Source organism: Pararge aegeria, chromosome 26, assembly GCF_905163445.1.
Source record: "Pararge aegeria chromosome 26, ilParAegt1.1, whole genome shotgun sequence".
In the NCBI taxonomy this organism is placed as follows: Eukaryota; Metazoa; Arthropoda; class Insecta; order Lepidoptera; family Nymphalidae; genus Pararge; species Pararge aegeria.
This window is the reverse complement of record NC_053205.1, coordinates 5,933,189-6,005,277: the sequence shown is the minus strand read 5'-3', so window position 1 is coordinate 6,005,277 and position 72,089 is coordinate 5,933,189. Positions and strand designations below refer to the sequence as shown.

The following is a 72,089-nucleotide window of genomic DNA, read 5'->3' as shown; positions in this document are numbered from 1 at the left end:
ATAATTTCTTCAATCTTTATACTCCACACCAAACAGATCTTCGGCAGTGTTCTATTTCAGTGCTCCGACACCGGAGCATCATCAGGAGATGTTGTCTTTACAATAAATAATTGGTAAATAAAAATTTCGCCAAATTTGTCACCTTTTATGCCTATTAGTCTTTCTCCTGAGGATGCACCATTGTCAGTGCTGGATTAAGCAAGAGCGGGGCCCGTAGCAAATTCTTTCAACGAGCCCTTGATCTGCTATGGGTTCTTAAGTATAAAGTGGTAAAAATACAATTCAATACTCAATACACTCAAATTCAAATTCAAAATTTCTTTATTCATGTAGGCCTATCACAAGCACTTGTGAAGCGTTCATACATATAATTATGTTTATGTTTACATAACTGTAAGAGGATGGTGATAACTACGTTCGCCAACTTAAACTTAAAACTACGATGATTTTTTATCACCATATCACAGTAAATTAAAGCTATGAAGCAATTCACACCGAAGCTTTCATTTATCGTTTAAGTAATCCGTAACAATATAATAGGATTTGTCTGTAAGTTTACGAATCATATAAACTTTAAACTTATTAAGAGACATCTCATAGATTTAATTCGGTAATTTGTTATCAAATAATAAACAATTGCCCTTGAATGAGGGTTGTATATATGCTTTTTTAATAGCCTTGTTTTGGATTAGGTTGGACAGGGTCTCTAGTTGAATAAACTCACAACTTTGTTGAAGAACTTAGTTTTGACTTCCGGTTAAATATCGGTCGTAATGTGTTTATAGCTTTGGTGCCCTTAAAAATTAGGTTGTCAATATTTTTTTACACCAGTTGACCTCATCATCTAATATAGTACCTAGGTATTTAATGTGACGGCTCTAAGGAGTAGCGCAATCGTTTAACGTTATTTTCTTATTAGGGATAGAACGTTTTCTGGTAAACATTATTGTTTCCGTTTTGTTAGAATTAAGAAAAGGCTTCCACTTTGTGAAATAATTAAATAATTACTTAATAACTCCAAGGATAGTTGCAAACGTTCGATTCGTTCGATTACGAGATCAATTTCCTCCGACCTGGTGAACGTGGCTGTATCATCACCGTATATAGCAAGATGAGTATGCGGCTGTTTTGGGATATCATTATTGAAAATACTAATGATATGGATCTAATATCAAACCCTCCGGTACACCAGCTGGTTTACATTTTGGGATTGACCTGTGATCACCTATATAGACTGAAAAGGAACGATTTACTAGATACGAATGACTGAGCTTGACTAGGCCCAAAGGAACGTTATTGGCTATTAATTTATGTAGAAGGCCTTCATGCCAAACAGAGTCAAAAGCCCTTTCAATATCCAATAGGACCATACCTGTAAATTTAACCTGGTTCATACCATGGACTATATGCTCGGCAACTCTGGCTAACTGGTGCGTTGTCGAATGGTTACGACGGAAACCAAATTGCTTCTCTCATTTTTGCAACCATCCACGAGGTTTTGAGACATATTACGAAGCAAACAGTTTGTTAAGCCGTCAATACCAGGAGCCTTACATGATTTGAGTTTTCTGAGTGCTTTGCGAATTTGTGTGGGTCCGGTTTTTCAAGTTCATCCAACTTGTAAGTTTCAAGACAGTTAATTGATTCAGCGACTATACGTCATGTTGCCAAGAAACGCATCTGCTAGCATCTCATTCACTTGTAGGTGGAGATGGAGGTAGGATTGTAATAGGTTTTAGGTTCAGGGTTTTTACTAGATGCCACATGTCATAGGATGGATTGTCAACATGAACCAGTTTGTTATCGTGTAGGTGAAGTTAGCAGAGCATTTGCCAGCAGATCAAAAATAAAACGGAGTTCTCTTCGCATGCAGCTGACTTCTAGAGTTCCTGATGATTTTTACGAATAGTTCTGGCGTTTTTACCCCCAAAAAAAGGGTGTCAAAAAATGATCTGCTAACTTCAGATATCAGATCATTTTCGAGCAAATCAAAATTTGATGCTTGTTCTGGACGCATGCAGCTTAGATCTATAGTTCCTGATACTTTTTAATAATAGTTCTGTCGTAAATACTGAAAAAAAATACTTAAAGAAAATAGCCCTAAACATCCTATCGTACACAAAGATCTTTGAATAAAACATTTTTTAGACCCGTACTCTCTCGAAACTCTTTTCTTTCTCACACACCAGTATATAAACTATAATAACAAAATATTAAAGTTCTTATAACTCAAGTTTCAGAGTCACCACAACAAACATGAAAATTTATTTTCTTAAATAATTACATAAAACAATACAAAACATTTGTTTTTGAAAACCCTACCTATTAAAGGGGTAAGAACTCTTTTGTTTTTGATGAAGCATCATAACGCCTGAAACATAACATAAAACCAAGCCTCAAACACTGTTATTCGAGACTGCATGCATATCAGACGTCAATATTTTAAATCCAAAAAAATTATATGAGGAATTATTTTTATGAAAACCGTTTAAACCTCAGACACAGCCTAGAACTCTTTTGTTTCTGATAAAACACTACTAACATTATAACATAATTAAAATTCATGCCTAGAACACACGTACTTTAGACTGCATATCACACGTCCATATTTTAATATCTAAAAAATTACATACCAGATAGTATAATTTTTTTTGGCAACCCTATAGACCACACAGCTTAGAACTCTTTAATTTCTGATAGAACTTTTCTTACACTATAACACAATTAAAATTCATCTAGCAGAACGATTCTTTCTTTGGGCGTGCTTATTTTATTTGATATTTCTATGCAACAGTAGAGGGCGTCATATGTCGAGTGATTCATAATAATTGATTTACCCTGCAATCGATAACATGAGATTTAAATAATAATATAGGTATTTTTACGTGTTTTAAAAGGTAAATGTTTAGCGTTTACGGTTAAAAATTAAAATACGAAGTAGAAGATTTTATTTTGTACGCTATGCGCCTCGCGCGCGCTTGCTGCGCTGTCGCCTATCTAGCGACAATTGACGTAGAAGTTTGGCCGCTCATTACTAGATGGCGCTTTCATATATTTTTTACTTAGTGTTTTTTTAATTAGAAAACTTTAATGGTCCTATCTGAAGGCTCTTTAAGACCCTGAGGGTAGGGTATGCACTGCTTATTTGCATATATGCAATGCACGCCACTGCATACACACCAATATAAGATTCTGGTGGAGTCTCTTATCTTGTCATCGTTTAATTACTGTGACGCAATATATGGACCTAGACTGTTAAGGAAAACTGAAAATGCTATACAACGTGTGCAAAATGCTTGTACAAGGTTCTGTTACGATTTGCCCCGTAGAAGTCATATCACACCCGTAATTAACAGTCACAAAATTCTAAATATGAAATCACGTAGGAACCTGCACCTGACAATGATGATATACAGAATACTGCATGGTAAGTGTCCACCGTACCTGTACGAGAAACTGCACTGGCAAAGAGATAATGATACAAGGCGGGTTATTAATAAATGGAAACTAGCCACCCCTAAACACAAAAAGGCAGGGTTCAGGGGCTGTTTTCGATTCGCTGCGGCCAAGATCTGGAATGATCTTCCTACTCCGTTCCGTACATGTGATAATATTCTTGGCGAAATAGTATTTAAACACAAGCTAAAAAATTTATACCTTAGCTTACAAATTTTACAAATTGAAGCAGCGAGATTTGTCTATGCAAAATGAGTACTGTTTGGAATAATTATGTATTTATTTTTTGTTTTTTCTACAATTTAATTTAATTTTCTTTAATTACTTTTATTTACCTACTTGTTTAATTTAAGTTTGTGTTAGTTTTAGTTTTATTGGCTCTCTTTTACAGTTTATTTGGATTTTATTTTTATTATTTAAATTTCTTTCTAAAATTTACTCGGGCGTCGCGGTTGTTTGCTCAGTCTGATACTGGTGCAGACTGAAAATCAGCGCTGAGCATTGTTGCTAATGCACAGCATAAGGCTGAGTTTGCGGCCATTTGCCATATTGTTAATATTTATTGATGATTCTTTTAGTTATTAATCTTGTATTAACAATAGTGTATGGCAATAAAGGATTTTTATTATTATTATTACTAGCCGTTTCCAGCCCGCTTCGCTGGGCGAATTGAAAAAGGAAATAAATTACATTTTATGTTTCATTTTTATTTATTTTTTTCATATTTTTATTATTCTCCTTTTTTTATTTTTGTATGAACATAAATAGGCCCCGCGGATAGAACTGTAAGCATCGATATTGTTTAGACTTACTCAAATTCCAAATTCCATCGATTTAGCCTGTATCTTTCATCCAGGTGATTTTTCTCACTAATATTCATTGTAAGTAACTTTCAATGTGCAATCATTATAACATTTCCGTGCCTTTCTTCCAAAAATGAATAATAATTGACATGAAGAAAAAAATTTTAAATGAGCATTGAAAGTTTAAGTTAAAGTCATTGCAAGTCTCATATGTGAAGTTGAAATCTGTCTATGTTCAAGTGCGACGAATTTTCTGTTAACTAAAATTTTCTCCGTGACATCAATTTTGTATAGAAAATTAATTGTGCATGTTTTTTATGAATTCTATTGGAATAAGTAACAAAATTTCTTTTCCACATCTCATGTGCTTGGAAAATGCATTCATTTTAATCTGTTACATTTCCGCGATCCCGCAATAAAAGAATTCGTCGGTTATGTAGTCTGCAAAAGTAAAATGAATGTAAAATTCTTAGTCCGTTGATTGGATCATCATCATCATCATCATCTCAACCAATGGACGTCCACTGCTGGACATAGGTCTTTTGTAGGGAGTTCCACAATGCACGGTCCTGGGCCGCTTGCCTCCAACGGCTCCCAGCTACTCGCCTGATGTCATCTGTCCACCTCGTTAGGGGCCGACCTACGCTGCGTTTACCGGTGCGGGGTCGCCATTCCAGCACCTTAAGACCCCAACGTCCATCGGTTCTCCGAGCTATGTGCCCCGCCCATTGCCACTTCAGCTTCGCAACTCGCTGAGCTATGTCGGTAACTCTAGTTCTTCTACGAATCTCCTCATTTCTGATTTGATCACGTAGAGATACTCCTAACATAGCTCTCTCCATCGCCCGCTGAGTGACTCTGAGCCTTCTTATGAGGCCCATAGTTAGCGACCATGTCTCTGATCCGTAAGTCATCACTGGCAACACGCACTGTTCGAAGACTTTAGTCTTCAGGCACTGGGGTATTTTGGACGAGAAGATGTCACGAAGTTTCCCGAACGCTGCCCATCCGAGTTGGATTCGGCGGTTTACCTCTTTCTCGAAATTGGACCTGCCTAACTGGATCGTATGTCCTAGGTATATATACTCATCTACAATTTCGAGTGCAGAGCTCCCAATAATTATTGGGTGGAGCGGAACATGAGCGTTGGACATAATTTTCGTCTTGCTCATGTTCATACGAAGGCCCACCTGTTGAGAAACTCTGCTGAGGTCATTAAGCATCGCATTAAGGTCTTCCAGAGTCTCTGCCATTATGACTACATCGTCGGCAAACCGAAGTTGAGTGATTTACTCGCCGTTAATGTTGATGCCAAGCCCGTTCCAATCCAGAAGCTTAAAAACGTCCTCCAACGCAGCGGTAAACAGCTTCGGGGAGATAACATCTCCCTGTCGCACTCCTCGCTGCAGTTGGATCGGTTTCGTAGTCTGGTCCTGTATACGGACTGACATAGTGGCGTTTTTGTACAAACACTTCAAAACTTCGATGTACCGGTAGTCAATTCGGCATCTCTGCAGTGACCTTAACACAGCCCAGGTTTCCACCGAATCAAAGGCTTTCTCATAGTCCACAAACGCTAAGCAAAGTGGCCGGTTATACTCTTGAGTCTTCTGTATAACCTGCCGCAGCGTATGTATGTGGTCTATGGTACTAAAGCCCTTTCGGAAACCGGCTTGTTCGGGAGGCTGGAAGTCGTCGAACCTATTCGCGAGACGATTGACGAACTTGTAGACATGGCTCAACAACGAGATAGGTCTGTAGTTCTTCAGCAAGGTATTATCACCTTTTTTGTAGAACAGAACCACCACGCTCCTGTGCCATGCCTCTGGCGTTGTGCCTTGATGAATGACGGAATTGAACAACCGCTGAAGGACTTTAAATATCGGTTTTCCACCCGCTTTCAGGAGTTCTGCTGTGATTCCGTCATCACCCGGTGCCTTGTTGTTCTTAAGTTGTTTGAGAGCCATACTAATCTCGTAAAGGCTGACATCCGGGATATCTTCAGTGAAGTGTCGGGTCAATTTGGCTCTAGGGTCTTTAGCCAAACTTTCAACAGGCTTTTGTGTTGAGGTGTATAACTGTCCATAGAATTTCTCAACCTCACTCAGGATCTCTGGTTTAGAAGAAATGAGACTACCATTGTCAGTCTTCAGGCGAGTCAACAGGCTCTGTCCGATAGACAGATCTCTTGCGAACACTTTCGAGCCTTTGTTGCGCTCAATGGCGACTTTAATTTTCTCAGTGTTAAAGTGTCGCTAGTCTTTCGTCTGCAACTTCGAGATCTGTCTATTAATACGCCGATATTCAGACGCATCTTTTGAAGACTGTAGTCTCATTTCTTGTCTCTTCTCCATAAGCCCGAGTGTATGGGCCGAGAACTTTTTGGTTCTATGTTTACGGTGGGTCTTAAAGAACTTGGACCCAACCGTATGGACAGTTTCCACGAGCCTGTTGTTAAGATCGGTTGATTGGATAGCTACATGTAAAGTTAAGTTTTTGAAACCTCTCAATGACTTTTTCTCCGCTGCCAAAAAGACAATTGTTGTAAGGAAATACACGAATACCCCTACATACACGAAGATCCCCACCAAATTTGGAGTCTGTAGAAGTTACAGGTTAGAAATAAAAATTTTAGATTTTAACACCCACCCCCGCAATTCCTGTCGGAAGTAGACTTTATTGAAATCCATTTTGAGATGTTCTTTATGTGAATAATAAAAGATTTAGAAAGAAGAAGATATTTAGAATTTTTAGAAGCTATATTTCGAAATTGAAATTTTTTATTGTTAACACCCACCCCCGCGAACCTTATTGGAGGTGATTCATTGTAAAATCCGTTCGAAGATCATTTTTATATTACATATAGAATACTCTCACTAAATTTGGAGTCTATAGGAGCTATCGCTTGGAAATTGAAAATTTTTATTGTTAACGCCCCCGCAATCTTCTTTGGGGTGGGATATCGTAAAATTTGTTCATAAATCATTTTTACATCACTTATAGAAAATTCCTACAAAATTTGGAGCTTGTAGGAGCTTTAGCTGGAAAATTAAAAATATTAATTGTTAATACCCACCCCCGCAACCCCCTGTGGGGTGAGCTATCGTAAAATTCGTTCATAGCCTACACCTCTTACAGAAGATTCCTACCAAATTTGAAGTCTATAGGAGCTATAGTTTAAAAACGGGAATTGTTCATTGTTAACGCCCCCGCAATCCCCTTTGGGGAATGAATTTCTTAAAATCTATTCATAGCTGACCTCTACATAGCAAAAGTAATATTCCTACAAAGTTTCACGTTTCTAAGTCTTATGGTTTCCGAGATTTCGTTGTGAGTGACTATATAGATGGGAATTTTTCGATTATCATCGAAATTTTTAACTTTTTATCGGGCTTTTTTAAAATTTTCTTACATACAAAACTTTCTCCTGACAATTCTGAAGATAAAAAAAAGCCCAATTGGTCCAGCCGTTCTCCACTACCGTGAGTAGATTCTTAGCTGAATGTAAAAAACCATAATCCGTTTAATACACTCTGTTGAAATCCATGAAAACAAAAGAATCAAGAGAAAATGCTTATCTTTTGTTTTTATTAGCGGGATAAATGTTCATAAAAGTAAAACAGCAATAAAAAAATGAAGGAATGTTGGAATTCAAAAAATAGATAGCCATAAACCATCTAGGAAAAATTTCGCATCGAATGGTGGTAGTTTCATGTCGATACGATCAGTGGTTTAGGCGTGATTGAGCCTCAAACGAAGACCATTTTCATTATATATATATAGAAGATATTATTATAAGATGTGAGGTACGCATTTGGTTGTATAATTATTATAATTACTTTACTTTACTTTACTTTACTTGTACATGTACCTACTAATGATAAATAAATAAAATAAATATTTTGGTAGTACTAAGTAAAATAAGGTGAAATGTAATTTATAAGATTGTTAATAAAGGCTATTATTATTAATTCCGTAATATTCGACATTGCAGAAGATCTTACCGTAAAAAAAAAAAAACTATTAAAAGAATTCTTCGCCTTTTATAGATTTAATTGCCTTTAGTATGGCTATAATGTCGGTAGAAGCTTGATCGCTAATTTCGTTGGTGAAATGAGAGGCTGAATTTGCTTGACTTGGGGTGTACTTCGCGCTGCAACTTCGTTCCACGGGCGACCATCTACTTAATTATCTTTAATCGTTTTTGGTGGAATTTTGGGTAATTGGTTTTGGCCCTCTTTTCCTGTGCTAAACGGTGGTATTTCTGACGCTCATTACACTGTCGGTAGTTTGCTGGATGATTTTCTCCGCAATTGCAGCACTGTGCCTAAGTTACAATTTTTTGATGAGTGGCCAAAGCCATGGCAACGGAAACATTGAGTACCGAAGAGGTTGTTAGCCTGATTTGCGGAGTTAACAACACAGTTGCTTATGTATTCTGTTTGCTTGAAGCGTTTAATTCACTGCCAGACGGGAGTTGGACAAAAAAAGGTGGTCATTTATTTATTTATTTAGAATACTTTATTGTACAATGAAAAACACGACAAATACACAAATAAAGAATAAAAAGCATCTTCCAAGCCGGCCGGTCACCGTGGAAGATCACGACCAAAACCCTCCAGAGAAAATAAAAACAAACAGTTCAAAAAACAGCCATCATAATACCCTATACATAATAACATACAATGTTAAAACTTTGTCGACATACTCACGATTATTGGAATTAACAGAGTGTATGAAAAATATAAAATTTGATATTATTGGTCTATCAGAAATTAGAAAACTTGGAAACAAGATTGAAGAACACGACGAGTTTATTTTATACTACATTGGAGAAACGCCTGGATTGTATGGAGTAGGATTTATTGTCAAAAAACATCTAAAACGATACATCATAAGCTTCACAGGACTATCAGAAAGAGTAGCGTTGTTAAGGATGAATATCAATAACTTAAAATTAAGTATCATTCAAGTCTACGCTCCAACGGAGGCGTCGAGCGACGAGGTGTTGGAATTTTTCTACAGTACTGTCGACAAAGCTATACAACTCTCAGATAACAATATCATAGTCATGGGAGATTTTAACGCCAAAATAGGAGAAACCAATCCTAATGAAACCGCTACTGGCAACCACGGCTACGGAGATAGAAACAGTAGAGGAGATAGACTCATTGAGTTTGCGCACGAGAATAACCTATCTATCATGAACACCTTCTTCAAAAAAAATTGTAAACAAAGATGGACTTGGAGATCTCCAAATGGCAAAATAAAAAACGAAATAGACTATATCTTGACAACTTTACACAAAAACATATGCAATATACAGTCTTTAAACATCACTTACCCCTCAGATCACAGACCTGTGAGAGCGACACTTAACATTCTTCCCATAACAAAAAGCCGGTGTATATTTGGCCAATGCTCCAGATCCCAATTAAAAAAAGAAGAAGAAATACAAGCCTACAAACAAACGCTGAAAAGTTGCACAACAAACTTACTTATGAACTGGAGAGACGAGGACTCCGTTCAACATCACTACGATAATATTATAAACACAATAGACACCAGCCTAAAAAAAGCTTACGAGGTTACACCTAGAACAAATCCAGGAAAAAACCAGGCACTAAAAGCACTCTACAAACTCATTAGTAAATGTACCTACTTAGACTACAAGGCGCACCGCACAAGAACCTTCGAAAAACACCTTAATACCACAAACAGTGTCAAGAAGGCATACAAGGAACTGAGAACACATAAACTATGGATTGAAGAGTTGAAAGACAAAACAAAAAATACCCAAAATAGATCCGAAATACTGAAAATAGCAACAAAATTCTATAAGAAACTATACAGCACACCGAGCCAATATGGATACGAATTACCAGACACAAATAGAGGAGAGACGAGAGCAAGCATAGATGATTCTGAAGTGATTAAAGGGATTAAAATACTAAAAACAGAGAAAAGCCCAGGACCCGACGGTATCACCAATGAAATCATAACAACTGGTTGTGAGTTCCTAGCAAAACCACTAACTCTACTGTTTAATCAGATACTGAACAGCTCATATACACCACGTCAATGGTCAGAGTCAAACATTATATTGCTTTACAAAAAAGGAGACCCTAACAACATAAATAACTACAGACCGATAAGCCTACTACCTTCACTATATAAACTGTTTTCCTCAATAATCGAGAAAAAGATAAAAGAAAGCACAGAAAAATACCAACCTATTGAACAGGCCGGCTTCAGAAGAAATTTTTCAACAGTGGATCACATACACTCGCTAGAGATGCTGATAGAAAAATACCAAGAGTTCAAGAGACCACTCTATATTGCCTTTATCGACTACCAAAAAGCATTTGACTCTCTGTTCCATTCATCAATTTGGGATACGCTACTCTCTCAAGAAGTACCACTAGACTACATAAAAACCATAAAAAATATCTATGATAACAGTACTAGTAGAGTGAAGCTAGAGACTACAGGACCACCCATACAAATGGGCAGAGGTGTACGGCAGGGAGACCCACTCTCTCCAACTATCTTCATAGCGGTGCTACAGGCCATTATTGGTAAACTAAATTGGGAAAAAGTTGGCATAAATAGAAAAGGACGTTACTTGAGTCATTTGAGATTTGCTGACGACATAGTCTTGCTCTCAGAAAATACAAACCAACTACAAGAAATGATAAACGATCTATACCAAGAAAGTCGTAAAGTGGGCTTGGAAATCAACCTAACAAAAACAAATGTCATGACGAACCATACTGAAAGACCAATATACCTGGAAAAATCACCCCTAACATATGTAAAAGCCTACATTTACCTGGGAACAAACGAACAAGCGAACAAGAAGTAGAGAGAAGAGTCAACATCACATGGAAAAAGTTCTGGAGCTTCAAAGAAATACTCAAAAGTAAAATGTCCATACGAATGAAAACGAGAGTCATGAACACCTGCCTACTGCCCTCATTAACATACGCCTGCCAAACTTGGAAATTTACCAGAAAAGTAAAAAACAAAATTATATCCAGCCAAAGGAGTATGGAGAGGAGCATTATTAAAATAAGGAAAATCCAAAAGATCCGCCACACTCATATAAGACAGAAAACTCAAGCCATTGACGCTCTCAATTATTCACAAAAGCTCAAATGGCGATGGGCTGGTCACGTAGCGAGGCTAAGCGACGACAGATGGACAAGAAAGACAACACAATGGACAGGCCCACTAGGACAGAGAAAGAGAGGAAGACCAAATGCACGCTGGGTAGACGATATCATAAAAGTAGCAGGTCCTCATTGGTTACGAGCGGCAGAGAATAGAGAGTACTGGTCTTCTCTGGAGGAGGCCTTTACCTTTCATGGAGAGGGTTCTTGCTAAAAAAACATTAAATTGATTACTGCGAAGATGTTATGCAAATTATAACACTAATTTAAATCGACAACTAATGAATTTACTTATACATTTTTAAATGAAACTACAAAAATAAAATGGATTTGAATATATTATTATTATATTGTAATTATTTGCTAATCATAATCACATTAATTTTAATTTATTTATTTCTAATCTATTCTATATGCACACTGTAAATGAAATTGTACTATGGAATGCAAGAAATTAAAGGCTTTTTATTTTATTTTATTTTTATTTTATATTATTGTACAAAAACTTAGAAACAATACAAGAAACACACAAGAAAAGAAAAAAATAAGTAAAATTAAAAACATACAGTTGTGTGCAAAGGCGGCCTTATTGCAAAAGCAATCTCTTACAGACAACCCTTGGTGAAAATAATAATAGAAAACAAATAATATTTTATATATAATATAATAAAGTTTTGAGGTATATACATTTGTTTATATATAGTAATACAATCTATTGTACTAATACTACCTACTCATAAACACAATCTGCTTTTGAAGATGGGTAGGGATTGCGAATTTCAGAGCAAAGGCTATTCCACAATTTGACGGACTTCCAGGTAAATGAATTACTATAGTATCGTGTGTGACTAGCAGGGATATGTAAACGATTGTCAGAACACGATCTTAGATTTTGCTGTTCAATATTAGAGCCAAGAAAGGAAAAACGCTCCTTTAAATAAGATGGCACATGGGGATATAAAGAACATACTATAGAAATGAAAGTAAGTGTAAATTGCGGCGCAGCCAGATCGGAAGCCATTTCAACCGGGCTCTGTACTCGGACTTGTGGTCAAACTTACGTAGTCCGAAGATAAACCTTATACAAAGGTTTTGCAATCGTTCAAGCTTCTTGAGGTGTTCGTCGGACAAGTCAGGATAGGAAGAGTCGGCGTAATCCAAAATTGGTAAGAGAAGAGAATGAGCTATGGAGTTTTTGGTTTTGATAGGAAGAAAGTTTTTCCAACGCCTTAGGCATCCATTTGTTGCAAATAACTTTTGGCTTACAACAGCTATCATGCCTCATGCCCCCAAGTTAGAGAGCAGTCAATGTGTATGCCAAGTAAAATGAAAACACCTTATTCAATACCAGTAAATAATATATATTCTAGTTCACTTTACACACAAGCTAAATTAATATACAACTCTTTAACACCACCTCTCGGTTCCGAAGTTCCAATCAAAGTGTTTTAAAAATAAGGAAGCCGCTTCGAACATCGCGTTCTCCGCTCGGTCTCCCAAATCCCCTCCCCAGCACTGACCCGAATGAATACCGAACAGACCACGCGAAATCCTTTTATTTTTAAAAGTCAATATACAAATATTTTTAATCAAACTACTTACTTAATTATTTTAAAATTACAATAACATCTTAATATATTTGAAACCAGACAAACTTAATAATATATTTAAAATCATGAAACAAGGTTTTTGGCAGTTGAACTGGCTGGTTATAGCCAGAACTGTAGGACCAAGCCGAATCGGAGGTAAGTTACTTGCCACGATCTTCTCTACTTGCTTAGGACCACCCAATATAACGACCTGAGATTTATTAGGATTTAGACTCAATCTATACGACTCGCTCCAAGTGTTAATTATATCTAGATCACGGTTAAGATTATTAATAGCAACTTGAATATCATTGAAGGCGCAGCAGTACAGCAGTACAGTTGAAGATCACCAGCATAAAGGTGGTAAGAAGAGGAGAGATGCTGGGTAACAGTATTAATATATAAAGCGAAGAGAAGAGGGGATAGAACGCCGCCCTGAGTCACGCCAGCAGTGATTGGGCTGTAAGAGGAAAGAAATCTTTTCCACTTTTAACACGCTGTTGGCGACCACGTAAGTAGCTGGCTGCTTGCCTGGCTTTCCACCTGGCTGGCCGCCTGGCTTTCTACCTTTCTGCCCGCCTGCCTAACCGCCTAGCTTCCTGGCTGGTAGCCAGGCGGGCAGCCAGGTTGGCAGCCAGGCGGACCAATAGGCGGGCAGGCAGGCGGGCAGCCAGGTGGGCAGCCAAGCGCCAATAGGCGGGCAGGCAGGGGGGCAGCCAGAGGTGCTGGCAGGTGGGACACCAGGCGGGCAGCCAGCTACTTACGTGGTCGCCAACAGCATTTAGGCGGGCGGCCAGGCGGGACACCAGTAAGCCAAGCAGGCAGCCAGGTGGGACACCAGGCGGGCAGCTAGGTGGGACACCAGACGAGCATTTAGGTGGGCAGCAAGGCGGACAGCCAGGCTGGCAGCCAGGCGGGACACCAGGCGGGCAGCCAGGAGGGACACCAGGCGAGCATTTAGGCGGGAAGCCCGTGGGCTGGCTGGCAGGCGGGCAGCCAGGCGGGCAGCCAGGCGGTTAGCTAGGCGAGCATTTAGGCGGGCAGCCAGGGGGGCTGGCAGGCGGGCAGCCAGGCGGGACACCAGGCGGTCAGCCAGGCAGGCAGCCAGGTGGGACACACCAGGCGGGCAGCTAGGTGGGACACCAGGCGAGCATTTAGGCGGGCAGCCAGGCGGGACACCAGGCGGGCAGCCGGGCAGCCAGGCGGTTAGCCAGGCGAGCAACCAGGCGGGCCACCAGGCGGGCAGCTAGGTGGGACACCAGACGAGCATTTAGGTGGGCAGCAAGGCGGACAGCCAGGCTGGCAGCCAGGCGGTTAGCCAGGCGAGCATTTAGGCGGGCAGCCAGAGCCAGGTGGACAGCCAGGCGGGACACCAGGCGGGACACCAGGCGGGACACCAGGCGGGACACCAGGAGGGCAGCCAGGCGGGACACCAGGCGGGCAGCCAGGTGGGACACCAGGCGAGCATTTAGGCGGGAAGCCCGTGGGCTGGCTGGCAGGCGGGCAGCCAGGCGGGCAGCCAGGCGGTTAGCTAGGCGAGCATTTAGGCGGGCAGCCAGGGGGGCTGGCAGGCGGGCAGCCAGGGGGGCTGGCAGGCGGGCAGCCAGGCGGGCAGCCAGGCGGGACACCAGGCGGTCAGCCAGGCAGGCAGCCAGGTGGGACACACCAGGCGGGCAGCTAGGTGGGACACCAGGCGAGCATTTAGGCGGGCAGCCAGGCGGGACACCAGGCGGGCAGTCGGGCAGCCAGGCGATTAGCCAGGCGAGCAACCAGGCGGGCCACCAGGCGGGCAGCTAGGTGGGACACCAGACGAGCATTTAGGTGGGCAGCAAGGCGGACAGCCAGGCTGGCAGCCAGGCGGTTGGTTAGCCAGGCGAGCATTTAGGCGGGCAGCCAGGGGGGACACCAGGCGGGCAGCCAATTGGTTAGCCAGGCGAGCATTTAGGCGGGCAGCCAGGGGGGCTGGCAGGCGGGCAGCCAAGTGGGACACCAGGCGGGCAGCTAGGTGGGACACCAGGCGAGCAGCCAGGCGGGCCACCAGGCGGGCAGTCAGGCGGGCAGCCAGGCGGGCAGCCAGGCGGGCAGCCAGGCGGGCAGCCAGGCAGGCAGCCAGGCGGTTAGCCAGGCGAGCATTTAGGCGGGCAGCCGGGGGGCTGGCAGGCGGGCAGCCGGGCGGGCAGCCAGGTGGGACACCAGGCGGGCAGCAAGGCGGGACACCAGGTGGGCAGCAAGGCGGGAGACCAGGCGGGCAGCCAGGCGGTTAGCCAGGCGAGCATTTAGGTGGGCAGCCAGGGGGGCTGGCAGGCGGGCAGCCAGGCGGGCAGCCAGGCGGGACACCAGGCGGTCAGCCAGGCAGGCAGCCAGGTGGGACACCGGGCGGGCAGCTAGGTGGGACACCAGGCGAGCATTTAGGTGGGCAGCAAGGCGGACAGCCTGGCAGGCAGCCAGGCGGTTAGCCAGGCGAGCATTTAGGCGGGCAGTCGGGGGGCTGGCAGGCGGGCAGCCAGGCGGGACACCAGGCGGGCAGCCAGGCGGGACACCAGGTGGGCAGCCAGGCGGGACACCAGGCGGGCAGCCAGGTGGTTAGCCAGGCGAGCATTTAGGCGGACAGCCAGGGGGGCTGGCAGGCGGGCAGCCAGGCGGTCAGCCAGGCAGGCAGCTAGGTGGGACACCAGGCGAGCATTTAAGCGGGCAGCAAGGCGGACAGCCAGGCGGGCATCCAGGCGGGACACCAGGCAGGCAGCCAGGCGGTTAGGCAGGCGAGCATCCCGCCGGGCAGCCAGGGGGGCAGGCAGGCAGGAAGGCGGGACACCAGGCGGGCAGCCAGGCGGTGTAAGGACGTGTCAATGATACACCAGCGTTAGGCATGTACTGAATTTATTCTTATAACTATGCACCTCATACAATATTTATTATTAACCCACAATCACATCTTTCCCCTTAAAAATAAACTAAAAATTAACAATCACTCTCACCTTGCTCTTTCCAAAATTATTTAAATTACAAATCAATCAAATAATCATTCTATCACAAAATGCATTTGAGATTAATTAAATCGTAAGGATTTTAAAGACAAATTTACATTACATAAAAACTTTTTCAGCAAAATTCTAGTGTAAAAATACAAAATCAATAAACACATTAACCTTATTACATCAATAACCTTATTTTTTATCCATGAATTTAAACTCAATATTGAACTTATATCAAATTTACCACATACATAATAATATTTTTCTTAACTATTATATTATGCACATTTTCGCCGTAAAGCTCCTTATTCCGAGCCAGACTGGTAGTTACGTAAACCCCCATCTATCCGGAGGCCTCACTGTCCTGCCAGAACGAGACACATAATTATTCTCTATCGTACCTGTACGCATATTTTGAGTTTGGTAAGGTTCTACGTTAACATCTGTATCTAAGTGTATATCGTCATACTCAAACCCATAGTGAAGCGTGTCTTGTCTTTCCGGCCTATCTACCGTAATATGTCGCCTGTTACGAACTAATTTTTTGCCTTTTGTATTTGTAACTTCATACGATCTATTATTCAAAATCTTTTAATATTTAAATCATAAATCCTTACTTTTTGTCCTACCATTATTTTTTTTAAGTTTTTAGCATTCTGATCATAATAAAATTTTTGTTCGTCCTGTCTAGTTAATAATTTATGTCTTATGTTTTCGTGTACTTTTGGCTTTAACAATTTTTTTGATATGGGCAAAATGCTTCTTAACTCTGTAGTAACTCTGCCGGCGAAGGTAACTCTAACGATAATGGTGTATTTAAATATTCCAATATAGCTAAACGGTAATCAGACCCCGTTTCTTTAGTTTTAATCATTATATTTTTTACCGTCTGAATAGTACGTTCTACTTGTCCGTTCGATTGTGGATAGTGAGGCGAGGAAGTTACATGTTTGAATCCCCATTCCATAGCAAACTCTTTAAAGAAAGTTGAGTTATATTGGGTCCCGCAATCTGAAATCACCACAGTTGGAATTCCATAATGGCAAAAAATATTTTTAAAAATGTTATTATATGCATAGAATCAGTATACTGTAGTTCCACTATTTCAAAAAATTTACTATAGTAATCTACTATAATTAAATAATTGACACCCTTTAGTTGGAACAGGTCAGTGCCAACTTTAACCCACGGACTATCTGGAATTTCATGAGGCTGCAATTTTTCTTTTTGATTCAATTTCTTATGCGCGAGACCCACCCACCCTCACAGGCGGGACAGCAGGCAGGCAGCCAGGCGGGACACCAGGTGGGCAGTCAGGCGGTTACCCAGGCGAGCATTTAGGTGGGCAGCCAGGCGGGCAGCCAGGCGGTCAGCCAGGCGGGCAGCCAGGTGGGACACCAGGCGGGCAGCTAGGTGGTTAGCCAGGCGAGCATTTAGCCGGGCGGCCAGGGGGGCTGGCAGGCGGGCAGCAAGGCAGGCAGCCAGGCGGTTTAAATTCAAAAAATTCAAAAAATTCAAAGTTCATTTATTTCAAGTAGGCCTAATACAAGCACTTTTGAAACGTCAAGTCTGTCCGTGTGTAGAGACTCTACCACCGGTTCGGAAGGCAGATTCTACCGAGAAGAAGCCGGCAAGAAACTCAGCAGTTGCTCTTTTCCAACATCAAAAATTTACATTTCATATTTTAACATTCATTTTTCTATCTTGTGAGAGATGAAAGCGGAGCCGGATGCTTCCAAGCAACCTTGTCATTAAGAAACTCATCAATTGTATAATAACCTCGCTGTAATAAATGTGTTTTAACACATTCTTTAAACTTATGCATTGGTAGGTCTAAAATTACCTTAGGAATCATATTATCCAGTTAGCCAGGCGAGCATCCCGCCAGGCAGCCAGAGGGGCAAGCAGGCAGGCAGGCATGTGGGACACCAGGCGGGCAGCCAGGCGGGACAGCAGGCGTGCAGCCAGGCGGGACACTAGGTGGGCAGCCAGGCGGTTAGCCAGGCGAGCATTTAGGTGGACAGCCAGGGGGGCTGGCAGGCGGACAGCCAGGCGGTCAGCCAGGCGGCCAGCCAGGTGGGACACCAGGCGGGCAGCTAGGCGGTTAGCTAGGCGAGCATTTAGGCGGGCGGCCAGGGGGGCTGGCAGGCGGGCAGCCAGGTGGTCAGCCAGGCGGGCAGCTAGGTGGGACACCAGGCGAGCATTTAGGCGGGCAGCAAGGCAGGCAGCCAGGCGGTTAGCCAGGCGAGCATCCCGCCGGGCAGCCAGCGGGTCAGGCAGGCAGGCAGGCAGGCAGGCGGGACACCAGGCGGGCAGCCAGGCGGGACAGCAGGCGGGCAGCTCGGCGGTTTGCCAGGCGAGCATTTAGCCCGGCGGCCAGGGGGGCTGGCAGGCGGGCAGCCAGGCGGTTAGCCAGGCAGGCAGCCAGGTGGGACACCAGGCGGGCAGCTAGGTGGGACACCAGGCGAGCATTTAGGCGGGCAGCAAGGCGGACAGCCAGGCAGGCAGCCAGGCAGTTAGCCAGGCGAGCATTTAGGCGGGCAGCCAGGGGGGCTGGCTGGCAGGCGGGCAGCCAGGCGGGCAGCCAGGCGGGCAGCCAGGCGGTTAGCCAGGCGAGCATTTAGGTGGGCAGCCAGGGGGGCTGGCAGGCGGGCAGCCAGGCGGTCATCCAGGCAGGCAGCTAGCTAGGTGGGACACCAGGCGAGCATTTAGGCGGACAGCCAGGCGGGACAGCAGGCAGGCAGCCAGGTGGGACACCAGGCGAGTATTTAGGCGGGCAGCTAGGTGGGACACCAGGCGAGCATTTAGGCGGGCAGCTAGGTGGGACACCAGGCGAGCATTTAGGCAGCCAGGGGGGCAAGCAGGCAGGCGGGCAGCCAGGCGGGACACCAGGCGGGCAGCCAGGCGGGACACCAGGCGGGCTGCTCGCCTGGTGTCCCGCCTGGTGTCCCGCCTGGCTGCCCGCCTGTTGTCCCGCCTGGCTGCCTGCCTGGCTGCCCGCCTGCCAGCCCCCCTGGCTGCCCGCCTAAATGCTCGCCTGGCAAACCGCCTAGCTGCCCGCCTGCTGTCCCGCCTGGCTGCCCGCCTGGTGTCCCGCCTGCCTGCCCGCCTGGTGTCCCGCCTGCCTGCCTGCCTGCCTGCCTGCCCCGCTGGCTGCCCGGCGGGATGCTCGCCTGGCTAACCGCCTGGCTGCCTGCCTTGCTGCCCGCCTAAATGCTCGCCTGGTGTTCCACCTAGCTGCCCGCCTGGCAGCCAGGCACCAGCAGATAATATGATTCCTAAGGTAATTTTGGACCTACCAATGCATAGTTTGACATCTTAGGTTTGTTGACATTGACAATTGATACTGACAACCGAGGCTTTTGACATTCGACATCTCGTTTAGAAATTTTTCATATTTATTCAATATAAGGCTTGCAGCACACTTATACTTAATTTTATTTTTTTTATTTTTATTTTTAGTTGCTTTTTTTTTTGTTGTCAATTATTTTTGATATTTTCTTACTTACTGTGTAATATTGTGTGTGTTTCTCTGTTATTTTTATAGTGTTTTTGTTAGCAGCTGGCGGATTAGGAAAATATTTGAGATACCTAATTTTTTTTTTTTAATATTTTTCTTCGGTACCTATAATTAGATTGTAATTATTAAATAATATATTATATATTTTTATTATTATTATTATTTATTATTTATTATATGTCGTCAAACGGTGTAGATAGTGATTGTTTTCAGTCTTTGTCTTCTAGTGATGATAGTTTTCACAGTACATCTTTCCTTCCGCTTGATGTAACCATTGATTCTTGTTTCTCAGATTGCCTGAAAACCTTTAATGTCATTCATATTAATGCTCAAAGCATTCCGGCTCACTATCCTGATATGTTTGCATCTTTTGATTCCCGTAATTTACACGCCATTCTTGTGTCTGAGTCCTGGCTAAAAACGTGTTTACCTTCAACATCATATAACTCACTGCCAGGTTTTCGGCTCATCCGCAATGACCGGGTTGGTAAAGGAGGTGGTGGAGTAGCGATCTACTTGCGTTCTCATATTCCTTTCTCTATAGTTAGCTTGTCTTCACAACCCCCGCAACCTGATGCGGCTGAGCACCTAATGGTGGAAGTTCTCCTATCGCATACCAAAATTCTTCTTGGTGTTTTTTACTGCCCGCCCTCTGTTTCTAATTACTTTTGCTCATTAGAATCAATGTTTGAAAAATTTGTCCCCTTGTACAGCCACTCTATTATTATGGGTGATTTTAACACGTGTTTACTTAAAGATGATTTTCGTAGCAAGAAATTAATGTCAGTTGTGGAATCCTGTAATTTATCTGTTCTGCCTCTTGCTGCAACACATTACTCGCCTGGCTGTACTCCCTCTCTTCTTGACCTTATAATGGTTTCTTCTCCGGACTTTGTCTTTAAGCACGGCCAGTGTCCTGCTGATGCATTTTCCTATCATGAATTGATATATCTTTCCTACAAAATACGTCCTCATAAAGCAAAATCGAGAATACTTCTGCAGCGTAACTTTGGAGGGATTGACAAGAGTCGCCTTTGTAATGATGACAGCCTCTTGGATTGGAATGCTATCACAGCTGTTGACTTAATTGATCAGAAGGTTGAGATATTTAATACTCTTGTAACGCAGCTTTATGATACGCATGCTCCGATAAGATCTATTAAGATGAAGCACTTGCCAGCACCGTGGTTGTCGGATGAAATCAAAGTGTCAATGAATAAAAAGAACTCCGCAAAATACAAATACAAAGTTAATAACTCGGTTGATAACCGTTTAAAGTACCATAAATTACGGAATCGCTGTAATACATTGTGTAGAGATGCCCAACGACGCCACATACATAAGTCAGTCGAAAGTGGTAGCACTGCTAAAACATGGAAGTTTCTCGAGTCACTTGGAGTTGGTAAATCATCTAATAAGACTTCTTTTAACATTGATATTGAACTCCTGAACAAACATTTATCTACCTCCGATACAATTGATGGTGTCGATACAGAAAATACACTTAGAACTCTTTCTTCTCCCTCAACTCCAAACTTTCTCTCTTTTAACTTCGAGTCTTTCTCTGAATGTGATGTTAAGAAGAGTATAATGTCCATCGCCTCGAATGCTGTCGGTACTGATTAGCCGTAATATGATCATTCCTATTCTTGATGTTATTTCTCCCATTTTAACTCATATTCTGAATTTTTCAATCTGTTGTAGCAAATTTCCCGATGCGTGGAAAAATGCTCAGATTATTCCTCTCCCTAAAAAGGCTAGACCTGTTTCTCTTTCAGATTTCCGTCCCATTTCGATTTTACCTTTCTTGTCAAAAGTCCTTGAAAAATTAGTTTACAAGCAGTTAAGCCTATTTCTTAATAAAAATAATCTTCTTAGTCCCTTGCAATCGGGATTTCGTCCTGGTCATAGTACGGTTACAGCATTGGTCAAAGTCACCGATGACATTCGGTGGGCGATGGATAATAAGCAGCTTACTGTTCTGACTCTGCTTGATTTTAGTAACGCTTTCAATACCGTTGACTATGATATCTTGCTTAGTCTTCTGCGCTCTATTAACATATCTCCATCGGCGATAGACTGGTTTCGGAGTTACCTCATTGGTCGTCGACAACGCATTCGGACTGATGAGTCCGTTTCATCTTGGTGTGATGTTACGGCCGGGGTACCTCAGGGTGGCGTGTTATCTCCTTTACTATTTGCCATATTCATTAATTCTATCACTCAAAAAATAGCTTCTCTCTATCACATGTATGCAGATGATGTCCAGATTTATCGCCACTCAACTTTTGAAAATCTTGGCTCTGCTATTACTGCTGTTAATGTTGATCTTTCACTGATCTGTGAATGGAGCAAGCAGTATGGGCTGAAGGTGAACCCCGCAAAATCGCAATCAATAATTATTGGCAGTCCGGGAATGATTTCAAAAGTTGATTGGCAGAACATCCCTTCTATTGTTTATAATGGTGTCGCTATTCCTTTTAGTGCCACCGTTAAAGATCTTGGCATTCAAATAGATCAAGATTTATCATGGTCAACGCATATTAAGGAGCTGAGTAAGAAAACTTTTGCGACAATGCATTCATTGCGACGCCTACGTGCTGTTCTGCCAATCCCTACCAAAGTTATGATAGCCCATTCTCTCCTTCTCTCAATTCTCGATTATGCGGATGCAAGCTTTCTTAATTTGACTGAAGACCAGATTAACAAACTTGAGCGTCTCCAAAATCTTGCTATTCGGTTCATATTTGGCCTACGCAAATATGACCACGTTTCCGAATTTCGACAAAAACTCAAGTGGCTCCCTATTCGCCGTCGCCGGGATTTGCATGTACTTTCGCTTCTGTACTGTGTTTTATTTCATTTAAAAACTCCTTCTTATCTTAAGGAGAAGTTTACTTTTCTGGGAGTGCAATCTGATTTAAGATCGTGTCGCGCGCTGACTCTGAGTATGCCTTTTCATAGAACTAAGTTCTATGAGCACTCGTTTACAGTGCAAGCCATAGCGCTATGGAATGCGCTCCCAATAGACATAAGGCAGTCTAAGACACTTTGTATTTTTAAGAATGCTGTCAAAAACCTCTATAGTTTGCATTGAAGACGACTTGTAATAGTATTTACTGTTGTTAATGTATTTATGATATGTTATAGTATATATTAGTTTATTATTATTTTTTATTTTTTAATATTTAATTTATTATGTATTATTTTATTTGTGTAATCTAGTTTAAGTATTAGTATGTAGTTATTAGTATGTATTTTTTTTTTAATATGCACAACCTGCAGTATGTTATCCTTTTGTTTTCCTTATCCTAAGGTTGCCTGGAAGAGATCGCTACAAAGCGATAAGGCCGCCTTTTGTATACTTCTTCTGTCTGTGTTTTTTTTTATTCTTTTTTTGTATTTTTATTTGTGTGCAAATAAAGAGTATTAATAATAAGTTTAAAGAATGTGTTAAAACACATTTATTACAGCGAGGTTATTATAACTACGCATAAGTATATGTGTGATTGTCCATAGTACAAGTTATAAGTATAATATAATTTATTTGAATAAGTGTGAATAATGTGCTTGCGTTCGGAAGGAGCGCGTTTATATGTGCTTTGCTGTGCCGTGCCGTGCCGTGCCGTGCCGTGCCGTGCCGTGCTGTGTGTGATACTAAAATTCCGATGGGCCGGCCATGTAGCCAGATGTGTAGATAACAGGTGGACTATAAATGTCACTACATGGAACGGCCCACCAGGCAAATGCCGAATACGAAGACCATACACGAGATGGGAGGATGATATTAAGAAGATCGCAGGAACAAACTGGTTACAAACAGCCAAAAATAGACCAAAATGGAAATCCTTGGAGGAGGCCTTCACCTGAGAGGGGTCCTTGCAAATTAAATATGAAAACCAATAATAAATTAATTCTTAAATATAATAAAAGAAAATAAAATGTTAAAACGAATTTGTAATGTAAACTTTATAGACACTATTTTTTTTTCTTCATTCTTTTTTTACTATGTTTGTAATATTATTTGCATAAAAGGCTTTTTTATTTTTTATTTATTTTATTAATTATAATGAGGAAAGATTTGATTGTTTGTGCATCGAATAGGCTCTGAAACTACTGAACCGACTTTAAAAATTCTTTCACTGTTGAGAAGTTACACTATCCCCGGGTGACATAGGCTATATAAAGTCTGCCCATCTGCCTGCCCGCCTGGCTGCCCGCCTGTTTGCCCGGCAGGCTGCTCGCCTGGCTGACCACTTGGCTTTCCACCCGGTGGCCCGCCTGGATTCCGGCCTGCCTGCCCGCTTGGCTGCCCGCCTGCCATCCCACCTGCCTGCCCACCTGGCTTTCCGCCTGGCGGACCGCCTGGCTTCCCGCCTAACGGCCCACCCGCCTGCCCGCCTGGCTGCCCGCCTGGTGGCCCGCCTGGCTGCTCGCGTGGCTGCTCGCCTGGCTGTCTGCCTGCCTGCCTGCCTGGTTTCCCGCCTGCCTGCCCACCTGACTGCTGGCCTGCCATCCCGCCTAGCGGCCTGCCTGCCTGCCTGACCGACTGGCTTCCCGAACTAGCTTAAAGGCTGTACTGTGCTGTGCCGTGCTGTGCTGTGCTGTGCTGTGCTGTGCTGTGCTGTCCGGCCTGGCGGGTATCCAGGCAGGCAGCCAATCGTGAAGCCAGGCGGGCAGCCTGGCGGGAGCTATGCGAGCAGCCAGGCGGGCAGCTTGGGGCCAACCAGGCGGGCAGGCAGGCGGGAAGCCAGGCGGGCAGACATGCAGGCGGGCAGCACAGCACAGCACGGCACGGCACGGCACGGCACGGCACGGCACAGCAAAGCACATATAAACGCGCTCCTTCCGAACGCAAGCACATTATTCACACTTATTCAAATAAATTATACTATACTTATAACTTGTACTTATGGACAATCACACATATACTTATGCGTAGTTACATAGTTTTAAAGTAAGAACAAATTTTGATTTTACACTATGTGGGTGGACATAAAAAAATTGAGAAACGGTAACCAAACGGAAATCGGTAAACTGCAGCGTGAACCGGTCGCTTGTTCTAACTCACTGTTATGAGTCACCAAGAAAATAGTGATGTGGTAATCTATACCTCTTATAAGTATCGGCGTACGATAGTGTACTCAGCTAACTTTTTCCAATTGTCGAGACTAAAATATTAGGATGATTAGGGATTTTACGTATATAAAAATTATGAATGAATACACTTTTATTGTACACCACATAAATATAACAAATTAAAAGTAAAAATTTAACAAAAGGTATACAATTTGGCGGCCTTATCGCTACATAGCGATCTCTTCCAGGCAACCAAAGATGTTAAAAACTGCTCAAGAAGAGAGGTAGGTGGTGCATTTAACTGTACTGTGTTGCAAATAAAAATGCATAAACCTATATATACAAATATAATATGTATGTATGTGTAATACAAATATAAAATATATAGATAGTGATAATCAGTCAACATGGCAATAGTCAACATGGCAAAGTGTAAAGCCTGTGGCAAATTTCTTTCGTCTTCTTTAGCCGCTGCGTGTGGTTGCTCGGCTGTCTATCATAAGGCGTGCGTTGCATTGCCTGAAGATATTAAATTGAATCCTAGCTGGGCCTGCCCAGAATGCAAGAGCAAAATACCAAAAGGCAATAATGCTGCAACTCCGGTCAAAGGATTAGTAGGTAGTTATAGTCCTATCTTAAGCCCATCCGCTTGTGTACTTGAGAGTACGTTGACGCCTACTGATCAAAGCATTCAAGGCTTTCCCTCTACGAGCCAAGATGTCGCGGTTATAGCGCAAAACTCTACCCAGCTAAGTAATGTGGACCTGGGTCTTGAGATACGACTTTTCCGGGAAGAACTGCGTAAAGTCCGAGAGGAGTTCAAGGAGTTTCGACATGATATTGCGGGTTTGCGCGGTATGATTGCTAACTGTAACAATCGCATGGACCAGTTTGAAAATAGATTGACAGCAATGGAAGTTAGATTGGAGGGTGAAAGTATTGCTAAAGTGAGCACACTGGAGAAAACTATAAATCAACTCAAGTATGATCTAAACGACCGTGAACAGGATCTTCTGCAAGCTGATATTGAAATCTCATATTTACCTGAGAATAAGGGCGAAAATTCCGTGCAAACTGTTGCGGTTTTGGCAACGAAGCTTGGGATGACACTTAAGCTTGAGGACATAGTGTTCGCAGAGAGAGTCGGTAAAACAGTCGAGTACATGGGAGGCTGCCCGGACAAGCAAAATAGGCGATTAATAGTCCGACTGTCGCGTCGTGACCTGCGGGATGAGTTCCTACGGCATGCTCGTGTGCGTCGTAATTTGACCTCTGCTGATCTTGGTTGGGACGGGCCAGCCATACGCTACTATATTAACGAGAGGCTCACAGCGGCAAATAGGAAATTATTTAACTTTGTGCGGAAAACAGCACGGCATCATCAATGGAAGTACACTTGGACCAGACGCGGCCGTATTTACTCGCGGCAGGGCGATGGTAAACGCGCCCATTGGATTCGTACTGAAGAAGACTGTGCGCGTGTTTTTGGTAACGTCAATGTTAGTGATACGAAAGTTTAAATGTATACACGTTCTTTCTACCTATTTTATACGGGGCGTAGTAGTAATATGTATTATGAGTTATCTTTATAAATTATTAAGTAATTCCTTGAGATTTCACTTTGCAAGTGTACAAATTTCGAGCCTCAATCACGTAGATTTCAGTTATGTCGTTGTGTGTTGTTTTATTATAGGTAAATTAGTTGAAATTGTATTGGTGGTGTTGGAATGTTGTGTATTTGTAGTTTGTATGTCCGATTCTTATTCTTATACGTGCAATCTTTGCAGCCGCTTACTATTACATAATATACAGGATTCTAAACTAATCTCGACCCATGCCTTTAATGTGTATTTTTTAATTATAATATTTTTTGTAGATGTATTTCTTTGCAACCAGTTGTTTATAGTACCCAATATTAAATTTTACTCTGAATTATTATTCTATTTTATTAATGTTTTTTCATTTTTATTTCAATTTTGTTTTATGTACCTAAATTATTATGAAAAATTAAGATGATTGAGGAGAAGTTTCTAACAGTTGGGTTTTTAAATGCAGGGTCGTTGGGAACGCGGCATGATGAATTTATCGCTATGTTAGGGAATTTTTTCTTAGATCTTCTTGCAATTAATGAAACTTGGTTACGAGAAAATGAAGATGCACGAGCACCTTGTGTGCCCGGTTATAGTTTAAAACATATACCACGGCCATCACATGTTCGAGGTGGTCGTGGAGGGGGTGTGGGTTTTTACATACGCAGGGGTATAAATGTGCGAATGTGCCGGCATCCACAACCAGAGTCACCCTCAATCGAACAAATGTGGGTAAGCTTAACCGTCAACAGCCGCCGTCTTATCATAGGAACGGCCTATCGCCCGCCTTGGCTAAACATAAATGATTTTTTTGACGCGATGACACAGTCAGTCGCCTCGTTCTCGAACGCTGACTATATAGTGCTACTTGGGGATTTTAATATTAATTTAATGAATAGGGATGAAAATAAAGCAAAATTATTTGATGAATTTTTACACTACACCAATCTAAAACAAATAGTTACTGAGCCCACACACTTCACAGAACATAGCACTACACTTATAGACATCATATGTACAGATGCAAATATACGTAATATTTCCGTTAGCCACATACCGGAGTTGGGCAATCATGCGTTATTAGCCATTACCTTAAACCTTAAGAAAGATAAAGTTCCTCCACATTATATTACGGTTAGATCTTTCAATAATATAAATTTGTCGCGATTGAATGTTGACTTAGATAATATAGACTGGAGTTTACTAAATAATAGTACTGACGTGAATCATACTGTGGCAAATCTTAATAGCTCAATTATTAATGTTTTCGATTTACACGCGCCGTTAGTAAGAATACTTATAAAAGAACAACATCCTTGGATAACTGCAACCGTGAAACTAATGATTCATCTAAGAAATCAAAGTCACGCGAGGGCAAAGCGAACTAAAATGGCAGCGCATAAAAAGTTCTACAAAGATATGAAAGTTGTAGTTGTTAATGCAATCGAATCGGAAAAGAGAGCTTATCACGTGCAATATATTAACGCTTTTATCAAAAATTCAAAAGTCTTATGGAAAAACTTAAAAAAGTCTGGCTTAGTAACGGGACAGAGTAAAATGAGAGATATTCCTATGGCGCTTGGAAACCCGGATTTAATAAATAAACATTTCCTTGACGTACCTGGCAATAACTCTGTGTCAATATCAGACCTCACTTACTATGAGTACCATAGGCTCGGTAATAGCACGTTCGGTCTGCAGCCGGTAAATGAACGAGTTATTGCCAAAATTATTCAGGGTCTTAAGTCAAAGGCTATGGGTGTCGATAATATTTCACTACAAATGCTTACATTATCCTTGCCCCAATGCCTACAAACTGTAACCAACTTAGTAAATAACTCAATTTTAACCTCTACATTCCCTGACTTGTGGAAGATAGCTAAGGTGCAACCGCTTCCAAAATGTAACAATCCTACATCATACAAGGACTTAAGACCTATTAGCATCCTACCTTGTTTGTCCAAAATCCTAGAAAAAGTAGTAGTTACTCAAATTACAGAGTACATTGAAAAAAATAATCTCCTACCAGCCAACCAATCAGGTTACAGGAAATCATACAGTACAACATCTGCACTTGTTAGTGTTGTGGATGACATCTTGTCTGCGCAGGATAAGGGAATGTGTACTATTCTTGTCCTCCTTGATTTCTCTCGAGCTTTCGATTCGATAAACACGACTCTCTTTCTGTCTAAACTATCCTTTTATGGGTTTGATAACTCCACGATCAAATGGTTCGACAGTTATCTTTCAGGTAGATCGCAGTATGTCGAAGTAAGAAATAGCGATAACACTTATATGGAATCTGCTCTATCTTCAGTTAACAGAGGAGTTCCCCAGGGATCTATACTGGGTCCACTGCTCTATGCGTTATATTCATCTGACATCACAAGTTGTTTTCATAATTGCGACTACCACTTATACGCTGATGACGTACAGTTATACTTATCTTTTTACCCACAAGATAGAGAAGAGGCTGTAAACAAAATAAATTGCGATCTGAATCGCATACACATTTGGGCATTGAGGAATTGTTTAGTATTGAATCCAAAAAAATCGCAGTTTATGGTTCTGGGCTCTAAGCATTGTATTAGTAGTCTTAGTACACACAGTTTAAACATAAATATAGATAATAAGAATATTGTAAGAGTTAATGAGGCTCGAAATTTGGGTGTTATTTTTGATTCTTCACTGCACTTTGAATCCCATGTGTTGGAAGCCGTTCGAAATTGCTTTTTTAGGCTTAAGTTATTATATAAAATAAGACCGTATATTGGTGTGGACCTTAGAAATAAACTGTGCGAGTCATTGGTCCTATCGAAGCTCAATTTTGCTGATACTGTCTTTGGAGCACGATTACTGGGTAGAACTAAGAAGCTTATACAGCGTGTTCAAAATGCATGCGCCCGTTTCTGTTATGACATTCCACCAAGAAGTCATATCAGTCCTTATATCAATAACGCAAACCTCTTAAAAATGGAAGAGCGAAGAAAACTTCACTTCGCTACTTTGCTATTTGGGGTGATAAATAACGGTGTCCCGGAATACCTACGCAAAAAGTTGAGGTGGATAGAATATCGCTGCACTGGCCGGTTAAGAAGCTCCTCAATCGTTTTGACGATGCCACGACATAAAACTGCCGCCTTTCGCGGCAGTTTCAAGTTCTCTGCTACTAAGTGTTGGAATGACTTGCCACCACCCATACGTGATATACAAACTGTTCGGCTATTTAAAGAAAAACTCAAAGCACATTTGCTACAGCAACAAAAAATTTATAGTTCTTAAATCGACATTAATGAGGCTTTTCTTTGAATCAGTTTTTTTCCGTTTTTTTCCGTATGTGTTTGTGTGTGAAAAACACTATAGTAGCAGGGCTGTAATTTGTTTCTGGCGTATGTACAGACGAAGTATCTAGCGTTTCCATGGACACTGCCTGTGGTAGGCTTCTTAGTTTAGATCTGTAAATTTTATATTCCGCACCATGTTTTATTTTTAATTTTATTTTTATTTTGTATAGACTGTGGCATGGATGATGTAGTCGCAAACACGTCTGTGAGCACACAGGGTCCCCCTGAAAACCAGCGCTGCAGCTCGCTGCGGCTTCGTGCTGAGGTGGAACCCTATTTGTCCACATGCTTTTATTAGGATATATTTTTGTATTATAATTGTAAGCGATTTTGTGGGCAAATAAATAAATTTCATTTCATTTCATTTCATTCATAATAATTAATATATACCTATATAATTAATATCAATAATAAATAAATATATACAATATTGTCAAACCACAAATAAAACAGAAGGGAATAGGCAAGTTAAAGATCCGCAGATGCAGACAAAAAATGATCTTTGACAAGTTTTTTAAAAATGGTAATAGACTGTGCCTCTCGGATTTCAAGAGGCAAGGCATTCCAAAGCTTAACAGCCTGAACAGTGAAAGATCGGTGGAAGAAAGATGAATTATGTGAAGGCACCCTTAAGATCAACTTCCTTGCAGTACGGAGAACTTCACCAGGGCGACCAACGAATTCAAATTTTTCCTTTAAATAAGGTAGAGAAGAAGGAAAAAACAACACACAGTAGAGAATGGAAAGAATGTGCAAATTCCGGCGAAGTCGAATAGGTAACCACTTGAGACGAGAGCGAAATTGTGATACATGGTCATATTTACGTAACCCAAATATGAACCGAATGCTAATGTTTTGAAGTCTCTCAAGTTTATTTAACTGATCGTCAGTTAGGTTAACAAAGCTTGCGTCAGCGTAATCCAGAATAGGAAGAAGGAGAGTCTGTGCTAACATAATCTTGGTAGGAATGGGAAGGAAAAATTGAAGGCGACGCAAAGAGCCTAGAGATGCAAAAGTTTTCCTGCTGACTTCCTTTAAGTGATTAGTCCAACTTAGAGTGGAATCCATAGTTACACCCAGATTTCTAACGCTGTCAGAGTACGGAACTTTGAAGCTATTGAATTCTATGGGCGGCAAGGAAAACCAGTCAACTCTTGAGATTATGTGATATTTTAAGTATATAATCTTTCAGAAAAGGAAATTTTATCTGATTACGAAGTTTTTTAAGATTAGTTCGAAATTGGGTGTTATATGCTATTTTAATAGCCTTGTTTTGGATTACTTGTAGTTTAGAATATTTAGTGTCCGTAATACTACACCAGACGGGGGCTGCGTATGTTAAACAGGGTCTTACTAGGGTGGAATAAACTCTTAACTTTGTTGAAGAACTTAGTTTTGACTTCCGGTTAAGTATAGGTCGTAATGCGTTTGAAGCTTTGGTGCCTTTAAGAATAAGTTTGTCAATATTTTTACACCAGTTGACCTTATCATCTAATATAGTACCTAGGTACTTAATGTGACGGCTCCAAGGGATAGCGCAATCATTTACCGTTATTGTCTTATTAGGGACAGAACGTTTTCTGGTAAACATTATTGATTCCGTTTTGTTAGAATATAGTTTAAGCTTCCACTTAGTGAACTACTTAATAACTCCAAGGATAGTTGCAACCGATCGATTACGAGATCACAGTCCTCCGAAGTTTAGAACGTGGCTGTATCATCAGCATATATAGCAAGATGCGTATGCGGCTGTTTTGGGATATCATTAATGAAAAGACTGAAAAGATATGGACCTAATATCGAACCTTGCGGTACACCGGCTGGTATACATTTTGGGTATGAGCTGTGATCACCTATATATACTGAAAAGGAACGATTTACAAGATAAGACTGAATGAGCTTGACTAGGCCCAAAGGGACGTTATTGGCTATTAATTTATGTAGTAGGCCTTCGTGCCAAACAGAGTCAAAAGCCCTTTCAATATCCAATAGGATCATACCTGTACATTTACCCTGGTTCATACCATGGGCTAGGTGTAAGGGGTGTAGATGGTGGATGCTACGCACAGGCGTGCAAACTGTGCTACAGGGCTCCACCATAAGTCGTACCATACACGTCCTCGCTGCTGAGCCCCCCTTGCTCACTTAGACCTGGACTCTTTTGAGTCAGGGTCTGAGTGGGTGAGGGGTGCTCAGTCGTACACCCTGGGCAATGTTGCAGCCAAACGAGTTTGCATCACATTTTCATCTGCCTCGGGCTGCAATAGCAGAGTATGGTCATGGCGGTACGGACTGTGATTTCCCCCCGCAGAACGTACGTTCGCTTTCCCCCTCCTATACCCCTTTCATCCCGTGTAGAGCCCTGATTCTGTATGACACTCATCTGATGTCATGCAGAATCAGGGTATAGTCCTTCCTTCCACCATTTTAACCCTCCCCCCCCTATACTACACATGCACTACCTACACTACAGTACATGCAGTAACACTACACAACAAATTCACAAACACAAACACATAAATAACAAACATGGAAGCGGAACAAAATGTATTTGGTCCCCAGGAGGGTCCTGGCAACGCCAGGGAATCCCTCCCTAGAGACGCGGCCCTGGCACCGTCATGTGTCGGAGCCGCGACTCTAGGCTGCCCCTCGTACTCTGGGGGGGGGGGGGGGGGAGGGCGCTCTGCAACGGCTGGCGCCCAGGTTGGAGGGATCCCAGGGCCAGCACTGATACTAACCCAAGGGAGACCACCGACTCGGGAGGAAGCCGAAGGGGTGAGCCTGATGCGAACCGGGCTAAAAAGAAAAAAACAAGTGGCTCCCTTAGAAGACGCAAAGCACTGACAAGGGAGCAGCAAACCGGAGGGAACACCCCAACAGGGGCGGGACCATCAAAACGGGGAAGAGAGGTCAGTGATGATGCAATTGACCCCAGTGGAGACTCAAAGAGGACAAAGATACTAACATCCTACAAACAGGAACTCACTGGTACCAAAATGGCCATCGTCACTGACGACTTCCCAAGGGCCCTAATTGGTCAGGAAATGGTGCGCGAGATACAAGGCATCTTAGTTGGCATGCTTCGCGCTACTAATGTGTGAAGAGGCCAACGCAGCTAAATGGCTGGAAGGATTGAATGGCAGAGTCGTTGCGGGAACCGCCCTAAAGGTGATATCAATATCCAAATTTTAATATCGATATTGATATTGATATCGACAGTTATTATTTATATCGATATCGATATAGATATCGATATCGATATAAATAATCACTATCGATGTCGATATCGATACTAAAATCGATATCAATATCGATATCGATATAAATAATAACTATCGATATCGATATTGATAAAATTATCGATATTAAAATCGATATCTTTATCAATATCGATATCCAAATTTTTATATCGATAAATATATCGATTTTAATATCTATATCGATATCGATTGTTATTATTTTTATCGATATCGATATTGGTAGTTATTATTTATATCGATATCGATAAAGATATCGATGTCGATATCGATAGTGATTATTTATATCGATATCGATACTATAATCGATATCTATATCGATATCGATATTAAAATCCATATCGATATAGGTATTATTTATATCGATATCGATAAAGACATCTATTTTAATATCGATATCGATATCGATATCCAAATTTTAATATCGATATTGATATTGATATCGACAGTTATATTTTATATCGATAAAAATATTGATTTTAGTATCGATATCGACATCGATAGTGATTATTTATATCGATATCGATACTATAATCGATATCAATATCAATATCGATATCGATATCGATATTAAAATTTGGATATCGATATCGATATCGATATTAAAATCGATATCTTAAGCAATATTAAAATCGATATCGATATAAATAATAACTATCGATATCGATATTAAAAGCGATATCTATATCGATATCGATATAAATAATAACTATCGATATCAATATCAATATCGATTTATGTTAAAAAAGGCATCAATGCCATGTAATTTCTGTTGCAGGGACCTAACTACCATCAAGGTCCAAACAGGGGGGGGAGGGGATAAATAGGAGAACCATCGTTTTGGGCTCTACTTATCTCCCCTACGAGGACAGCGAACCCATACCCGGAGTAATGAGAGAGCTGGTCGAACGGAGCAGCCGCGAAGGAGCAGATATAATGATCGGCTGCGATGCCAACGCTCATCATGTCGTCTGGGGCAGCTCGGACAACAACGCCAGAGGAGTAAAACTCATGGAGTACTTGGTAAGCACTTCATTACTATTACTTAATATGGGGAACAAGCCCACGTTCCGGAATGCAAGGAGGGCTGGGGTGATCGATATCACCTTAGCATCAAACAGGACCACGTCAAAGGTGAGGAATTGGTATGTATTGGATGAGGTATCTCTATCAGACCACAACTACATACGCTTCGAGTATGAAACCGAAGTCACAACGGAAACCATACTCAGCAGGAACCCTAGAGATACCGACTGGTCCATGTATAGGGTGGACCTTGTGCGGTAACGATATACTTGTTTGTAACGCACGGGAGGAGACGCGCGGGGGGCCAGGCGAGTCGACGGGGACATCGCACGGTCGCGGCGGCGAAAGGCACTCGAAAACGGACCGCCGACGACGCAATCAACGATTTTATAGTTAACAACGTTGTTGTTCTTATTATAACTAGCTTTATATACAGTCCACTTAGTTTTATTTATAGACACATCAAAGCGGCCGTGAGGACGCCAACAGTGGTCCTTCAGGATTCGCCTAGAATAACAAAAGTTGGTCAGCATAGTGGAATCGGAGCACCTTAACTGCGGTCTTCAGCTGTGGAACATTCAAGAACTTCAATTCAGCAGCCGCACAAGCCCGAGCGAAGTCTACCATACAAAATCTGGCGATCATATATCGGGACTTTGGACCCGTCGAGTCACCTTCAGAGGACATACCTACCTACATACTACCTACATTGGATAGAAATTGTTATCGTGTGGATGGTTTGGATCTTCATCAGTGAGTTCGTTCCAATTATTTCCTTATCTTTCCTTCGCTTAACGTGCATACAACCTAGCTATCTTCTTTTTTATCCAAGTAATGTAATCCAGTGAAAACAGCCTTATTTAGCAATAGTGTGGGTATCTCATAGGTATTCCATAGTAGTAAGTATTTTGTTCAATTGACAAATCGCTTTAATCTTTCACATAGCTATCACCTAGTTGACAATAAGTAGGTATTAGAACATTTGAAACGATTAGCAAAACCGCGCGTGCATATGGCAAGCGGCCGGTTCTTATCTCAATGTATGGGTTCCTAAACATCGTTCGCTTCTTTTGTTTCAAAACATTCTTAGTACAGCAGGTGTTGTAAGTTAATTGACTTGGTTTTGTTTGTTTACGTATTTGTAAATTTGTATTTTGCGCGTAGATTATCATTATGGCTGAAGAAAAATTTGAAAAATTTATTAGAAGACGTAGTTGTATGAAGTCGAAATTAACTATATTCAATAACTATATAAAGGTTTTTCAAAGTGTCGGCACAGCTAGCAATTTGCAACTACTAGACTTAGAAAGTCGTTTTAATAAATTCTAAATCTTATATGCTGACTTTGATAAACTTCAGAGTGAGATCGAGATGCTCTCGGAGGACCTCGACGAGGAGACCGGAGAGCGCGCGCAATTCGAAGACTAGTATCACAGGCTGGTGGCCACAGCGCGCAGTCTGCTCGGTACGCGGCGTCCCGAGCAGGCTCCCGAACTTCGAGACAGCTCCGTAATGAGTAACGAGGATTTTCAGGCAAGTGGGTTTAAATCGAGTTGCGTAAGATTGCCTAAAATTGAGTTACCAGTCTTTCATGGTGTTCAATCCTTAGATTGGACACACCATAGGGCCCGATAGGCAGACCCTAGTTCTTGATGCAGGTTTGAGTTAATAAAAAACGTGACCTCAGCGAAGGTTTTATTTGAAGAAGTGACGAAAGTGATTTTTTTTGTTTTATTTTTTTATTGCATATTTTTGTGTGACAAGTTACATTGACAGATGACGCAAAGTTCACTGACATTGACATTAATTATATGCGTACTTGACGTTACACTATGGTTGTAAAGCGCGCCGACATGATTCCCCCTTCTGAAACACCGAGGGTGTTTAAGATGAAGTTTCCGAAAGTCTTCTTTCGGCAAATCCGAGTCAAAGCTCTTCTGACAACTCCTCTAGTGGTTTTTATTTCCGCCACTCTTGAAATGCCATCAGGACCAGGAAATAATCCTACCACTCTGCCCATACGCCAGTGAAGTGGAGCGAGGTTGTCGTCTTGTAGAATGACGAGGTCTCCGACGTGTAGTTTGTCCTTATTAGTGCGCCATTTGGTGCGCTGCTGGAGCTCGCTGATATATTCCCTTTGCCACCGACGCCAAAACTGCTGCCTTATGCTCTCGATTCTCGCGTAGCGGTCAAGACTGCTGGTGCTGGTGCTGTCTTCGATCTGCGGCGATGGCAAACTTGTCAGCGGCCGGCCGATCAAGAAGTGCCCTGGGGATAGAGGGAGCATATCGTTAGGAGAGGAAGACATGGGATACAAGGGACGACTATTTAAGATAGCCTCCACTTGCGCAAAGAGTGTACTCAGTTCTTCAAATGTTAATTTGTTATTTCCTATGTATCTCTTTATATGGTGCTTGGCAGATTTTATACCTGCTTCCCATAAGCCTGCGAAGTGAGGGGCGTACGCCGGTAAAAAAGAAAATTTAATTTGGTTGTCAGCTGCGAAGTCAGATATGACGGGATTTGTTTTCAAAAATTCTGTAATTTCCCTAGCTGCGGCAACCAGGTTTCGACCATTGTCACTGAAAATCTGGGCTGGTTTCCCGCGTCTGGATATCATGCGACGCATGGTTAAAATTAGTGCATCCTTGGAAAGGTCAGTTACGGCTTCTAAGTGGACGCATTTGTAACGGAAGCAAATAAACAAACACAAATAGCATTTAATCGTTTTTGCACCTCGACCCTTTCTAGTCAGCATCTGAAACGGACCCGCGAAGTCGATACCGACAATATGAAATGGAAAGGCAGGCATCACCCGCTGTGATGGTAAATTTCCCATCATGGGGACATCAAGGTCGAACTTTGAAGTTCGACCTTGATGTCGCCTGCATAGTACGCATTCGCGGACCGTGCGTCTTGCCAGGCATCTTCCCCCCAGTGGCCAGACTGTTTCTCTGACCGAATAAAGTAATGCCTGAGGTCCGGCATGCAATAGGCGCAAGTGCTCGCGGCGAAATAATAATTTGGTAAAGTGATGTTTCCCGTCTAATACAATCGGGTGTCTCTTTTCGTAGCTGTATGTAGATGAATCGAGCCGTCCGCCTACACGCATGACTTTATTTTCGTCGAGAAATGGCGAAAGTGATAAGAGCTTGCTCTTTGTATTTATTGTTGATTTATTTGCCAGGCAAGTATATTCTCTTTGAAAGGAACACAGCTGACTAAATATAACAAGCCTTGCGAATGATTCATCTAATTCTATAGTAGTTAAATTACCAGTACGCCTTGAATTCGGATGTGTGCAGTTGTGTATGCATCTTAATACGTACGAAAAGCAACGACTTAATTTTGTAAAATTTGAATGATTTTCAAATATAATTAAATTCGGTTCAATAATGCTTGAGTGCACTTTTAATTCCGGTAGCTCTTGTACTATATTCGAATTTAAAGTAGGCCAATGATGTTGCTCCTGGAGTAGGAACTCAGGACCGTTCCACCAAAGCGTGGAGTCTCGTAGACGATTGGCGTCTATGCCCCTAGATATAAGATCTGCCGGGTTTAAATTTGTAGGTACGTAACGCCAAGATGAACTCTGTGTGTTTTCACATATTTCTGCAACTCTGTTCGCGACAAACATTTTTAGTTTGGTCGGACTGGTTTTAATCCAGCCGAATACAACACTTGAATCGCACCAGTGCACGCAATTGGCTATACGTGCACGTATAGACGTAAGGCAGGACGCGCAGAGCTTAGCGGCGAGGAGCGCCGCCGATAATTCGAGGCGGGGAATCGTCATCGGCTTGCCGCTAGGCGCTACCCTCGACTTAGCGCACAATAATTGAACGCTCGACCTACCGTACGCGTCGATCGTTTTTACATAGATACATGTCCCGTATCCGAACATAGATGCGTCGCTGAACGAATGAAGTTCGATTGTAACATTATCTTTGCTGATTACGTATCGCGGAATTTGCATTGAATATAATATGTCTGTATTTTCTTGTATTTTTTTGAAAATAGGGTGATGACACAGGAAGTAGCCTGATCGTGGTGTGAAGCTAGAAAGTTCTGAGCAATGACCTAGGTCTATATATTCATTTATACAGGCAGCGTAGGCCTGTTTTAAATGGGGTTGTTTGCGAAACCGCCTTTCAAGATTCAAGAATCTTTTCTTTGCCTGACTGAATGAGTCTCCTAAAACTGAGGGTGAATCCTTCAGAGGTAGCCTGACACTAAATCTACCTGACTCGAGGCGAGTGATATGAGTCTGAAAATGCTGCTCACATGCCCTCTCGCTGTCACTCAATAGAGACCGCTTGGGCATCTCTTCTATTTCCCAAAATTTTGATATTTGTTTTTCTAAATGATCATCTAATGAATTACTTGATACGAAATTGCAATGTGTATGTTTGATTTTATTATTTAATGAAATTGGACCTGAAATAACCCAACCGAATTTTGAATTATAAATGAATGGGCTATTTTTGCCTAAAGATTGAATATTGTTCCCTATGACCTCCCAAAATAGGTCAGCGCCGATAATAGCATCGACTGGTCCAGAGATATAAAAATTGGGATCAGCTAGCTGGATATGATTTGGTATATCTATTTGTTTACGATCTATGTAAGCCTTTGGTATGTTGCCGGTCAACTCGGGCATAATAAAACACGATAAATTTGTATTGTAGTCACTGTGTAATGAACTGACTTGAACAAAACATCTTTCAGTGACGTAATTATTTGTGTTATTACCTATACCTATAATATTGATATCTGTAGGTATCGCCTCTAAATTTAACCTCTCCTTAACTCGTTGTGTCAAGAAGCTGGACTGGCTTCCGCTGTCGAGAAGTGTTCGGATAATCTCAGATTTTGAGTTCTTAGGATTCGTAACCCGTATGCTAACTGTGGATAGTATAACGTGAGAAATTGGCTGTCTAGAAATATTCACGCTTATTTCCTCGACGGCGGTCTGAGCTGCGACTGTGTCGCTCGAACCCTGTGCAGGTGTAGCAGGTTCTTGATTTGTAGGCCTGTGAAGAATCGTGGCATGGAGTTTCCCGCACTCCCTGCAGGTTCCACCTAAGCAGTCCCGGGTTTTATGGGTTGATCGGAGACAGTTCATGCAAAGTTGAAGTCTTTGCGCTTCAGCTATCCTAAGTTCAGGGGATTTGGCCAAAAAGGAAGGGCAAGTGTAAATAAAATGATTACCCTTACAAACTATACAGCGAGTGCGATACCTATTAGTGTTGTTATTAGAGCTCGGTTGCGTAACATAGGAAAACACCTTGTTTTGCTTAGAATTCCTAGTGTAATTATTATTGCTACTGGGGCCAGATACTCCATGAGATGAAGTGATACGCTTGTTTTGAATTTTATGTTGATTAAATGATTCCAACACATCAGCGCGATCCTTTAAAAATTTATGAAATTGTTCTAAGGTAGGTATGTCACTTAAGGTGTTGCGATGCTCCTCCCATTTCATACTGGTTTGATTATCTAATTTTGAGCTAGCCATGTAAATAATTAACGTGTCCCACTGATCGGTGGGTTGCCCTAAACTGGACAAAGCGCGTAAATTTTTGCTAACACCATCAATTAAAGAACGCAATGCTTGTTCTGATTCGCGAGTCAGTGGTTCGATGCTGAATAAGGCGTTGAGGTGGCTATTAATTAATTGCCTTTTGTTGTCATATCGCTCGCATAATAAACTCCAGGCCTTGTTATAATTTAAGGCGCAAACTTCAAGGTTGCTTACGACACGCGCGGCATCTCCCTCTAAATAAGAAACTAAATAATGAAACTTGTATATTGGTAATATGTTTGAATTTTCATTAATAAGAGAGGAAAACATTTCTTTGAATTGCATCCAACGGGATGCCGAACCATCAAAACGAGGAACCTGGATTAAAGGGAGTTTAAAACCTAATCCCTGAGAATTTCCGCCGCACCCTTGATGCGTGGAGCTGCTGTGAGCATCTTCAAAGTTAAAGTTTTTCGAGAACCGAGTTAGTATGTCTTGTGCGAGTGACATGGCAGAATCTATTTCATTCTCGAGCTCTTCCCGAATATCGAGTTCGTCTTCTAGCTCGTCAGCGTTTAACGTCTCGATCTGACCTTGCAACTCACTGAATTCGCTAGATAAACATTCGAATTTGTTTATTTTTATCTTTAATTCACCTATCTGTAAAGAGTCTAAACTGGATGATTTGCTGAATTTTGAGATGTAGTTTTTAAACTTAGTCACGCGCCCCTTCACGCTACTACGTTTTATAATCAATTCTTTAAGGTTAGACATCTTAAATTGCAGGAATTACCAAAAACTAAAAATGTGACGGTGGTTGAGTAATTTTAAAACAAAGAATCGCGATAACAATTTTGCTTACGCCCGTGCAATGCAACGAACTAATGAGTCAACGATGCGCTCGCGTTGCATCGGCGAATCGGTCTCCAGTCACAAATTTACTGTCCTAAATTGCGCGCGTGTACTAATTATGTTGTATGAGCTATAAAATTATGGTAACGTAAGAGTGTGATTAATGTATAAATGTAATGAGTGATATGCAAATTTAAATGAGTGATGTGAAACATGCGTAGTGGAGTACTATAAAAATAGTGTATGATCCTTGGATGATTATGGATATAGATGGATGAATGAAATGGATGGATGATTGGATGAAGGTGAAAGTGATTGTGTTGTATGGGTGTGATGTACGGGCACTTATCTTGAATCGTCCGACACGTGGATGGCTGCCGCGATCTTGTATTGGCCGGGCGACGATAAGCGCTGCGTCTCTTCTTCGCTGATGGCACTCTCTCTTCTGTTGAAGAGTCCTGTCACGGTCGCCAAAATATGTTCAATCCTTAGATTGGACACACCATAGGGCCCGATAGGCAGACCCTAGTTCTTGATGCAGGTTTGAGTTAATAAAAAACGTGACCTCAGCGAAGGTTTTATTTGAAGAAGTGAATGATATTGCATATTTTTGTGTAACAAGTTACATTGACAGATGACGCAAAGTTCACTGACATTGACATTAATTATATGCGTACTTGACGTTACACTATGGTTGTAAAGCGCGCCGACACATGGTAACTATCAACACTGGCTCGAGTATAGGGAAACATTTATTTCTTTAATCCATTCGAGAAACGATATTGACAGCATAAATAAATTACATTATCTTCGCGCCTCTTTAAAAGGTAGTGCTTCCTTAGTCATAGATAAATTAGATTTTAAAGCTGAAAATTATGAGTCAGCTTGGGCTTTATTGTGTTCTAGGTATGATAATAAACGCCTTCTTGTGAACAACCATGTGAATGCTATATTCAACATCGAGCAAGTGCAAAGCGAATCATACCAGTCCATACGCCGTGTCATAGACATAACTAATAAAAACTTGCGCGCTTTGCTTACATTAGGTCAGCCCACTCAGCATTGGGATACACTTATAATCCATATGATAGCCGCAAAACTTGACGGTGTGACTCATCGAAAATGGGAAGAGCATAGAAATACTATGTCTGATCCTCCTTCGTTAGAAATTTTTATTAGTTTTCTGAGCAGCAGGGCAGACTTATAAGAAACTTTAAAAGAAAGTAAAACTACAATGCAAACATCAGCATCATCTAAATCTAATACAAAGTTACTTATAGCTACGGAAAATAAACATTTACAAAATAACAAATATAACAACAAAAATCTGTTAAAAAGTAATAAAAAACCATACTCGAGCCCTATTTGCAATCAGCAGCATTATCTTTTTAACTGTGAATCATTTAGGGCCCTACCTATAGAAAGTCGCATTCAGAAGGCTACCGACTCTCAGGTTTGCCGGAATTTTTTACGGCCCGGGCATTTTCCGGAAAAATGTCCTCTGGCTAGCTGCAAATACTGTAAAAAGAAGCACAATACACTCCTGCACCTACATGAGTCGAAGACAACCCCTGAACCTGTCATACCATCAGTTAGCAGTATCAATAATTTCGCTAACTCAAAAAACCAAATACAGGTTGCTACCTCTTCGCAAATTTTGCTTTCCACAGCGCTCGTGAAAGTAGTCGATAGCAGAGGTGATGATCAGCCCTGCCGTATATTGCTTGACAATGGCAGTACGAGCAACTTTATTACACAATCACTCTGCGGTAAGCTGGGTTTGACACGACGTAGTGCCAACTCCACGGTGACAGGTGTAAACAATAATACTTCTCATATTACACAGTCTTGCAGCCTCATAATGAATTCGTACTATAATAATTACAGTTTAACTATAGACTGTTTTATTTTGCCACAAATAACTCAAGCATTACCGTCTTCTTATTTTGAAGTTAGTAACATTCCACTTCCAATTGGAATAAGCCTTGCTGACCCCTCCTTTAACGTTCCTGCAGTCATAGACATCTTAGTAGGCGCTGAAGTCTTTTGGTCAGTCTTATGTAGTAATTCCATAGATTTAGGTAAAAATCAACCTAAATTATATGAAACGAAATTGGGTTGGTTGGTGTCTGGGTATGTTGCCCGTCTTAAAGCACCGTCTTCGTCTCTCTTTTGTAACTTTATAAATGAGAAAGCCAATCCAGACTTAAGACTCGCTTCTGGAAACTAGACAGCGTAGCAGCTTAGCACTCTTTATCTCCCGAAGAACGTGCATGTGAGCAGAGCTTCTTAGAAAACACTACACGCAAGAAAGACGGACGTTTTGTCGTGACAATGCCACTGAAGGAACATCCCTCAGTCTTAGGCGATTCTTTCTACAAGGCAAAATGTCGTTTTTTATTTATTTATTTTATTATTTATGTACCATAAATTGTGATTGTGAACATAAGATACATGAAGTGTACAAAGGAAAGCTTATCTCTATAAGAGATCTCTTCCAGCTACCCCAGGATGTGTCATGTGAGTAAGAAGATTTAATTCATAACTACTAAGTATATTTAATGTATCTAAATAATAACAAAATTCTACATACTAATACAATAACATTTGAATATACTATATATACAAAATACATAAAAATAATATAGTAATATTTATATAATATTAATATAAATATAAATATATATCTATAATAAGTAAACAGTGATAAATATACTATGACAACGATAGATAATGCTCCTTTACATTGTGTTTAAAAGAGTGCACCGATCGGCAGTGTCTAAAATGTTCTGGTAGTAAGTTCCAAAGGTGTGTAGCGTGGACGGAGAAAGATTTCTGGAAGAACATAGTATTATATGAAGGGACATCAAGAGGATTTTTTGACACGCAAGACCGCAAGGGCGGAGGCGGAAGACATAGCTTTATACGCTCACACAAATATCCAGGAGAAGAGGAATTATATAGGATGTTGTAAAGGACAGTTAAAATATGCACATTCCGGCGAAAACGAATTGGCAGCCACTTTAATTGACGACGAAAATCAGAAACGTGATCGAATTTGCGCAATCCGAAGATAAAGCGAATGCACAAATTCTGAAGTCTTTCAAGTTTGTCAAATAGCTCTTCACTATCGATATTGATATCGATTTAAGTATCGATATCGACATCGATTTAAGTATCGATATCGACATCGATAGTGATTATTTATATCGATATCGATATAGATATCAATTTTAATATCGATATCGATAGTAATTATTTATATCGATATCGATAAAGACATAAATTTTAATATCGATATCGATTAAGACATCAATTTTAATATCGATATCGATAAAGACATCCATGTCAATATCGATAGTTATTATTTATATCGATATCGATATCGATAGTTATTATTTATATCGATTTCGATATCGATAGTTATTATTTATATCGATATCGATATCGATAGTTATTATTTATATCGATATTGATATAGATATCGATTTTAATATCGATATCGATATCCAAATTTCAATATCGATATCGATATCGATATTGATATTAAAATTTGGATATGGATATCAATATCGATATTAAAGTATATTAGATAGATAGTTATTATTTATATCGATATCGATATCGATAGTTATTATTTATATCGATATCGATAAAGATATTAACTATCGATATTGACATGATGACGATATCGATATAGATATTAACTATCGATATAGATATAAATAATAACTATCGATATCGACATCGATATCTTTATCGATATCGATATAAATAATAACTGTCCATATCAATATCAATATCGATATTAAAATTTGGATATCGATATCGATATCGATATTAAAATCGATGTCTTTATCGATATCGATATAAATAATACCTATATCGATATGGATTTTAATATCGATATCGATATAGATATCGATTATAGTATCAATATCGATATAAATAATCACTATCGATATCGACATCGATATCTTTATCGATATAAATAATAACTATCGATATCGATATCGAATTTAATATTGCTTAAGATATCGATTTTAATATCGATATCGATATCGATATCCAAATTTTAATATCGATATCGATATCGATATTGATATTGATATCGATAGTTATTATTTATATCGATATCGATATAGATATCGATTTTATTATCGATATCGATATCGGTAGTTATATTTTATATCGATAGAAATATCGATTTAAGTATCGATATCGACATCGATAGTGATTATTTATATCGATATCGATACTATAATCGATATCTATATCGATATCGATATAAATGATAACTACCGATATCGATAACGATATTAAAATCGATATCTTAAGCAATATTAAAATCGATATCGATATAAATAATAACTATCGATATCGCCCTGGATGTCTTTATCGATATCGATATTTAAATTGATGTCTTTATCGATATCGATATTAAAATTGATGTCTTTATCGATATCGATATAAATAATTACCATCGATGTCGATATCGATATTAAAATTGATATCAATATCGATATCGATATTTAAATCGATATCTATATCGATAACATATCGATTTTAATATCGATATTTAAATCGATATCTATATCGATATCGATATAAATGATAACTATCGATATCGATATCGATATCGATATAAATAATCACTATCGATATCGACATCGATATCTTTATCGATATCGATATAAAAAATTTGGATATCGATATCGATATCGATATTAAAATCGATATCTATATCAATATCGATATAAATAATAACTATCGATATCGATATAGATATCGATTATAGTATCAATATCGATATAAATAATCACTATCGATATCGACATCGATATCTTTATCGATATAAATAATAACTATCGATGTCGATATCGATACTAAAATCGATATCAATATCGATATCGATATTAAAATCGATATCGATATCAATATCGATATCGATATCCAAATTTCAATATCGATATCGATATTGATATTAAAATTTGGATATCGATATTAAAATCGATATTTTTATCGATATCGATTTAAATAATAACAATCGATATCGATATCGATATTAAAATCGATATTTTTATATCGATATCGATACTATAATCGATATCAATATCAATATCGATATTAAAGTATATTAGATAGATAGTTATTATTTATATCGATATCGATATCGATAGTTATTATTTATATCGATATCGATAAAGATATCGATGTCGATATCTAAATTTTAATTATATCGATATCGATAAAGATATCGATGTCGATATCGATAGTGATTATTTATATCGATATCGATACTATAATCGATATCTATATAGATATAAATGATAACTACCGATATCGATATCGATAATAAAATCGATATCTATATCGATATCGATATAAATAATAACTATCGATATCAATATCAATATCGATATCGATATCGATATTAAAATTTGGATATCGATATCGATATCGATATTAAAATCGATATCTTAAGCAATATTAAATTCGATATCGATATCGATAGTTATTATTTATATCGATAAAGATATCGATGTCGATATCGGTAGTTATCATTTATATCTATATAGATATCGATTATAGTATCGATATCGATATAAATAATCACTATCGATATCGACATCGATATCTTTATCGATATCGATATAATTAAAATTTAGATATCGACATCGATATCTTTATCGATATCGATATAAATAATAACTATCGATATCGATATCGATATAAATAATAACTATCGATATCGATATCGATATAAATAATAACTATCTATCTAATATACTTTAATATCGATATTGATATTGATATCGATTATAGTATCGATATCGATATAAAAATATCGATTTTAATATCGATATCGATATCGATTGTTATTATTTAAATCGATATCGATAAAAATATCGATTTTAATATCGATATCCAAATTTTAATTTAATTAAAAAATATCGACATCGATATCTTTATCGATATCGATATGAATAATAACTGTCAATATCAATATCAATATAAATAATAACTATCGATATCGATATAAATAATACCTATATCGATATGGATTTTAATATCGATATCGATATAGATATCGATTATAGTATCGATATCGATATCGATATCGATAGTTATCATTTATATCGATATCGATATAGATATCGATTTAAATATCGATATTAAAATCGATATCTTTATCGATATTAAAATTTGGATATCGATATTAAAATCGATATTTTTATCGATATCGATTTAAATAATAACAATCGATATCGATATCGATTTTAATATCGATATCGATAAAGACATCAATTTTAATATCGATATCGAAAAAGACATCCATGTCGATATCGATAGTTATTATTTATATCGATATCGAATTTAATAATACTTAAGATATCGATTTTAATATCGATATCGATATCGATATCCAAATTTTAATATCGATATCGATATCGATATTGATATTGATATCGATAGTTATTATTTATATCGATATCGATATAGATATCGATTTTATTATCGATATCGATATCGGTAGTTATCATTTATATCGATATAGATATCGATTATAATATCGATTTTAATATCGATATCTTTATCAATATCGTTATCCAAATTTTTATATCGATAAATATATCGATTTTAATATCTATATCGATATCGATAGTGATTATTTATATCGATATCGATATCGATAGTTATTATTTATATCGATATCGATATCGATAGTTATTATTTATATCGATATCGATAAAGATATCGATGTCGATATCCAAATTTTAATTATATCGATATCGATAAAGATATCGATGTCGATATCGATAGTGATTATTTATATCGATATCGATACTATAATCGATATCTATATCGATATCGATATTAAAATCCATATCGATATAGGTATTATTTATATCGATATCGATAAAGACATCGATTATAATATCGATATCGATATCCAAATTTTAATATCGATATTGATATTGATATCGACAGTTATTATTCATATCGATATCGATAAAGATATCGATGTCGATATCGATAGTTATTATTTATATCGATATTGATATAGATATCGATTTTAATATCGATATTGATATTGATATCGACAGTTATATTTTATATCGATAAAAATATCGATTTTAGTATCGATATCGACATCGATAGTGATACTAAAATCGATAAAAATATCGATTTTAATATCGATATCCAAATTTTAATATCGATAAAGATATCGATTTTAATATCGATATTTAAATCGATATCAATATCGATATCGATATAAATGATAACTATCGATATCGATATCGATATCGATACTATAATCGATATCTATATCGATATCGATATTAAAATCCATATCGATATAGGTATTATTTATATCGATATCGATAGTTATTATTTATATTGATATTGATATTGACAGTTATTATTCATATCGATATCGATAAAGATATCGATGTCGATATCGATAGTTATTATTTATATCAATATTGATATAGATATCGATTTTAATATCGATATTGATATTGATATCGACAGTTATATTTTATATCGATAAAAATATCGATTTTAGTATCGATATCGACATCGATAGTGATTATTTATATCGATATCGATACTATAATCGATATCTATATCGATATCGATATAAATGATAACTACCGATATCGATATCGATATTAAAATCGATATCTTAAGCAATATTAAAATCGATATCGATATAAATAATAACTATCGATATCGCCCTGGATGTCTTTATCGATATCGATATTTAAATTGATGTCTTTATCGATATCGATATTAAAATTGATGTCTTTATCGATATCGATATAAATAATTACCATCGATGTCGATATCGATATTAAAATTGATATCAATATCGATATCGATATTTAAATCGATATCTATATCGATAACATATCGATTTTAATATCGCTATTTAAATCGATATCTATATCGATATCGATATAAATGATAACTATCGATATCGATATCGATTTCGATATTGATATCGATTTTAGTATCGATATCGACCTCGATAGTTATTATTTATATCGATATCGATAAAGATATCGATGTCGATATCGATAGTGATTATTTATATCGATATTGATACTATAATCGATATCTATATCGATATCGATAGTTATTATTTATATCGATATTGATATAGATATCGATTTTAATATCGATATCGATAAAGACATCAATTTTAATATCGATATAGATAAAGACATCCATGTCGATATCGATAGTTATTATTTTTATCGATATCGGTTTTTTTATTGCTTAAGATATCGATTTTAATATCGATATCGATATCGATATCCAAATTTTAATATCGATATCGATATCGATTTTAATATTGCTTAAGATATCGATGTCGATATCGATACTAAAATCGATATTTTTATCGATATAAATTATAACTGTCGATATCAACAATCAAATTCAAATTCAAATTCAAATTCAAAATTCATTTATTTCAAGTAGGCCTAATATAAGCATTTTTGAAACGTCAAGTCTGTCTGTTTGTAGTGATTCTACCACCGGTTCGGAAGGCAGATTCTACCGAGAAGAAGCCGGCAAGAAACTCAGCAGTTGCTCTTTTCCAACATCAACAATTTACATTTTGTATTTTAACATTCATTTTTCTATCTTGTGAGAGCTGAAAGCGGAGCCGGATGCTTCCAAGCAACCTTGTCATTAAAAAATTCATCAATTGTATAGTAACCTCGCTCTAATAAATGTGTTTTAACAAATTCTTTAAACTTGTGCATTGGCAGGTCCAAAATCACCTTAGGAATCATATTATAAAAGCGTATACTCAATCCCACAAATGATCCCTGTACCTTACGCAGACGATATGCAGATGACACTAATTTATGACCATTTCTTGTAAGTCGACTGTTTATGTCCACTTTTTGTTTATAAAGACTAATATGTTGTCTTACAAATACTATATTGTTATAAATATATTGTGAAGCTACAGTAAGTATGCCTATTTCTTTAAACTTCTAACGGAGGGATTCGCGTGATTTAAGTTTATATATTGACCGTACAGCTCTTTTCTGCAATATAAATATAGTTTCGATATCAGCTGCTTTACCCCATAACAAGATTCCATAGGACATAACACTATGAAAGTACGCAAAATAAACTAGCCTAGCTATTTCAACGTCAGTAATCTGTCTAATTTTTCTGACTGCGTAGGCAGCCGAGCTTAGTTTACCCGCTAGTGAATCTATATGGGCACCCCACTGTAGCTTATTATCCAAGGTCACGCCCAGAAAAACTGTGGAAGTCTCTATTTTTAGTGATTCACCATTTATCATTATATTTTTATGAATTTTCTTTACATTTGGTAAGATAAATTCGACACACTTTGTTTTTTTTGCATTTAAAAGTAAGTTGTTAACTGTAAACCAGTGCGACACATGCGACATAACACGGTTTACTTCGTCAGAGTTATCTTTACTCCTATCAGTCTTAAAAATTAGAGATGTATCATCTGCAAACAATACAATGTCGCATGTTCCACTGACATGGTACGGTTGATCATTTATATACACTAAAAATAGAAAAGGACCCAAAATCGAGCCTTGTGGGACACCCATTGAGGTATTTGAACCCTGAGACTTTGCATCATTTATGCAAACTCTTTGGGTTCTATTGCTGAGATAAGAGGCAACCAAATTTAGTGCAACGTTTTGGATACCATAGTGGCTTAGCTTAAGAAGCAAGGTTTTATGATCAACACAATCGAAAGCTTTAGATAGATCACAAAAAACACCCATGGCGTTCTGTGAACATTCCCAGGCATCATAAACATGTTTTATAAGTTTAGCGCCTGCGTCCGTTGTGCTACGACCTTTAGTGAAGCCATACTGCTCAGGGTGTAGTAAGTTATTTACATTAAAATGATATAAGAGTTGATTTAATATAATTTTTTCAAATATCTTACTAAGAGCTGGTAAGATTGAGATAGGTCTGTAATTGTTTATATCATTTTTATTACCAGATTTAAATAGAGGAATGAGTTTACTATGTTTCATTAGGTTCGGGAAAGTACCTAAATCAACACATTCATTGAAAATTATGGCTAAAAGAGGAGCAATGACGTCAATAATTTGAGATATTACCTTTACCGACATTCCCCATATATCACCTGTTTTCTTTAATTTTAACAACGTGAAGTTTTTACTGATATCCGATGCATCTATATGTTTGAAATGAAATAAAACTTTGCACTCATTAATGTTGCCTCTTAATAAATTCTGAGCTGCAGTAGGTGAGGAATTTAGTGAATCTGTTAACAAAATAGGAACATTCTGAAAAAAGTTTTCAAAAGTACTAGCAACTTCTGTATCAGTAGTATTACTGATACAGAACTTCAAGCAACTTCTGTATCAGTAGTATTACTGATACAGAAGTAATAGAGCGATATCCAAATTTTAATATCGATATCGATATCGATATTAATATTGATATCGATAGTTATTATTTATATCGATATCGATATCGATATCGATATCGATATCGATATCGATATCGATATAGATATCGATTTTAATATCGATATCGATATCGGTAGTTATCATTTATATCGATATCGATTATAGTATCGATATCGATATAAATAATCACAATCGATGTCGATATCGATACTAAAATCGATATTTTTATCGATATAAATTATACCTGTCGATATCAATATCAATATCGATATTAAAATTTGGATATCGATATCGATATCGATATCTTTATCAATATCGATATTGATAGTTATTATTTATATCGATATCGATATAGATATCGCTTTTAATATTGATATCGATAGTTATTATTTATATCGATATCGATATCGATATAGATATCGATTTTAATATCGATATCGATATCGATAGTTATCATTTATATCGATATCGATATAGATATCGATTATAGTATCGATATCGATATAAATAATCACTATCGATGTCGATATCGATACTAAAATCGATATTTTTATCGATATAAATTATAACTGTCGATATCAATATAAATATCGATATTAAAATTTGGATATCGATATCGATATCGATATCTTTATCAATATCGATATCGATAGTTATTATTTATATCGATATCGATATAGATATCGCTTTTAATATCGATATCGATATGAATAATAACTGTCAATATCAATATCGATATAAATAATAACTATCGATATCGATATCGATATAAATAATACCTATATCGATATGGATTTTAATATCGATATCGATATAGATATCGATTATAGTATCGATATCGATATAAATAATCAATATCGATATCGACATCGATATTTATATCGATATCGATATTAATATCGATTTTAGTATCGATATCGATATCGATAGTTATTATTTATATCGATATCGATATAGATATCAATTTAAATATCGATATTAAAATCGATATCTATATCGATATCGATATAAATGATTATATCGATATCGTCATAAGGAAAATGACTTGGAATAATTTCCAAGGTTTTCATGTCAAAACTATTACACTGCTCAATAAAAGCAGCTGGTTTAGCCAAGTTCTTGGCTGTTATGGTAAAAAAATATGATAGCGAAACAGCTATCTGTTGTTTAAAATAGTGTGATAGGTAATATCTATCTCGGTACAAATTATAAGTAGGATTAGCACATTTGCTAAAGTCTATAACATGAAATTTCTTATTATATGTACATAAATTGTACAAAGTCATATTTAAATTATACCTAATAGTATTTTCTTGGTGTGGCAAGTTATGAAAATAAGGAAATGTGTATAATACAATACTATTTACATTTAATGTATTTAAAGAATCAATAAGTTTAATCAGCTCAGGTTTGTTAACATTCCCTCTATTTCCCATTATGATAATTAAATTAGTTTTACAGTCAAACATATTCCTATTTCTACAAATTGCAGCTACAATAGCTTTTAAATTTGAGTTGGGTAAACAGTAGTTCAAAACTGTGTGTCCATTCAACTGAGAGTTAAGATATAAGCCCATGTTACATCCAATTTCATCGCAGTACATAATTGTTTTTATTAAACTGCTACTATGAGCATTTGCTTCAATAAAGGAATTATTATTAATATTTATGTTTTGTGATTTTGAGTTACTTAACCTGACACACACCTTTCTCACATTAGAGGGTGATGACACTGATGACACAAACTGGGGATGACTGCCTATACTATCAAAACTATGGGTAGATAGTGAAGTTAATTTACCACTGGGTTGTTCTGTCTTATGCCATTCATCTGAAGTCTGTGTGTACTCAGATATCATTTGCCTTTGATACATATCAAACTTTACTGCCAGTGTACGTAAAGAAGTCTGTAATCTGGCTATTTGTGCTTCTAGGATTTGTGTGTCAGATTCATAACTTAATCTATTACTTTCTAACTGTGAACTATACATTTTAATTTCATTCAATAATTCTAAACGTTCTTTCTTTGGTTTCAGAGATTTAACAGAATTTTTATGTACTTTTAACAGTTTCTGTGTTTTTTTAATATATCGGTTAACTTTGATATACTTTTTTAGTTTCCTACTGCTGCAGGGATTGACTACTGTATCTGATTTGACTATCAATAAATTAGAGAAGTTGGTATTAGCAGTAGACATGTCAGCAGCAGCAGTAACCAACTGCGGGGCCCTATCAACTAATTCTTCATATAGGCTTTGAGTGTGTATTGCTGTTGTGTTATGGGCTGCATCTTCCAGTTCAGTGATCTGGTGGTGGGCATCACTTAGCTCCCGCTGCAGGGTAGTAATCTGGCTCAGAGCCTCCTCATACTCAGCACGGCACTCATCAAACCTATTTACTAATAACTGAAGTCTATTATGGGCCTCATAAGAAGGCTTAGAGTCACTCAGCGGGCGATGGAGAGAGCTATGCTCGGAGTATCTCTACGCGATCGAATCAGAAATGTGGAGATTCGTAGAAGAACCAAAGTTACCGACATAGCTCAACGAGTCGCGAAGCTTAAGTGGCAATGGGCCGGGCACATAGTTCGGAGAAAGGATGGACGTTGGGGTCCCAAGGTGCTGGAATGGCAGCCCCGTACTGGTAAGCGCAGCGTTGGTCGACCCCCAACGAGGTGGACAGACGACATTAAGCGCGTCGCAGGTAGCCGTTGGATCCAAGCGGCTCAGAATCGTGGAACTTGGAACTCCCTACAAAAGACCTATGTCCAGCAGTGGACGTCTATCGGTTGATGTGATGATGATGATGATGATGAAGTCTATCCCGCTCTTCTACAATGTCTACATACTTTATGTGCAAATCCGATAGTTCTAATTTTAGGCTATTATTATTCCCAAGGACTTCTAATAATTCCTTTTCGTTTTCGTCTCTTTCATTATTCAATTGGGTGCATAGCTCCTTGCTTGCCTTTAATTATTTCAGGGCCAATTGTAATTTGGATTGCTCCTGGCGCGCTAAGGCTCTGCGGGTCATCATTTTGTAATTAATTAATTAATGAAACAAGGAGTAATCACCCAAAGAATGCGAAATGACAGGTAGGTTTCGGTATTGCAGTGTATTGTTATAACAATTGCAGCGTTACACTTGGATAACGGGCAATTGCATATACACGTATGTGTTTTTTATGCGCTAAATAGTTGTGACAAAGCCAAAACAGCTACTAGCACTCTTTAAAAACACCAAAACAGAAGTTTAAAATTCAAGTTTTACTAACCTAACTGTCACTTTGTTTACATCGACTACATCACATCGACATCGACTGTAAACTTTTCTTACGCTCTTTTAACACTTAAACTATTAATATATACTACTGTTAGCCGCATCCCCCACCGATACCGACCCTCCTATAAAACCAAGCACTGTACCGTCTTAAATTCAGATTCCGACTCGCGCATCCGTCCCGTACGGATGTCTGTCTCGCAACCGATTGCTCGAGGTGAAAGTGTCAGTGGAAATCAGTGTCCGTTTCTGCGTTGTGGTAGTGCAGTGTAGTTCTAGGGTCTAGGATTCCTGTAAGTACACGTGTTATTATTAGCGTAGTTTAACACCCTCGTCACCTAAAGGCGAGGCCCCATAGGGCCACACCCTTTTTTTAGGCACACACCTCCCTGCATGGCAGGGAGGTCAACCGCTACCCCGGGGGCCGCCATGGCCCTCGCCGACTCCGACCTTAATCTGGAGGCCCTCTTAAAGGACCTCCAGGAGAATAACGCGGGTTACCTAAACCGCTTTAGGACTGTTAGGCCTAGAGTGTTCACGGACAGCCCGCAATCCCCGGCTCCCGCAGAGCCGATTACCGACGACCCGGTCGCTATCCCTGCGATAGCGATCGAAGAATCTACCTCCCCGGCATCATCCGAGACCGACGACGGCTTCACCGTCGTCGGTGCTAAAAAGCGGAAGCTTAAGGCTTCCAAATCCAAGGCGAACCCGCCAAAGAAAGTGGTAACGGACCGCCCAACTAAGACCCAGTCCCAAGCGCCCCGCGCAGCGCCTCGCGCAGCGTCCCAGGCTTCCCCTGCGGACGAAGACGAGCCCGAAGACTCCCCTATGGAGGAGCAACCCCAACCCAGGGATAGAATCCCACCTCTCTTCATCCGCGACAAGCTCGCATGGATGAAAATCATCCCGCTTCTTGAAGCGAACGGCATCGGCTTCACCGGTGCCCGATCCACCGCTATAGGCATTAGAGTACAGTGCCTATCCTCCGACGACCACCGTCGGCTAACTTCAATGCTCAGAGAGCATAATATAGGTTTTCATACCTACGCCCTAAGAGACGAACGCATTCTCCGCGTCGTCATTAAAGGATTACCGAAGGAGATTAGCTCCGAGGTAATAAAAGCCGACCTTTTGTCGCAAAATCTACCTGTCCTGGAGGTACATAGGATGTACAATACCAGGACGAAATATGTCTACGAGATGGTTCTCGTTTTATTAGAACTTTCCCCCGAAGGTAAAGAGATTTACAATCTCGAAAAAGTGTGCCACCTTTCAGGACTCACTATCGAGAAGCCCCATAACAGAGGCAAGGTCGGCCAGTGCCACCGATGCCAACTGTACGGCCATTCCGCAAGGAATTGTTTCGCCCGCCCTAGGTGCGTCAAGTGCCCGGGCGACCACGGCACCGCCGATTGCTCCCGACGGGACCCGACCGTCGACGAACCACCGAGCTGTGTACTCTGCTACACCCAAGGGCACCCCGCGAATTATCGCGGATGCCCAAAGGCGCCGCAGTTTACACGGCGCAGGGGTCCGCCGCCGGCTCGGAGACCCGCAGCACAGCCCGCCCAACGCTTCGTCCCAGCGCCGGTACCCGCTACCAGCGCATGGGCCAAGCCCCTTAACGGAGCGCCTAGCGCCTCCGCCCCCGCCCCCGCACCGGTGCCGGTAGCCCCTCAGGCCACCGCACCGGCAGCGGCCCACCCGGCCTCAGCGCCCTCGCCCATGCACCTATCTCCGGATATGGACCCCCTGGACTTCATCCAGTACCTCGTGTCTGCGGTTGACATGAACGAGGTAAAAGTATTCTTTGCAAAGGCAAAGGTCTCCCTCAACCAGGCTATGCGTGAGCACTCTAGCCTCCTAACAACCATCGGGACTATCCAAAAAGCAATCCGTTAATGGGTAGTACATATAAAGGTAGGGTAAAACCACACTCCCTGGCAGTCAGCTTCTTTAATGCAAACGGCATTATCGATCAAATGCATCAAATCCGTGAATTTATATGTGCACAACAAATCGATATCTTCCTAGTGCAAGAGACCTTCTTAAAACCTAGTAGAAGCGATCCCAAAGTTGGAAATTATAACTTAATTAGAAATGATCGGACCACCAACCGGTTGGGTGGTACCGCGATCTATTACAGAAGGGCTCTTCACTGCACTCCTCTCGATCCTCCACAGCTTACCAACATGGAAGCCTCCGTATGTCAGGTGGGTATGACCGGCCATCCGTCGATCATACTAGCATCCGTTTATCTCTCACCGAACAAAACCTTTTTAGAGAGTGACTTACTCGCTCTCCTCTCCTTAGGTGACTCTGTCATTTTGGCTGGCGACTTCAACGCTAAGCACACCGACTGGTCCCGCTCCACTAACGCGCACGGACGACAACTTAACATACTTGTCAGACGACCCGACCTCAACTTTATCGTAGTTGCCCCAGACTCGCCGACTCACTTCCCGATGTCGGATAGTTCGATCGACCGACCGGACATACTCGACATAGCGCTCCTCAAGAATATCACCCTTCAGGTGAACTCTGTGGAAGTGCTATCCGAGCTATATTCGGATCACAGACCTGTCAAACTACAGCTAGGCCCCGTAGGCCCCGCGATCCTCCCGACCCGTAAAGTCATCGACTTCAAGAAGCTCTCCGGGCTACTCGAAGCGAAGGACTCTGTGCACCTCTCTAAAATTCCTGACGTCGTAGAGACATTAGAGCAAGCCCAGGCAGCCTCACTGCACCTGACCAACCACGTTTGTGACGCTACGAGCGAATGCTCCCGCGAGATGCCGTGCGGATTTTACCGCATGGTACTCACGGAGGACGCGCGAGAGCTAATCACAAACAAGAATAGGGCCCATAGGGAGCATGACAAATATCCGACACGACAGAATCGGTTAGAACTCTGGAGAGCCCAGAGGAAGGTAGTGTCTATCATTACCGCACTCCGACACGGACAATGGGACAGGTTCTTGGGGGAGCTCTCGCCATCGCGTAGTGCGTTCTACAAACTGGCGAAGGCTCTCAAAATGACCCGCGCTCCCGCCCTCCCACCGTTAGCACGCCCCGACCTTCCGCCCGCCTTTGAAGATATCGATAAGGCTGAATGCATGGCTGACTGCCTCGAATCCCAATGCTCTCCGAGCACCGTATCCATTGATAGGCCCCACGTCTTGCGAGTCGAAAGCGAACTCGCAACAATCCTCTCGACCCCTCCCGATGGTGAACCTCTCGCCCCGACGACCTGCGATGAAGTTCATACTATTATCAAGGGCTTCCACTCTAAGAAAGCCCCAGGCCCCGACGGCATTACCAATAAAACCCTAAAGTTACTCCCAGGACAAATTATCAACCTACTTGTGGTAATTTTTAATGTATTCTTGGCAAACTGCTACTTCCCCAACCAGTGGAAGGAAGCAACAGTCATAGGTATCCACAAGTCGGGCAAACCCCGCGACCTTCCCTCCAGTTATCGCCCTATAAGCCTCCTCAACACCTTAGCAAAGGTGTATGAGAGGGTAATATTACACAGACTGAAGGCAGTCGTAGAGGAGAAAAACCTCCTTAACGACGAGCAATTCGGCTTTCGAGCCAAGCACTCTTGCGTCCACCAAGCGCACCGCCTCACGGAGCACATACTGGCAGGATTCAATCGATACAGACACATGAGCCCCACTGGGGCCGTGTTCTTAGACATTGCCAAGGCCTTCGACAGGGTCTGGCACGCCGGCTTGTTGTACAAGCTGCACCATCTGGGCGTGCCAGCTAGTCTCGTTCGTTTGCTGCGAGCGTATCTCACCGATCGCACATTTCGCTATCGTCTAGACGGTACGCTCTCTTCCCCTAGACCCATACGAGCGGGAGTCCCTCAGGGCTCCGCGCTCTCCCCACTTCTATACGCGCTCTTCACGAGCGACATTCCCCGCGACCTACCGGCGACGGTCAAACTGGCCCAATTCGCCAACGATACCGCTCTCTTTGCGACCGATCCCAAAAAGAGCAACATTGCAAGTCGACTCCAAAAGGCGCTCCACCTGCTGGGCAAGTGGTTCCGCCTCTGGAGGATCGAGGTTAACCCCGAGAAGAGCGCAGCGGTGCTCTTCACGGGCAAACCGAGAGGCCGCTTCACGGTAAACCCCGCAGAGGTCACCCTCTACGGGCGTCCCATACCCTGGCAAGACAAGGCCAAATACCTGGGAGTAACGTTCGATCATAGAATGAGCTTCACCGCACACATTCGCAAGGCCCGCAACAAGGCTGCGTATGTGATGGGTCGTCTCTATCCGATGATTTGCCGCAAAAGCAAATTATCCCTCCGTCACAAGGTAACCTTGTATAAAACGTGCATACGTCCCATTATGACATACGCCAGCGTCGTATTCGCCCATCGCCCTCACAGCTCCTACAGGAGCTTTCAAGTCCTGCAGAACAAATTTATGCGTATGACCACGGACAGTCCGTGGTACATGCGCAACGTAGATCTCCACCGAGACCTCGATCTTCCCACCATAGCCCAGTACATGAAAACATTATCAAAGACCTACTTTGAAAATGCAGTCCGACACCCCAACCCCCTAGTGGTCGAGGCGTCCACTTATACCCCCGTCCCCGACGTCGAACCAAAGCGGCGACGTCCGAATCATGTCCTTGACGACCCTGACGACAAAATAACTACCGACAACGTGTCCCAACAACACACACACACGCAACATTCACAGCGTCTTCGCCGGCGAAGACGAGGGCCCCGATTTCTGACGTCATCCGGACGTGGATCCTTACCACGGTCACGGGGGCGTTCGGACTAAACAATGATTAGTCCAAAAGTCCACCAACAGTCAGATTAACGTCGAACCGAGCCGAGGTCCGAGTCCTCGCAGGAGGCACCCTCGGGTCGACGTCTCCCATACTCCCCCCGATGTCGTCGAGCCCTGGGGCTCTTCTCATGGCGAGCTTCGCGCTCGCCCCACTCCCCCGGTGACGCCGTAGCAACCCCTTAGGAGGTTATCGGCAAGTGTCCTTCCGAAAAAGCAAAAAAGAAAAAGCAAAGTCTTAAATTCATTTGTTTGTTGGATCTCAATGAAGAACATTGTGTGTGCTGTGCATATCGGGTCACGTGAGCCATTTTTCTTGTATTACTTAATTGTTATTTTTTGTGATAATTTGCGTGTTATTGTGTGCTTATTTAATGGATCTGTTTTTATTTTGGTTATGTTCATTTTTTGTTAAAATTGAAATTTGTAAATTAAAGTTAGGCTGATTGTGATTCTTTTTATTTTTAATTTTAAATCCTCTGATGATCCTTAGATCAGAAGTGGGATAAAGTCCTGCTAAAGAGCCCACATAAACAAAACCAGGAGGGAAACAGATCTACCCGCGTCGTAAAAAAAAAAAAAAAAATATATTTTGTTTTGTGTATAACTAACCTTTTTATCGGATTGGTATAATGCCACGTGGTCAATCAAGAGATAGCTCGAAAAGTGGCTCGCGTGGCCGGGCTCACCGCTCGCGGAGCCCCTTGCGCACAAGTAAGCGTGGTAAAACGCGCAGTAGATCACGATCACATTTGCGTAGCTATTAGAGAAGTCTAACGCCACTACGCCATTATAGCGATAGGGCAAATTCCCGTGATAGGACTCTGTCACGTTCGACTAGTGTTGATCGACGTAATTGTAGGTCGCGCTCTCATAGATGAAGGTATGGTGTTAGTTTATGTTGACGATGTATTGCTCCTTAGCAACTCTGTTCCTGAAGGCATTGAGCTGCTGCGCCGTGTACTGAATACTCTCACGTTTGCGGGGTTCTCAATCAACCTTCGAAAATGCGACTTCCTTACTACCGAGGTTGAATATCTTGGTAGAATAGTGAGTCAAGGTCAGGTTAAGCCGAGCCCCAGAAAAGTGGAAGCACTGGCGAAGACTCCACCACCAGGGAATGTCAAACAGGTAAGGCAATTCCTAGGTCTCGCTGGCTATTTTTGCCGTTACATTAAAGACTACGCAACCAAGACTAGGTGCATCGCCTATCTGACACGAAAAGGGGTATCATTTCACTGGAGAGACGAACAAGAAAAGGTACGCCAAGACCTTATCCGACACTTGACCAGCGAGCCAATCTTGGCTATCTTTGATCATAAATTACCCACCGAGGTTCACACAGACGCCAGTAGCATCGGTTATGAGGCACAGGACGGGACAACTCCTTCGAGAAAACCAAGGTCGCCAGGAACGAGTATTCGAATCTGCATAGGCATCAACCTCGTCAGTATGCGGTTGGTGATCTTGTGTTTGTGATAAAATTTCTCAGTCGACAGGAAAATTTGATCCTGGGATGCGCGGTCCGTATAAAGTGGTCGGCGCACTGCCGAGCGGTCGTTACGAGCTCAAGCTGTTGAGCGGCAGCTATGGGAAAACGACGCAAGCGGCTGCGCAATACATGGTGCCTTGGCAGGCGAGTGGTGTCCGGAGACGTGTGCTGCGTTCTTTGGCAATAAGAATGCAACCGATTTTATCTTAATCATTTAAACACTGCTTGTGGCTCTGTTTGTCGCTATCCTATTTAGTAACAAAAATGAACAAGACCTATTTTCCCACATGTATAGGTAGGTAGGTAGGTAGGTTCTCTCTCTCTCTCTCATAGAAAGACCTCTTAGCGGAATAGGACAAATTAAAAGTAGTAAACTCAATTTAAAACACGGTTAGTAAATTTCAAAGGTTAGCTTAAGCTGTGTTAGGATAGTGGATGGCGATCGACAGCGACGTAGGTAGTGGTGGTGGGTTAAGGTAAATGGCTCGGTTGGCAGACCCGTGAGGGGTGCGAGGCACCTAGTCGGGTAGACGGTTAAGAGTAACCGTCGGCGTGAAGGCACGCATGTGTGTTAACGCGAGGTCCAAGTTGTGTGGACTGGTCCGTAGTCAGCAGTGCTAAGCACTCAGTCGGACAGTAGACCCTTGATTGGGTGAACGCGTGAGCGCGTTGGAGATGACATCTGCAACCAGCCATCGACGAAGCGGTCAGTGTTTGGCAGACGGCTGCCGCCTGGAGGTGTCAACGAAGAACAAGGATAAGAGTAACAGGGCCCTATTTTTTTGTTTTGAGACGTCTCTGAGGTGATGTTTGTAAGACTGTGTTTAAGATGATCTGAGTTGCGTGACGTATGGATTGTGTGAAAGCGTTATAGTGAACGAAGACTGAGCTGATTGTGACAACTTCTGGTACGCTGGATCTTCTTTCTAACGTGTTGGTTTCCCTACAGATGACGAAACTGAAGAAAGTCCGTCAGACCCCGCAGCACCGGGATCGGGCACCGGATCCTCCATGCCTCTGTTGGATTTTGATCCTTAGGCAGGACCATCGGCGTTGGCTGATGCTGCCCCCAGCACCACACCATATCGACGGGTCAGGGACGACCCTTCGTCAGGAGAGGCCGTGTTAGCCGCATCCCCCACCGATACCGACCCTCCTATAAAACCAAGCACTGTACCGTCTTAAATTCAGATTCCGACTCGCGCATCCGTCCCGTACGGATGTCTGTCTCGCAACCGATTGCTCGAGGTGAAAGTGTCAGTGGAAATCAGTGTCCGTTTCTGCGTTGTGGTAGTGCAGTGTAGTTCTAGGGTCTAGGATTCCTGTAAGTACACGTGTTATTATTAGCGTAGTTTAACACCCTCGTCACCTAAAGGCGAGGCCCCATAGGGCCACACCCTTTTTTTTTTAGGCACACACCTCCCTGCATGGCAGGGAGGTCAACCGCTACCCCGGGGGCCGCCATGGCCCTCGCCGACTCCGACCTTAATCTGGAGGCCCTCTTAAAGGACCTCCAGGAGAATAACGCGGGTTACCTAAACCGCTTTAGGACTGTTAGGCCTAGAGTGTTCACGGACAGCCCGCAATCCCCGGCTCCCGCAGAGCCGATTACCGACGACCCGGTCGCTATCCCTGCGATAGCGATCGAAGAATCTACCTCCCCGGCATCATCCGAGACCGACGACGGCTTCACCGTCGTCGGTGCTAAAAAGCGGAAGCTTAAGGCTTCCAAATCCAAGGCGAACCCGCCAAAGAAAGTGGTAACGGACCGCCCAACTAAGACCCAGTCCCAAGCGCCCCGCGCAGCGCCTCGCGCAGCGTCCCAGGCTTCCCCTGCGGACGAAGACGAGCCCGAAGACTCCCCTATGGAGGAGCAACCCCAACCCAGGGATAGAATCCCACCTCTCTTCATCCGCGACAAGCTCGCATGGATGAAAATCATCCCGCTTCTTGAAGCGAACGGCATCGGCTTCACCGGTGCCCGATCCACCGCTATAGGCATTAGAGTACAGTGCCTATCCTCCGACGACCACCGTCGGCTAACTTCAATGCTCAGAGAGCATAATATAGGTTTTCATACCTACGCCCTAAGAGACGAACGCATTCTCCGCGTCGTCATTAAAGGATTACCGAAGGAGATTAGCTCCGAGGTAATAAAAGCCGACCTTTTGTCGCAAAATCTACCTGTCCTGGAGGTACATAGGATGTACAATACCAGGACGAAATATGTCTACGAGATGGTTCTCGTTTTATTAGAACTTTACCCCGAAGGTAAAGAGATTTACAATCTCGAAAAAGTGTGCCACCTTTCAGGACTCACTATCGAGAAGCCCCATAACAGAGGCAAGGTCGGCCAGTGCCACCGATGCCAACTGTACGGCCATTCCGCAAGGAATTGTTTCGCCCGCCCTAGGTGCGTCAAGTGCCTGGGCGACCACGGCACCGCCGATTGCTCCCGACGGGACCCGACCGTCGACGAACCACCGAGCTGTGTACTCTGCTACACCCAAGGGCACCCCGCGAATTATCGCGGATGCCCAAAGGCGCCGCAGTTTACACGGCGCAGGGGTCCGCCGCCGGCTCGGAGACCCGCAGCACAGCCCGCCCAACGCTTCGTCCCAGCGCCGGTACCCGCTACCAGCGAATGGGCCAAGCCCCTTAACGGAGCGCCTAGCGCCTCCGCCCCCGCCCCCGCACCGGTGCCGGTAGCCCCTCAGGCCACCGCACCGGCAGCGGCCCACCCGGCCTCAGCGCCCTCGCCCATGCACCTATCTCCGGATATGGACCCCCTGGACTTCATCCAGTACCTCGTGTCTGCGGTTGACATGAACGAGGTAAAAGTATTCTTTGCAAAGGCAAAGGTCTCCCTCAACCAGGCTATGCGTGAGCACTCTAGCCTCCTAACAACCATCGGGACTATCCAAAAAGCAATCCGTTAATGGGTAGTACATATAAAGGTAGGGTAAAACCACACTCCCTGGCAGTCAGCTTCTTTAATGCAAACGGCATTATCGATCAAATGCATCAAATCCGTGAATTTATATGTGCACAACAAATCGATATCTTCCTAGTGCAAGAGACCTTCTTAAAACCTAGTAGAAGCGATCCCAAAGTTGGAAATTATAACTTAATTAGAAATGATCGGACCACCAACCGGTTGGGTGGTACCGCGATCTATTACAGAAGGGCTCTTCACTGCACTCCTCTCGATCCTCCACAGCTTACCAACATGGAAGCCTCCGTATGTCAGGTGGGTATGACCGGCCATCCGTCGATCATACTAGCATCCGTTTATCTCTCACCGAACAAAACCTTTTTAGAGAGTGACTTACTCGCTCTCCTCTCCTTAGGTGACTCTGTCATTTTGGCTGGCGACTTCAACGCTAAGCACACCGACTGGTCCCGCTCCACTAACGCGCACGGACGACAACTTAACATACTTGTCAGACGACCCGACCTCAACTTAATCGTAGTTGCCCCAGACTCGCCGACTCGCTTCCCGATGTCGGATAGTTCGATCGACCGACCGGACATACTCGACATAGCGCTCCTCAAGAATATCACCCTTCAGGTGAACTCTGTGGAAGTGCTATCCGAGCTATATTCGGATCACAGACCTGTCAAACTACAGCTAGGCCCCGTAGGCCCCGCGATCCTCCCGACCCGTAAAGTCATCGACTTCAAGAAGCTCTCCGGGCTACTCGAAGCGAAGGACTCTGTGCACCTCTCTAAAATTCCTGACGTCGTAGAGACATTAGAGCAAGCCCAGGCAGCCTCACTGCACCTGACCAACCACGTTTGTGACGCTACGAGCGAATGCTCCCGTGAGATGCCGTGCGGATTTTACCGCATGGTACTCACGGAGGACGCGCGAGAGCTAATCACAAACAAGAATAGGGCCCATAGGGAGCATGACAAATATCCGACACGACAGAATCGGTTAGAACTCTGGAGAGCCCAGAGGAAGGTAGTGTCTATCATTACCGCACTCCGACACGGACAATGGGACAGGTTCTTGGGGGAGCTCTCGCCATCGCGTAGTGCGTTCTACAAACTGGCGAAGGCTCTCAAAATGACCCGCGCTCCCGCCCTCCCCCCGTTAGCACGGCCCGACCTTCCGCCCGCCTTTGAAGATATCGATAAGGCTGAATGCATGGCTGACTGCCTCGAATCCCAATGCTCTCCGAGCACCGTATCCATTGATAGGCCCCACGTCTTGCGAGTCGAAAGCGAACTCGCAACAATCCTCTCGACCCCTCCCGATGGTGAACCTCTCGCCCCGACGACCTGCGATGAAGTTCATACTATTATCAAGGGTTTCCACTCTAAGAAAGCCCCAGGCCCCGACGGCATTACCAATAAAACCCTAAAGTTACTCCCAGGACAAATTATCAACCTACTAGTGGTAATTTTTAATGTATTCTTGGCAAACTGCTACTTCCCCAACCAGTGGAAGGAAGCAACAGTCATAGGTATCCACAAGTCGGGCAAACCCCGCGACCTTCCCTCCAGTTATCGCCCTATAAGCCTCCTCAACACCTTAGCAAAGGTGTATGAGAGGGTAATATTACACAGACTGAAGGCAGTCGTAGAGGAGAAAAACCTCCTTAACGACGAGCAATTCGGCTTTCGAGCCAAGCACTCTTGCGTCCACCAAGCGCACCGCCTCACGGAGCACATACTGGCAGGATTCAATCGATACAGACACATGAGCCCCACTGGGGCCGTGTTCTTAGACATTGCCAAGGCCTTCGACAGGGTCTGGCACGCCGGCTTGTTGTACAAGCTGCACCATCTGGGCGTGCCAGCTAGTCTCGTTCGTTTGCTGCGAGCGTATCTCACCGATCGCACATTTCGCTATCGTCTAGACGGTACGCTCTCTTCCCCTAGACCCATACGAGCGGGAGTCCCTCAGGGCTCCGCGCTCTCCCCACTTCTATACGCGCTCTTCACGAGCGACATTCCCCGCGACCTACCGGCGACGGTCAAACTGGCCCAATTCGCCAACGATACCGCTCTCTTTGCGACCGATCCCAAAAAGAGCAACATTGCAAGTCGACTCCAAAAGGCGCTCCACCTGCTGGGCAAGTGGTTCCGCCTCTGGAGGATCGAGGTTAACCCCGAGAAGAGCGCAGCGGTGCTCTTCACGGGCAAACCGAGAGGCCGCTTCACGGTAAACCCCGCAGAGGTCACCCTCTACGGGCGTCCCATACCCTGGCAAGACAAGGCCAAATACCTGGGAGTAACGTTCGATCATAGAATGAGCTTCACCGCACACATTCGCAAGGCCCGCAACAAGGCTGCGTATGTGATGGGTCGTCTCTATCCGATGATTTGCCGCAAAAGCAAATTATCCCTCCGTCACAAGGTAACCTTGTATAAAACGTGCATACGTCCCATTATGACATACGCCAGCGTCGTATTCGCCCATCGCCCTCACAGCTCCTACAGGAGCTTTCAAGTCCTGCAGAACAAATTTATGCGTATGACCACGGACAGTCCGTGGTACATGCGCAACGTAGATCTCCACCGAGACCTCGATCTTCCCACCATAGCCCAGTACATGAAAACATTATCAAAGACCTACTTTGAAAATGCAGTCCGACACCCCAACCCCCTAGTGGTCGAGGCGTCCACTTATACCCCCGTCCCCGACGTCGAACCAAAGCGGCGACGTCCGAAGCATGTCCTTGACGACCCTGACGACAAAATAACTACCGACAACGTGTCCCAACAACACACACACACGCAACATTCACAGCGTCTTCGCCGGCGAAGACGAGGGCCCCGATTTCTGACGTCATCCGGACGTGGATCCTTACCACGGTCACGGGGGCGTTCGGACTAAACAATGATTAGTCCAAAAGTCCACCAACAGTCAGATTAACGTCGAACCGAGCCGAGGTCCGAGTCCTCGCAGGAGGCACCCTCGGGTCGACGTCTCCCATACTCCCCCCGATGTCGTCGAGCCCTGGGGCTCTTCTCATGGCGAGCTTTCGCGCTCGCCCCACTCCCCCGGTGACGCCGTAGCAACCCCTTAGGTGGTTATCGGCAAGTGTCCTTCCGAAAAAGCAAAAGTCTTAAATTCATTTGTTTGTTGGATCTCAATGAAGAACATTGTGTGTGCTGTGCATATCGGGTCACGTGAGCCATTTTTCTTGTATTACTTAATTGTTATTTTTTGTGATAATTTGCGTGTTATTGTGTGCTTATTTAATGGATCTGTTTTTATTTTGGTTATGTTTATTTATTGTTAAAATTGAAATTTGTAAATTAAAGTTAGGCTGATTGTGATTCTTTTTATTTTTAATTTTAAATCCTCTGCTGATCCTTAGACTACTATTTATTATATAAATTAGGCGATTAAATTGGATTTGGGCACTAAAAACACACAAAATAAATTAAAATAACAAAATAAAGTACAGAGATCTTTGAACAGCTGTTATAGGCGGTGTTGCCACACCAAGATCCAACCAATCCACCAAAGACATCCATGTCGATATCGATAGTTATTATTTATATCGATATCGATTTTAATATTGCTTAAGATATCGATTTTAATATCGATATTGATATCGATATCCAAATTTTAATATCAATATCGATATTAATATTGATATCGATAGTTATTATTTATATCGATATCGATATCGATATAGATATCGATATCGATATCGATATAGATATCGATTTTAATATCGATATCGATATTAGTAGTTATCATTTATATCGATATCGATATAGATATCGATTATAGTATCGATATCGATATAAATAATCACTATCGATGTCGATATCGATACTAAAATCGATATTTTTATCGATATAAAATATAACTGTCGATATCAATATCAATATCGATATTAAAATTTTAATATCGATATCGATATCGATATTAAAATCGATATCTATATCAATATCGATATAAATAATAACTATCGATATCGACATCGATATCTTTATCGATATCGATATGAATAATAACTGTCAATATCAATATCGATATAAATAATAACTATCGATATCGATATCGATATAAATAATACCTATATCGATATGGATTTTAATATCGATATCGATATAGATATCGAGATTATAGTATCGATATCGATATAAATAATCACTATCGATATCGACATCGATATCTTTATCGATATCGATTTAAATAATAACAATCGATATCGATATCGATTTTAATATCGATATCGAAAGTTAGGCTGATTGTGATTCTTTTTATTTTTAATTTTAAATCCTCTGCTGATCCTTAGATCAGAAGTGGGATAAAGTCCTGCTAAAGAGCCCACATAAACAAAACAAGGAGGGAAACAGATCTACCCGCGTCGTAAAAAAAAAAAAAAAAATATTTTGTAGACGGTTAAGAGTAACCGTCTGCGTGAAGGCACGCATGTGTGTTAACGCGAGGTCCAAGTTGTGTAGACTGGTCCGTAGTCAGCAGTGCTAAGCACTCAGTCGGACGTCCAAGTTGTGTGGACTGGTCCGTAGTCAGCAGTGCTAAGCACTCAGTCGGACAGTAGACCCTTGATTGGGTGAACGCGTGAGCGCGTTGGAGATGACATCTGCAACCAGCCATCGACGAAGCGGTCAGTGTTTGGCAGACGGCTGCCGCCTGGAGGTGTCAACGAAGAACAAGGATAAGAGTAACAGGGCCCTATTTTTTTATTTTGAGACGTCTCTGAGGTGATGTTTGTAAGACTGTGTTTAAGATGATCTGAGTTGCGTGACGTATGGATTGTGTGAAAGCGTTATAGTGAAAGAAGACTGAGCTGATTGTGACAACTTCTGGTACGCTGGATCTTCTTTCTAACGTGTTGGTTTCCCTACAGATGACGAAACTGAAGAAAGTCCGTCAGACCCCGCAGCACCGGGATCGGGCACCGGATCCTCCATGCCTCTGTTGGATTTTGATCCTTAGGCAGGACCATCAGCGTTGGCTGATGCTGCCCCCAGCACCACACCATATCGACGGGTCAGGGACGACCCTTCGTCAGGAGAGGCCGTGTTAGCCGCATCCCCCACCGATACCGACCCTCCTATAAAACCAAGCACTGTACCGTCTTAAATTCATTTGTTTGTTGGATCTCAATGAAGAACATTGTGTGTGCTGTGCATATCGGGTCACGTGAGCCATTTTTCTTGTATTACTTAATTGTTATTTTTTGTGATAATTTGCGTGTTATTGTGTGCTTATTTAATGGATCTGTTTTTATTTTGGTTATGTTTATTTTTTGTTAAAATTGAAATTTGTAAATTAAAGTTAGGCTGATTGTGATTCTTTTTATTTTTAATTTTAAATCCTCTGCTGATCCTTAGACTACTATTTATTATATAAATTAGGCGTTTAAATTGGATTTGGGCACTAAAAACACACAAAATAAATTAAAATAACAAAATAAAGTACAGAGATCTTTGAACAGCTGTTATAGGCGGTGTTGCCACACCAATTTCCAACCAATCCACCAAAGACATCCATGTCGATATCGATAGTTATTATTTATATCGATATCGATTTTAATATTGCTTAAGATATCGATTTTAATATCGATATTAATATCGATATCCAAATTTTAATATCGATATCGATATTAATATTGATATCGATAGTTATTATTTATATCGATATCGATATCGATATAGATATCGATTTTAATATCGATATCGATATTAGTAGTTATCATTTATATCGATATCGATATAGATATCGATTATAGTATCGATATCGATATAAATAATCACTATCGATGTCGATATCAATACTAAAATCGATATTTTTATCGATATAAAATATAACTGTCGATATCAATATCAATATCGATATTAAAATTTGGATATCGATATCGATATCGATATTAAAATCGATATCTATATCAATATCGATATAAATAATAACTATCGATATCGACATCGATATCTTTATCGATATCGATATGAATAATAACTGTCAATATCAATATCGATATAAATAATAACTATCGATATCGATATCGATATAAATAATACCTATATCGATATGGATTTTAATATCGATATCGATATAGATATCGAGATTATAGTATCGATATCGATATAAATAATCACTATCAATATCGACATCGATATCTTTATCGATATCGATATAAATAATAACTATCGATATCGATATCGATACTAAAATCGATATCAATATCGATATCGATATTAAAATCGATATCGATAGTTATCATTTATATCGATATCGATATAGATATCAATTTAAATATCGATATTAAAATCGATATTTTTATCGATATCGATTTAAATAATAACAATCGATATCGATATCGATTTTAATATCGATATCGATAAAGACATCAATTTTAATATCGATATCGATAAAGACATCCATGTCGATATCGATAGTTATTATTTATATCGATATCGATTTTAATATTGCTTAAGATATCGATTTTAATATCGATATCGATATCGATATCCAAATTTTAATATCGATATCGATATCGATTTTAATATTGCTTAAGATATCGATGTCGATATCGATACTAAAATCGATATTTTTATCGATATAAATTATAACTTTCGATATCAATATCAATATCGATATTAAAATTTGGATATCGATATCTTTATCAATATCGATATCGATAGTTATTATTTATATCGATATCGATATAGATATCGCTTTTAATATCGATATCGATAGTTATTATTTATATCGATATCGATAAAGTCATCAATTTTAATATCGATATCGATAAAGACATCCATGTCGATATCGATAGTTATTATTTATATCGATATTGATAGTTATTATTTATATCAATATCGATATAGATATCGCTTTTAATATCGATATCGATAGTTATTATTTATATCGATATCGATAAAGTCATCAATTTTAATATCGATATCGATAAAGACATCCATGTCGATATCGATAGTTATTATTTATATCGATATCGATTTTAATATTGCTTAAGATATCGATTTTAATATCGATATTGATATCGATATCCAAATTTTAATATCGATATCGATATCGATATCTAAATTTTAATATCGATATTGATATTGATATCGACAGTTATAATTTATATCAATAAAAATATCGATTTTAGTATCGATATCGACATCGATAGTGATTATTTATATCGATATCGATACTATAATCGATATCGATATAAATAATAACTGTCGATATCAATATCAATATCGATATTAAAATTTGGATATCGATATCGATATCGATATTAAAATCGATGTCTTTATCGATATCGATATAAATAATACCTATATCGATATGGATTTTAATATCGATATCGATATAGATATCGATTATAGTATCAATATCGATTTAAATAATCACTATCGATATCGACATCGATATCTTTATCGATATCGATATCGATATAAATAATAACTATCGATGTCGATATCGATACTAAAATCGATATCAATATCGATATCGATATCCAAATTTTAATATCGATATCGATATTAATATTGATATCGATAGTTATTATTTATATCGATATCGATATCGATATAGATATCGATTTTAAAATCGATATCGATATCGGTAGTTATCATTTATATCGATATCGATATAGATATCGATTATAGTATCGATATCGATATAAATAATCACTATCGATGTCGATATCGATTTTAATATTACTTAAGATATCGATTTTAATATCGATATTGATACCGATATCCAAATTTAAATATCGATATCGATATCGATATAGATATCGATTATAGTATCGATATCGATATAAATAATCACTATCGATGTCGATATCGATACTAAAATCGATATTTATATCGATATAAAATATAACTGTCGATATCAATATCAATATCGATATTAAAATTTGGATATCGATATCGACATCGATAGTTATTATTTATATCGATATCGATATCGATAAAGATATCGATGTCGATATCGATAGTGATTATTTAAATCGATATTGATACTATAATCGATATCTATATCGATATCGATATTAAAATCCATATCGATATTAAAATCCATATCGATATAGGTATTATTTATATCGATATCGATAAAGACATCGATTTTAATATCGATATCGATATCGATATCCAAATTTTAATATCGATATTGATATTGATATCGACAGTTATTATTTATATCGATATCGATTATAGTATCGATATCGATATAAATAATCACTATCGATGTCGATATCGATACTAAAATCGATATTTTTATCGATATAAATTATAACTGTCGATATCAATATCAATATCGATATTAAAATTTAGATATCGATATCGATATCGATATCTTTATCAATATCGATATTGATAGTTATTATTTATATCGATATCGATCTAGATATCGCTTTTAATATCGATATCGATAGTTATTATTTATATCGATATCGATAAAGTCATCAATATTAATATCGATATCGATAAAGACACCAATTTTAATATCGATATCGATAAAGACATCCATGTCGATATCGATAGTTATTATTTATATCGATATCGATTTTAATATTGCTTAAGATATCGATTTTAATATTGCTTAAGATATCGATTTTAATATCGATATCGATATCGATATCGATATTAAAATTTGGATATCGATATCAATATCGATATTAAAATCGATATCTTAAGCAATTTTAAAATCGATATCTTAAGCAATATTAAAATCAATATCGATATAAATAATAACTATCGATATCGACATGGATGTCTTTATCGATATCGATATCGATATAAATAATACCTATATCGATATGGATTTTAATATCGATATCGATATAGATATCGATTATAGTATCGATATCGATATAAATAATCACAATCGATATCGATAACTT

General features: G+C 40.6%; 1 protein-coding gene across 1 annotated transcript; it reads right to left on the bottom strand.

Moving 5' to 3' along the window:
- Positions 1-35,554: 35,554 nt before the first annotated feature.
- On the bottom strand, positions 35,555-40,889 carry LOC120635109. The gene has a single exon (XM_039906029.1). It carries the CDS (start codon positions 40,103-40,105, stop codon positions 35,633-35,635), a length of 4,473 nt encoding a protein of 1,490 aa, XP_039761963.1. The 5' UTR covers positions 40,106-40,889; the 3' UTR covers positions 35,555-35,632.
- Positions 40,890-72,089: the final 31,200 nt, after the last annotated feature.

Excerpts from the sequence above, each read along its gene's own strand:
- LOC120635109 (XM_039906029.1), bottom strand. The coding sequence starts at position 40,105 with ATGTCTAACCTTAAAGAATTGATTATAAAACGTAGTAGCGTGAAGGGG.